This window comes from Falco punctatus (assembly GCF_963210335.1).
Source record: "Falco punctatus genome assembly, contig: scaffold_33, whole genome shotgun sequence".
Classification (NCBI taxonomy): domain Eukaryota; kingdom Metazoa; phylum Chordata; class Aves; order Falconiformes; family Falconidae; genus Falco; species Falco punctatus.
Genome location: NW_027660146.1, coordinates 760508 through 832349, shown reverse-complemented (window position 1 = coordinate 832349; position 71842 = coordinate 760508). Strand labels below are relative to the sequence as shown.

Genomic DNA, 71842 nt, shown 5'->3' with positions numbered 1-71842 from the left:
GAATAGTAATTGCTTGTTCAAAGACTTAAGTGTACTTGAAGGAGTGTGTGAGTTAAAGCAGGCAGAAAGAAGATCAAGATCTGAGGAGCAGCCTGGAACTGAGGAGACGAATCACCTGGGACAGTCAGGTGATGGATTTGCAGAACTGACAGGACCAAAGGAAACTCCTAAAAACTTCAGACGTTGACCAACGGTTTGAGAAGCATATCTAAGCCGTGCTGTATCCCAACGGTTTGAGAAGCATATCTAAGCCGTGCTGTATCCCTTTGCTCCTGCCACTCGCTGGGGTGGCAGCCCGGCTCTGAGTTGTGAGTAAAGCAAGCCCAGTGGTACCCGCATCTGTTTAAATTTCTCCTGGAACAACAGCAATCGCTGGGGCTTATCCGTAGGACCCCACCATGCACCGCCCCCCCTGCACCTTGTGCCAGGGGTTCCCCATGCTGCTGCTGCTCCCTCCTGGTGGGCCGGGGGCACGGGCAGAAAGAGCCACCCAACTGTAAAGCTGTCAGATGCAAAGGATTTAGCCACTCGAACCACGCGGGTGCTTTTTAGTACGGAGGCAACGGGTAACAGCGGCTGGGCTGCGAGTGGGCGAAGGGCAGAGCGCAGGGCACCCCGCAGCCGCAGCGGGCACTCCCGGGCTCCGGTGGCGTAAACTGGGCTGAGACCCCGCCCAGTGGCTCGCGCGGCCAGTGCTCAGCACGGGGCTGGTGGGGCGCTGCTGCCACCTGGCGGCCAGAAACTGGGTACTGCAGCCGCGCGCTTGGAGCGCTTGGTTAGGGTTAGGCGCCGGTTAGGGTTAGACGTCGGGGTCGGGTTTAGGGTCAGACGTTGGGGGTGGTCAATGGTGCTTTAAGGAACTCTCTCCTCATCAAACTATTTTCACAAAATGTCTTCTCCAAACCACCTTCCCTACAAGTGCCCTGTATAGCTCTGTGACCAGTCTCAGTAGATCAGTACTCTAACCCTAGAGGAATTAAATGTCGGGGAGAAGTGAAGGAAGTTTTATCTGGGAGACAAGGACTAACTCTAAACTAGCTGCTCCATTCTTCTAAATCATGAATAACTTCACATGCAGGGAACGCGTTTTCTGTTCTCTCTCTGACTTGGTATACTGGTTACACTGTAAACAGTCACCTGGCCCACAGCTCAGAGACCTTTGTACGCTGCTGCACATACTGCACAGCAAGAATCACCCTGCAACTGCCCTGGGAGGCTGGCTGTGCGCCAAGTGACCATTTTGCTTTGTGATGTGCTGTCAAAGGACATGGCACTGGAAAACCTATGAGATGGTAGGAGGACTGATGCGCCGCTCTTCCTTACTGGTTGAAGTTCAGCTGTCTTGGGGTTATGTAGATCAGAATCAACCTTGAGATCTGTACAAGAAGTTTAAAGGGCACAATCCGACTTCCCTTAAAACCAACAGCAAATTTTTACTGACGTGACACTTCAGTGTTCTAGTCCTCCACAATAGAGCAAGAGATTGCCCTTCTCTGCAAAGGTTTTGGGAAACAACAAGTTTAGCTACACTCAAGTGATGTCTCTATGATGTAAAAAACACATTTACAGAAATCACTAATGGAATAAGGCTTTAAGTATCAAAGCTGCTGTTATAGTAACTGTTCTCTCTGACCATTGTAAGGCAAGAGCTGCCACCTTTGGAGTCCCAGTTGCTGGACAGCTTCCCTGTACTTATTTACTATACTTCTTTGTGCATCCTGCAATTAAAAATGCATCCTTCTCTATTCCTCTGTCCTCAGAGGTTATTTATTGCTAATTCATAACTGTTGTGAAAGACTTGAGATACCAGAGATGTAATGCAGAAGAAAGCCTCCACCAGATTCTCTCTTTCCCTTAAAGCCTTTGTTTGTGCTACTCCACTCTGCACCACTGCTCAGAAAAACTCAGTGTATCAAAAGATGGTGAAACAACAGTCACGTATTAATCTAAAGCTTGGCTGTGTCCCAACACTTGTGTATATACTCTGTGCTACTCCACTTCCCTAACTTCCCGCCTGCCTTCCCTCCTACAATCACAGTAACAAAAAGGTACACTGAAAAACTGGTTATCCAAGAATCTGGGTATGGTTGGAATCTGTTGCTGGGTTAAAACAATTAAAAAATTGTGACCGTTGGAAAGATGATAACATTAGGCATGCCATCCCAACATCAAACAGTGCCACAGACAAATAAGCCATGGGTCTCTCCCTTAATTCACATGCATATACAAATGTGGACAAACAGCACTTTTTTTAGGATAGGCAGGTGAACCTTGTTAGCTACTCCTTTGGAAGTAGTGTTTCAGAAGAGTCTAGTGCAATCAAGGTGTGACTGCTTTTAATACATGCTAGAAAGATCAAATTAAACACTAGGTAGAACCTGCCTTGACCAATTTAGGGGGTGCTAAAGTACACACCACCTGAGCTGGCTTACAGCTGTCAAACACATTAATTAGAGCTGACACGTTCAAAAGTCTTTAAATCGTTCACTGGGCATCTCTGCAGAAAGGTTTTGTATTGTTCTTATTCTCCTCTTCTAGAAACTGATGTAGTGTAGTCACTGCCCTACTAATGGTGGGATGAGCATGCATCACCTCTTCACTAGTAAAACTGCACCCCAGGAGAGAGCTGTGCAAATGCCGCTAGGAATGTTTCTGAACAATTACTGTTACAGCAATGTGAAACTGTGTACAGATAGGCCCTAGTCAGAGCTGTGTCTATACTGCAGTTTCAGATACGACTGCAAGTGCCCGTCTGCCATAGTTCAATGTTCCTAAATTAACACTGGTACTCTGAGAAGACATCACATAGGAGCTCCATCAACGCGGACCTACGTTTGTGTAGGGAATTCTCACTGAAGTTTGTGCTGCTGTGCTTTCTCTGTGATTGTTTCATGGACTACCTAGATCAACGCTGGTACAGGCAGGCAACTGTAACTTCAGCGTCACTGTGACCAGAACTCTTACATGGTCTCTTCTACCATGTACATCGTATTTGGACACAACATACTCAAAGGCATACCTACAAACAGTCACAGGCACAAGCAGAGCCTCCAGTGAACTCAAGGAGACAAATGCACATGAACAACTTTGCGCTCACTCCTCACTCACACCTCCTCCATGACTATGAATAAATGCTGGGTCAGGACCACATGAAGGCTTATCTTGTCTGAATTTGTTTTTCTTTTCTTTTAAATCTTACATTCCTAAAAAAGAGACTCAATGAAGTAAACTTGTTGCTGTGACTACACTGCAACAGAGTGCTTAAATCAAACAAAAACTTAGATGAGATTAAGAAAAGAATAACAAAAACTAAATAAAGGGAATTTCAAAAAAAATATGTAAGCAGGCATTTACACGTTTGAATCTTCTCATGGGGATTTGAGTTCCTTGGAAGATGAGCAACTTTTCTGCTCCTTCCTTTGCATTGCTTCATAGCAAATGCAGCATGCTTGTGGACAAGAGAAGCTGCCTGCTGCAACTAGTTAGCACCAACTTTTATTTGTTTGTCAGACTTCCAAACCTGAACTTTTCTACATGTGGAGTCAGGCATTCCCATTTCTATTTCTGCCTATTTTGCATCACTGTGTGATGGCAGCAATTCACCTAGTGACTCCAAACTCAGGTTCTTCACTCATGAAACAGAAAGAAAACATCTCTGTAAAGCAGAGCGGGGAAGTACTGCTCTTCAGGTGCTCACACTCTTCATTCATCTCCATCTCATACTATAGATTTCTATAGCTCTGTTTCTCTCAAGTTCAATAGCTCAGTCACTGAGCAAAACCAAGTAATTATGAGCCACAATGCACCACAAGCAGCAAATGCAGAAGTGTCAGAGCATGCAGTTTGCACATAATTTTCATGCCTGATGCCTAAAATTGTTCATCTAAACTCTTTGGAAAATACTTAGAAATAACTATTTTGTTCACAGCAGGAGAAAAAGATTTTGTTTGTCATACATCTTCCTTTTCCTAGCCAAAACTAATCTGCATCCAGACATGGCACAAAGCATTTTCACTCACTCTTCACACTCAACAGGCCCACATGCAAATAAATACGTTGTCAGCACACACTTAGAAAACTACTCTGTACATAGTCAAAAACTTTAAAGTTTTGCACCAAAAGAAAAGGATAAAAAGGCATTTTGAACATTGTGCTGTTTGCAAAAACTATTCCTTTCGTCTGTTGTCTGTAGCACAGAGTTAGCCATAGCTGCAGATAAAATGATGGGAACAGCTACAGTCCTGTAGCACTTGACACACGCAGTAGTAGTGACAGCCTGGCACCAAGGGCCATCCCGTGTTAGACACAGACACACAGAGATGCACGGGCATGTGCACTCAGAGAATAGATTCTGGGTAAACAAGAAGGCTATTTTTTTTTTTTTTTTTGTGCCCTGAAAAAGAGAGGAAGAGCTAAAATATCAAACCTGAGGTTCTGTGCATATCAATTGGTAAGAGACATGCTGCTGAAACATTAGTTTGGCTTTATGGAAGCAGTCATCAGAAATTCAGTCGCTAACATTTCAGCCATATGGTAACGTGCATCTCATCCTCAGCAGATGAACAGATGTGCCAACAGCTGAAGGGGCAAAAAGCTGGGTTCCAACACACATTTCATTTTTCACTACCTGGAAAAGACTTAGGAGGAAGTTGGGGCCAATTATGGAAAATGAGTAGGGCAGGAAAGAGATCTTCTTAAGTTCCTGTCTTCCCTTTTAAGTACATCAAGCATGCAGAAATTTCTCACACGTGCTTTGCACCCAGAAGCAATGCTGGCATTAGCCATAAACCACTGCATATAGGTTAAGGCTGCACTGACCCTCAAATAAAAAAGCCTAATCCATTGTAAATATGCAGAAGACACTCAGTTCTGTTACCACCCACTGCTTGCTACTTTCATTCAGTTTTTAAGGAGTCTGCCTCTGAGGTATGGTCTCTAATTACAATTACAGCAAAACACTGATTAGGATGCACATGGCAACATCATAGGAAACAAATATAAAATTGTCTTGACAAAGTAACTGAATGCATTTATTGGGATGGTATTGCTTTTAAATAGCCTTAATTTCCAAAGAATTATTACTTGCTAAAAAAAAGAACATCTTTATGGATCTTTAAGTTTTTGAGTGCAAGATTCTCCCTCTCTCTCCTGCTAATACCTGAAAGAGTAGACCTAGCATAACTCATCAGGGAATTTGCTGTATTTGACTGCAGGAATGCTCATTGTTCCAATATATTTGGGGGTTTTGTTGTTTACTACAAAGATTGTATTGGTTCTCAGTGAATGAATATGGAAATCAAGTCCCAGTCTGGATTAACCTTCAGACTACCACAAATACATTGTGCTTCTTGGAAGTAATCTGTGTGTTTGTACACACGTGCACATAAACACACACACACACACACAGAGGCTATATACATCTGCAATTTTATACCTCATTCTGATCAGATTTGTAGTTTGCTTCATGAAATACAGTAATGCAAACCAGGCCACTCATTTCTCTCTGTAACATGAATGTGACCCTATTAGCGTCAACCTTGAGAAGTCCAGGACACAGTGCAAATCCAGGTAAATGGGCTTGGTTAGGGATGTTATATCCACTTTATTCTGGGCTGAGCCTCCATTCTTTCTCCTCCCTTCACTCCCTTAGTTTCCTGGTCCCCATGGCTAATGCTCATAGTCTGCATATGCCCCTACCGTTTGCTTCCATCCTCACAGAAGAAACACCCTATGCTGTTGCTGTCAGGACGTCTGGTGTGGTACAGTAGGAGGAGGTTCTAGATACTAGAAGTCGTAAGGCCAACTCTGGGACAGCAACTCAGGAGTCCTTTCCAAAACGGCTGACATCTGTCCAGATCCTTAATTCTACTGAGAGAAAAAGGGGTTTAAACTAAATGAATCACCAAGGGGGTTTCTTTGGAGGAGTCTCATCAAGCACAGGCATAGGCCCCATCCTGCTTATTGTGGTGGCAGGAAAATAAGCAAGCAAGCACATCGTTCAAACTAAGATACAGTTTTGTGCATGCCCCACACCTTTTTGCACATTTTAGACCCGTTCAGCAGTGCAGTTTTATCTTTACTTTGAGCTGATGGCAGCCCCTGCTGCATGAAAGCCCCAAAATGGCTTCAGCAGCTGGAACGCCTGTATCAAGACAAAGCAGGGAAAGAGATCTGCATGACCTACTAGAAACAGCTTGTGCTCCAGTGCCCAGACATGAAGATTCACATCATCTAAGAAAAAAAGATTCCCAAAAAAATGCATAAAACCAGCCCCAAATCTCAGCTGCAGGAGCAAGACAGCCTGCCCTTGATTATGGAGATCAGCACAGAAGTCTGTTTAACTCCCAGCCATCCATACTGAAAATTCCTCAGTATTTGCTTCCTGTCATATTCTTTGCAGAGCAGAGCTCGTATTCAAGAAGTCAAGGACTGTGGTACCCATAGTGCGTTCACAGACTCTGCAGTGTGAACCAGTTTTAGATTCCACCACTTGCCTCCTCAACTGTAACTCCAGAGTGGCTCAGGGCTGAGAGGTTCCCATCCCTGTTCCCTGGGTGTCTCAGCACCACCAGAGATGTTACCTTTGGTACCCCTTGCTGAGGATTCTTCTGTGCATTTTAACCTTTATCTCAGGAGGCAAACACAACATTTTACAGAGGACAGAGACACTCTCTCCCCTCTGTGCTCTTGTTCTGCCTCATGAGAACACAGGGATGATGGGTCCCAGTCTCCTGCTTATCAGCAGTCCTGGAAGTGGACACGGCTCCATGCAGTGCCCGTGGTCAACCGCCAAGTAAAACAGACAAGAATGTGCATGCCTGGGTGAATGCAGCTTTTTCTTCCATCTGGAGCTACAAGCCTTGACGATAAGTGTGTGACTGGGTGTTTTCATCCATAAAGAGATCTTCAAGACGTTGTTACAAGGAGTAGCTGACACATCCCATCTATCTATCTATGTCACTATGGTATCTAGGCACTGTATAATTTCACATTATAGCTGATTATGGAAAACATTTCCCTAGAAGACTGTTGGCCCTTTAGTAACACTAATGCCCTCTTTTGTGACATTCCCCGGGACTGTTACAAGAGCGGGGCTTGTCTGCACTAAGAAATTTACCATTAAAATTATACAGCCATTTCATACTGCATAACTCCCACTCGGGATGCTTTTCCAAAAGAGGCATTTTTCTGATCTTATTTGTGTTACTCAACTGGGGAAAGGCATTATTCTTTGGAATAATAATAGAGATCATGCTGTTACACCTACAGTACTTTAACTACGCTGATAACTGTTGTAACTTTTTTTCTAGCCAACAGACCTTTCTCAGTCTCTGTCATTCTCCATTCATCCAGTACTGTGCCACAGGAGAAATTCTGGAAATCCAAAGAAACCTGCAATGACAGTCTGTAATCTGAGCTTCTGTGAGACCAGGCGTTTTGGGATTGGATTTGTCTCCTCCTGGAATAGACAGGAAAAATCTTCCCCAGCTGATTTCTGCTAAAACCTTGATCTGTGGCCCATCAATGAGCAACTTATTACAAAACCTACATCTTTGTATTTCAAGGTGTTTTGCTTTGGTTGGATGTACTGTTCATGAAAAGATCTAGGTGCCAGAATCAGGCTTTCAACATGCATATTTGCAATGACAAATTCAAAATTCCCTTTCCATTGATGTTCTTGGAGGCATCTTCAGACTTGCTGCTGCAGTCACTACCACTAAATGCCACTAAATCAGTAAATCCATTTATTGAAATAGTCATACAGAGCTGTAGCAATGACACACAAACTCAATCCAATTCAAAGCTCTTCTAAGCAGAAGGAAATAAAGATTCAGCGCTGTTCTCTGTGAAACTTGAGTAAAAAAGGGTGGAAGCTTATGGATGTATATGGTAAAGAAAAGGCCATTCAGGGGACAATACAAATGAACCCTAGCAATAACTCAACAGGGACAAGAAGGTGAATGGTGTCCCACTCCTTCAGCAAAGCACTGAAAATACCTCTGGGATTGTCCAAGGCCCCTTGATTCAAGATATGTCTTTCCATCAGCTCTCTGAAATGCTCAGCAGCAACATCTGGAACCCCCATCCAATTATCAGATGAAATGCAGGAGGATCAAAGAGAGAGTTTCCCAGCTCTCCTGAGAACAAGCTGGAGCGTGGGATAATCAGCAGCTTCTGACTGCTGCTAACCACCTCTCACTCATTAGCATTTTCCCCCGGCCTCCCCACCTGCATGTGCAGTCCCCTCTGCCTCCAGAGTACCAAGGGCCCCTCCATGCATGTTTCTTTAAACCTGCCTGTAACAGTCGCTGCCCTGACACATCCTACAAGTTTATAGCGGTCTCTTTTCTCCTCTCGCCATTAACTGGAGGCAACGCCTTTTGGGACATACTTGCACTGCTTGGGAGTGGGGATGAGGGCAACAGATGGGAGGGTTGGGGGGGGTCAGGAGCTCCAGGGATCCTGGTGCATCTCCAGACGGGTGACACCAGGCGAAGAAGGTCCCCCGTGGAGAGTCAGCCAATTCACGACAATCACACCAATATGGCTACGTGCCGTGCTCACTTTATTAAACAAACAGGTCGTATTTATAACTTAAACCGGCCGCCCACCCGACTTTACACACAGGTGATTGGATAAAAGACTCTGGCCATGCGGGCACCCGTGTCACATGCTGCAGGCACCTGATCAGAGTGTGCCAATGACTGTGTCGATTCTGCGGTTCCCAGGACTTGCTCTGCACCTGGCTTCTTGTTCACGCATAGCTTGTTTTATTTCTCACACCGCTTGTTCCAAGGACAATTTAAAGTTGCTCTGCAGCTTCAACTAACAGGCCTTGGTTGTCCAACATGGACAACGGTAACATATGTCCTCGGTCCTTTAAAAATCCCTCTACACCCCTCCAGCTTTCCTGTCAGTCCCTTCAGGTACTGGGAGCTGCTCTAAGGTCTCCCTGGAGCCATTTCTTCTCCAGGCTGAACAACCCCAACTCCCTCAGCCTGTCAGCACAGCAGAGGGGCTCCAGCCCTCTGAGCATCTCCACGGTCTCCTCTGGACTTGCTCCAACAGCTTCATGTCTTTCTTATGTTGAGGGCCTCAGAGAAGACACAGCACTGCACGGGGAGGGTCTCACGAGAGCAGAGCAGAGCAGAGCAGAGGGGGAGAATCCCCTCCCTCGCCCTGCTGGGGATGTAGCCCACGGCATGATTGGCTTTCTGTGCTGCAAGCACACGTTGCTGGGCCAAGTTGAGCTTCTCATCCACCAACACCCCACAGTCCTTCTCCTCAGGGCTGCTCTCCATCCATTCTCTGCCCAGCCTGTGCCTGTGCTTGGTATTGCCCCAGCCCACACGCAGAACCTGGCACTTGGTGCCTCTTTCCTACTTTCCGTTAGATCTAGAGATGTGGGTGACTTTCCTTCTACGGAACGTGCAGCAAGAGCACTATGTCAAATCAAGGTTCTCTCTCTTTGAGTTTCAAAATTTTTTCACAGATTGGTACTTGCATAACGGCTGCTTAGAAAAGAAATCTTTGCCCAGAGGAGCCTGCTGTGTGGCCCAGCTCCCAACGAGGTGTTCAGGCCTGGACATAACTTTTAATACCAAAGTGCAAACCACTTCTGTTTTGATGGAGTTCTGAGAGTTCCGACACCGTTTAGGTAACAGCATGAAATGCTGGCATGTGGCTGAACTCTGTTGATTCAATAGCTGGTAAATATTCCCTGGTCAGCCTTCCAAAAGTAATCTGTCCAGGGGGATGCAGGAGGCTTGGCAGCAAGTAAAGCAGGGCTTTGCAGGGTAGGGGGGTGGTTTCTCATTGAACGTGTCCTCAGGGAGACTGACATGTTTGAAGCAAATGGGAGGCTGGTGGAACAGGTGCACACAGCCAGTGTGCATGTTGTAAATAGATGCTATGATTGCTAGCCTTAGGCTCTGTGTTAGCAATTACTATATCCAAATATAAAAAAATTGGAAAATATCAGAGCTGCACAACACAGGACAGCCCTGGGAAGCACAAAAGCCAGGAAACAAAACCAGTGCATTTACAGGTACCTTAACTCCGCATCTTCGTGTTACATGGTTTGCTGTTAGATGCTGGCAAAACAGAGTGTATTACTTCTGGAAGAACTAAATTCTGCAGCAGAGTAATAGTGAGTGCTGCTTATCGTATGGAGCCCTTCCCTCTTTGTAGACAAGTCAGCTAAGAAGTTAATTGTATTTGTGATTGTTTTGCTAAAAATGGTCTGGCGCTGGAGGCTGTCCCACTGTGCCTCCCCAGCCGAGGGCAAAGCCGTGTCTTTTTGCTACTCTAACGTTGTTCCTTGCTTGATAATACCGCTGTAATGGTACCCAGTCATTTACAAGCTGAGCTACAACCCTTTGCAGCCTGGGGTCAGATGAGAAGATGCCAACAAGTGATGTTACAAGGTGGGACAAGTGCTTGCCCCTGTGTCTCTCTCACTTTCATACACTCTTCAGCCTTTGCCCTCAAGACTGAAGCCTTTTGGCCAGGAGGCTCCGTGAGGGCCATGGCTGCTTCTGGAGTGCCTTGTGCAGAATATGTAACAGATAATAAAAACGATTATTGGTAATGAATTATTTAAGATTTTGTTACTCCCCTGTTTTCCTTTTTTCCGACGCAAAGTTTCCCTTACTTTCTGCTATGAGGTCCCCCTTTTTTTAACTTATTACTGTGAGATTCTGCCTTATTCCATCCTGCCCCCCGCTTTCCATCGTGAGGCCTCCGGGCTTTTAATAGGATTTGGCAGTAACCTTGGTTTGCTCAATCTGCCCTCAAGATCGCTAGCGACCACCCCTTGGTCAGCAAACCCCCTTCCCAAGGTACCTTTTCCTCCTGGGGACTACGCTGCTCACCTGACGTCTCCATGCATCTTACCAGCCTCGGTGGCCACAAGCCAGCGATGCGCCACTGCTCCAGCGACGTGCTCAGAGGCTCTACCTGGGAGGTGTCCTTTAAACACCCCTAAAAAACCCAAATCCAGCCACACCCCGGTGACAACAAAGCCACAAGCTCTACCTCCTGCACCAAGGGCTTCAGAGTCGAGAGGGAGCACCCACGTCCTCGTGAGCACCTGCTGGCAGGGGGCACTGGGTTTCCTCTCTCACCTGAGGCTACCACCCAGCACGGAGCACCATCTAGGCTTCCCCCCCACCCTCACAGACGGCTGGGGAGCTTCACAGGTGAGCGAGAACGGCTCCCACCAGGGCAGCGTGCCCCCTGGGCTTTGCCGGGGATGTGCAAGAAGAGTTCATTGCATGTGACAAACTGACAGGGGGCAGGAGGCAATGAAGAGGTCCGCCAGGCAGCTCGCTTTCCAAATGCGGACGCTCATCTCCCCCTGAGCTCTCCCCATGGCCAGCCCCACGGATCCCACACAATTCAGCCACCCGCCCCATCTCCCTGAGGGGAGCAGGTTTGCAGGCACTTGCCTGACCTGCAGCTGCTCCATCTGCCTCTCCAAGGCTGCCACTTTCATCTTCCAGCTCTTCCTCAGCTGCTTCTCTTGCTGCAGCACCTCTGACTTCTCAGAGAGCTCGTTCATCAGCTTGCCGCACCACTCCTGTAACCTGGCCACCTCAGCGTTTTGCCTGCACCAACAGAAGCAGCGTTATTGCAGCCCGCAGGCCAGTCAAGCATCCCTGGCGTTACCCAGGGGGAACACATCCTCCTGTGGGCCTGATAACAGGGCTTGAAACATCTCAACGGTTGTGTTGGCCTGCTTCTCGGACACGCCTGGTCCTTCAGGGATGGGGTGGAAGGAGCTGACACATCAATTTCAAAAGCTCCGTTTCCATCACAGGAGACATTCCTTTCTCATGAAATAGAAGACGCAAGGATCTGTGTTCCCAGACACAGGAGAAAGCACTCTAAGCAGCTGGAGTCTGCTCCGTAATTAATTGACCACTGTTAATCACCAGGCAGTAGGGGTGGTGGTGGGTGGTGGGCTCTCAGCTTGCCATTCCCTCAGCCAGAATTCAGCAGGACCCCTTTTTCTTGCCTGACCAGAGACAGGTCATGCACATACCGCACAGCCCAAGTGTGATTTGCACATCCCTTCTCCATCATGACCCCCAAAGCTGCAGTGCTGGGGGGACAGGACACGTGTCTACCCAGTCCTGCCTGTGTGGAATCTCTGGTGTGTCTAATATAGAGGCTGAGCACACGCAGACTTCTCTGGGAACAAAATGGAGGCGGGTCTGGCCTTCATCCCCCTTCCTGGCCTTGGTTCTTCACACACCCCAGAGGTACCAAGTACTCTGGGGGCCTTTTCCCCCCACCAGCTCCTCAAATCCCACTGATTTCAGCGCCGGGATCAGCAGCTTTATTGTGAGGAGGCAGGCACCAAGCTGTGACGTGGTCTCTGCCATTTCCCAATAAACCAACTTGAAATAAAAAAAAAAAAAAAAAAGAAAAATTATTTAAAAAGAAGAAAACCTGGGGAAAAAAGGGTGGGTTTGTGTGGAGTTTCAAAAGGAAAGCCACAAGAAGGGGAGAGAGAAGGCAGTGCCCAAGGACCACTACCACACAGCACCCGCAGGGACAGAATTTCAGGGGTGCGCTGAGGCTTAAAAGAGCAGGAGCAGCCTGCGCTGGGCTGGCGAGGCTGTGCTGCTGTGCCCTGTCCCCACGCTCACGCTGCTGTGCCCTGTCCCCACGCTCAGCCTGACCCCATGGCAGGGGACCTCGGGGTGCAGCCAGTGTGAGGACGCTCGTGGCTGGAAGGGAAGGCTTCTCTCCTTTGCGTATCTTGGAGAAAAAACAGAGGGGATGGCTGTTTGCAGCACAGCAAGCAAGGCGGGGAATAAAGGATCTGCTCCCGGCCACAGCAGGGTCCTTCTTCAGTGACCCCAAACACCTGGCTGGCTTGCAAACTTAATAAAAAATTAGTAAATAATAACCGGGAAAATGAAGCAAGGATAAGCTCTTTTCACTACATCATTGTAAATGCATTGACACCCAGAAATACACAAAAAGATACGTGCCAAGAGCCACCCATCAAAGAGAGGCTTCCTTCCATGCTGGGTCTCACTTTCACACTTCTTGCACTCCAACAAACAAAAAAACCCCAAAACAAACCAAAAAAAGTAAAAAAGAAAGAAAAAAAATAATTTCACCAGTTGATGTACAAACAGAGTCTTCCCTTTTCACAGATTTGTGGGTTCTGCCTGCCCCGATGTGGTTGGTGCGGTGCCCTTGGGAACAAACGGTAGTTGTACAAAACAGTATGAAGATTTTCTTACAAACATATGCCTGCAGTGTTTACTGGTTGGGTTTTTGTGTTTGGGTTTTTTTTTAAGTTTCAAAACTAGGTTTTAGGTCACAAATGGCTTGCAACTTTTTTCTACAGTAAATCAGGCATATATTTTTAGTTTTAGTTTTAGGAATGTGTAAGGCATTTTGGTAAGCTGACAGTAAGGTCTAGGTCACAGACTCATCAAGCTGAAGTCCCTTCCTTCAAACTGTCCTCTTCCCCCTGGAGAAGGAAAAGAGAGGTGGGTTACTCAACTGGGTCTCGACCTTATTCTCGTGGCAGCTCAAGCATCAAAGCGTTTCACAGATGGGCCAGGTCCTGCCTTTTGAGAAGGGAGAACCATGACCACCATCTCCTGTGCTCCCAGAGCTTCCCAAAAGCCACCCAGATGGTTTCTGGCAGCAAGTGCCACCTTGTCTCCGGTTTTCAACCGCTGCCTGACAGGCGCTTCCCCCTGCCCTCCACCAGCACCAAGGGGAGGGATGGCTGCGGCCACCACCAGTACCGTTTCCTGAAGCTGTTCTTTACACTTCTTCATTCTCCCTTTGGCCAGTTGGTCCTGGGTAACCTTCAGTCGCTCCTGTAGTTTGCTTGCTGCCTGGCCCCGGTTCTTTCTTTTTTTTTTTTTTCCTAGTTTTTCCTACATGGGAGTCAAAAGAAGGCATCTGCCTGAGTCTCCCTTGGCCATCTGGCGACACTCCCCCCTCCAAAACATCTCGGGTCACCTCAGGTCTCCACTGAGCTGCCTCGGTGGCCACAAGCCAGCGATGCGCCACTGCTCCAGCGGCGTGCTCAGAGGCTCTACCTGGGAGGTGTCCTTTAAACACCCCTAAAAAACCCAAATCCAGCCACACCCCGGTGACAACAACAAAGCCACAAGCTCTACCTCCTGCACCAAGGGCTTCAGAGTCGAGAGGGAGCACCCACATCCTCGTGAACACCCGCTGGCAGGGGCCACTGGGTTTCCTCTCTCACCTGAGGCTACCACCCAGCATGGTGCACCATCTAGGCTTCCCCCCCCCACCCTCACACCCGGGGGGAGCAGGTTTGCAGGCGCTTGCCTGACCTGCAGCTGCTCCATCTGCCTCTCCAAGGCTGCCACTTTCATCTTCCAGCTCTTCCTCAGCTGCTTCTCTTGCTGCAGCACCTCTGACTTCTCAGAGAGCTCGTTCATCAGCTTGCCGCACCACTCCTGTAACCTGGCCACCTCAGCGTTTTGCCTGCACCAACAGAAGCAGCGTTATTGCAGCCCGCAGGCCAGTCAAGCATCCCTGGCGTTACCCAGGGGGAACACATCCTCCTGTGGGCCTGATAACAGGGCTTGAAACATCTCAACGGTTGTGTTGGCCTGCTTCTCGGACACGCCTGGTCCTTCAGGGATGGGGTGGAAGGAGCTGACACATCAATTTCAAAAGCTCCGTTTCCATCACAGGAGACATTCCTTTCTCATGAAATAGAAGACGCAAGGATCTGTGTTCCCAGACACAGGAGAAAGCACTCTAAGCAGCTGGAGTCTGCTCTGTAATTAATTGACCACTGTTAATCACCAGCCATTTCAGACTTTCTACAAAAAGAGAGTGCCAAATTCTTCCCCCTAGCTCCTGGTTGTTCTGTATGCACCAGGCAGGTCTCGGTTCTCTGCAGCACCGCTCCCATCAAAGAGCCAGCGACATTTCTTCTGAAGTTGGTGAGCACAAGCTCTCCGAAGTGTGGAGAAATGCTGCAGTGCCTTCTGGTCCCCTCTGCCCCCTCCGCTAGCATCAGCACAGGTGACTCCAAAGCAGAGAGGGCTTCCCCTGCCCTTCCACTTGGGAAAAGCATCCTTGTTTCCCCTGCCAGGCCCACAAAAGCCATTTGGCAATCTCTTCCTCACTCCCTCCTCCACCTCCAGCTAGCTGGGGCGTCTGTAGAAGCACCCTCAAGAAAGGGGGTGGCCAATCATGATGGACAACCACCCCCAGGGCTTGCCAGAGGGCGGCCCCAGGCTCTGCCCCCCACCCCCACCCCTAGTCTTACTTGCTCTCCATCTGACTTCTGATCTGGCAGAAGGCTTCGCTCAGGATGGAGTTCTCCTGCTGCAGGCGAGCCAGCTGCGTGTCGGGGCCATTCTACAGCTGCTCCTGCAGGGTGCGGATCTAGGGAGAGACCAACAGGGGTTAATGCCGCCGCTGCCAGCCCCTCAGCTCTCCCCTGAGGAGCCCACTCCATGGGCAAGAGGGACTGGCAAGGAAGCCACAGCGAGGTGTCTGCTGATGCTGACAGCCCCTGCGGCTGCTGCATCCCGTGAGGATGCTCCCACATCCCTCTTCTAGCGTGAGCACCACGGCTCAGGAGCACTGCGGGGCTCTCGCCCCTCCCTGAGGCTCTGGCCCCCTCGTCCACCTCGGTCTTCTCCAAAAGACCAGGCAGCTGCCACTGAGGGCCAGCCGGCAGCCAGCGGAGGAAGCTGCAGAGCACCGCGTGGGGCTCACCTTGCCCTGCAGCTGCTGCGTTTCGCTGACATGGTCCTGGTAGCTGGCCTGCATGCGTGCCTGCACCGCTGCCATCTCCTGCTCGCGGGCCAGCAGCTGCTCCTTCAGATTGCCCTCCAGGGTTGTCGCCTTGGCCCGCTCGGCCGCCAGCTCCTTCGAGGAGAGAAGCCACCCAGTCAGTTTCAGCGTAGGAACTTCCCTGCTTTAAGGGGACACTCGAACCAAGTGGCCTCCTAGCTCAGAAGACTTTAAGAAGTGTAACCCTTTCGGCACTGCCCCCAGGCCCAGCTACACCGTTCCGCACTTACTTTTCCTCCTGCATTAAGCTTTGGGCTCAGTGGCCACTGGATGCCACTGTTGTTCCACATTGGGCCAGCTAAGAGAGAGGAGTGATGGCCTGGAATTTTATTCCCCTCCCCAGCCCCAGGATCAATATCATCACATCAAGTTTGCAGCAAAGCAGGAAAACTAAAAAAAGAAAACACCCCCACAAATCAAACACAGACTCCCCCTCCGCCCCCTGCCAAGGCAGGGGTGCTCTCTTGGCTGGCTGGGTGATGCCGTGCCGCTGCCCTGGGCTGCCTGCACAGGCCGGGGTTTAGCACAGCACTCAGTGCACAGGGTGGCTTCGCCCTCTCCTCTCCTGCCTGCAGGCAGATGGACCTGCTGCAGCAGGGTCCTGGCGGCTGCGGGGCAGGAGGTGCTGAGCACGACGCGCCGGGGGTCCCTTCTGACTTCAACACCCAAGGAGAGGTGGAGGCAAGGGGCTGAGTCAGGCAAGGGGGCTGTAAATAGGATCAGGCTCCTTAAAAAGGGACTGTTCAACACCTTCTCAGCTCAGGGGCTCTGCCAAGAGATGAGAAGGGCTTTATTGTCCTCCGTAAAGCAGCAGAAAGCTGCAGTCTCTTACGGGCACGGCTTTAGCCCACTCCTGCTGCGGCTGCCAACAGGGCACGTGCCTCCCCGGGCTGGATCAGGCCCAGGAGAGGAGCTCAGGTGGGCATCTCCTCCCCTTTTTGGGGAGAAAACAGCAAATGAATGAAGGGCCCAGAGAACCCCTGGGCTTCACCTGCAAGGGCGGGTAAGACGCGGGGAGAGGGAGGCACACGGCGAGCCGTGAGGCGCAGAGCCTGTGCCAGGGGTGCCGGGAGGGCTGCGCGGCACTTACCTGACTCAGCTCCTCCACCTTGTTTCTGGCAGCGGCTGCAGCCTCCTGCTTAGTGGCGAGCTGCTTCTCCTTCTCCTCCAGCTGGCGTTTCAGGACAGTGACAGGGTCACCCTTCTGCTTGGCCTGCCGGCACAGAGTGGCACATCAGCGGGGACCACCACCTCCTCATCCAACCCCTCCACCCCACACGTACGGGGTCCTGCCCTCTGCTGCAGGGAAAATTCAGCTCCTGTCTCTAAGGCTGACCCTCGGGGGACAGCCTGCCCGAAAACGGGCTGCCTTCACCCCTCCGCACCCCCGGAGGCTTGGCCTAGCCCTGGTGGACACGACGCTGCTGGCAGCCCTACCGCATGCCAGGTGTCCTGGACGATGCCCGCTTTCTCCGTCAGGATCTCGATGAGCTGCTGGGCCTCCCCCTCACTGAACACCGTGCTGCTGACAGTGAACACAAGCGTCTTGTAGGGCAGGTAGAGGGGCCCATCCGAGTCCGCAGGTGCTGGGGAGGAGAGAGGAGGGGTTGGAAGCGCTCGAGCCATGGGCAGGGCTGACTAGCATCACCTCAGTTGACTTCAACCCCATAACTGCCATTTCACGCCAGCAACCGCCCACATGTCCACAGCCAAGTTTGATACCTCTCTAACTGAAAGCAACGTGACGAGTGCTGGGGACGGCGCCCACCACAGACAAGTGTTCCCTGAGCCAGCTGCCACCTCTGCCTGGCTCTGCTACTGCTCCTGCCGCCCTGCCACTGCCCTCCATCACACTGAGCGATTCCAGATGGAGCTGGGCACGCTTTGCTAATGCCAGGGAGCTGAGACATGGTGGGCATCAGAAGCTGGACTCCATCGTGACACAGCCTTGCTGGGGGACTGTCGCTCCACGCAGAGGTGCCAGTGATGCAGAGCAGCAAGGTCATCTCCTGCCTTTCACCAGGCAGGTTCGTTCCAGCTCTTTGCTAAGGGAACGAGATGACTCCAGCCCTTCTCCGATCCCTCTGCCGGCTTACCCGATGGGGATATATGTAGAGGAACTTGGCCTTACCTGGCTCGCTCTTCTTCTTGGATGCAGCCACCTTCTTGACAGGTCCATTATGCTTCTGCTCCTCATGGGCTGGAAGAACATTGCTTTTCTTTATGGTGACAGAGCTGACCACTGGAGCACTTTGGTGCGCCTCTGGGACCTGTCCATTAGGTTTCTCTTGATTTTTCTTTCCTTTTCCTTTTTTCTCAACAGCTTCCTCTTTCTTCTTTTTCTCTTTTTACTTCTGCTGAGTCTTCTTAAGCCCTTTGCCTTGCTTGGCCAAGGCTTCCTCAGAAGGACGGAGGACCTTCTCCATGAAGGTGAACACCAGGAAGATCCCGATGGCCGATACCACCATCAAACCTCCAAAGAGCACAACCTTCAGCATCTGAGGGTCATAGACATCCATCCTGCCTTATTCTTCTGTGCCTGCAAGACACCAGAACAACAGTTAGTGGGGAAAACAAAGAGGTGCAACGGCCTCTCTGTGAGCAGCGAGTTTCCCATGTCCATCTGTGTTGTGTGGGCAACCTGCTGACACCCCCCGCCCCTTCCCAGGTTTGCGCTCCTCCGCTGCGCTGCCTGCGCACGGTGCTCCAGCCACACCGCAGGGGCTGCTTGCACTGGCTGCAGCAAGCTCCAGAAGAACCAAAGAGGGGGAAGAAAAAAGCAGGGATGCAATCAGAGACAGCCACGAGCAAAGTGCCCATGACATGTCCAATGGGACGCTTTTGCACAACCCTGGGCAATACCTGCAGCCCTGCGGCAGTAAGAGAGACCGTTTCCAGACTGCCTGGTGCAGTTTGGCCAAGACCTGGGCTCTCCCTGGGCCACCTGGCCTTATCTCTGCACCCAGGCGCAGGTGGAAGTGCATCCAGGGTCTCAGCTTTGGAATAACCCCCCCCCCTGGAAGGGGAAAGCATGCACGGGAGAGCTTTCCCCAGCTTTGCAACAGCCCTGGCCGCCTCCCTTTGCCACCTGCACCCTGCGGCACTGCTGGCCTCTGCCCAGCCTGGCAGGGAGGACACACAGCGACCACATCCCACTGGGTCGCTGCTCCCAGCCTCCAGTGATGAGAACGACCCCAGCAATGATGCTACAGACGCCACACAGAGAACCAAGACGCTACCATCTCCTTGCAATGCAAACACCAGGAAAAGGCCTAAGTTCAAGCCAAAAAAAAGCAAAAGCGTGGTCATTAACCATCTCATCTCCCCAGCAGATGCCCACAGGAAGAAACGAGACTTGCAAAGGGAGCACTGGATGTGGTGCTTCTCTTTCCACCTCTGCTGTTAACTGGCGGGCATCCGTTCCCACCCTCCTCTCCACGCTCAGGTTCTCCACCCATAACACACGGAGCCACAACGGAGACTGTACTGCCTGCTCTGAGACCTGGCAGGCAGGGTGCAACCCCACACGGAGGAAGATGCTGCTACCTCCACTCTTCTTAATCGCTAACCGAACCCCGTCCCGAGTCTGGAAGCCAGTCTCTTCCCCGCTGTCCCACTCGTGCGTTTCCCCCATGGGCATCACCTCCACGTGGCTCACAACTACCCCCCCCCCCCCCCCCCCCCCCCCCCCCCGATGCTGCAGTCAGGCAGTTCATCTGCGCAGGGGCACTCCCCAGGAGGTGCCAGGCTGCGCTTTCTCGTGATCAATGCATCAAGCCCTCGGCTGTCAGAAGTTCCCATCCCCGCGCTTAACTGTAAACATCATTGAATTTCCTCTTTAAGAGGTCGTGGGCTGGGGACGGAGGGAGTGGCTGGAAAGGGAGGAGGCAAAAATAAGAATAAAACTAAGGAGATCAGCATCTTTTCAAAACCTCAGTGCTCACAGGGAGAGACCTCAGAGCCTTTCCCTTTCTCACAGCCGACAGCGGCAAACTCACTCACAGCCGAATCTGCACTGGTGCAGCCAGGGGGTGACAGTGCAATGGAAACGTCGTCTCCAACCCCCAGGGGGGTTGTTGAGGGCTGTTTCAATCAGCAGCCCAGCTCTCCCTGCCCGCCTCGCCAAGCATCCCAGACAAAGCAGCAGAGAGCCGGCAGGCGGGCAGGCTGCCAACGCCAGCTGGAACCAGCCTCCCTCCGGCAGGACCAACTTTCTACACCAGGGCACTGCGCGAGATCCCAGCTGATACTACAGGCATCGCTATCCTGGTCCGTCCCGGTCGTTTGGGATTTCAGCGGCCTCAGCCGGCTCCATCCCAGCACAGCTGGTGCCAGCCCCCTCCCTCCTGACAATGCAGCATCACTTTGGGATGGTCCCCATCGGGACAGAGGGATTATTCCTAACCTGCAGGGTGAAAAGGGATGGATTTCCTCTTCCTGGCAGGAAACAGAAACGAGGGTCCAGAGAACATGTACCCACGTCCTTCTGCTGGCTTTAGGGCCAGACCAATGTGCCCCGGAGCTGACCGGGGCGGAGCTGAGCGCCCTGCATTCCTCACCTAGCAACCCCAACAATGCGCTGGTACCAACAGAGCTGCTGACCTCACACTGCCACCACGTCAGACTTAGATCAAAATTCGCCACTCCAGCTTAGGGCAAGGGCATCACTGACGGCTGGCAAATGCTCTCCAGCCCCGTCAGCTGCTCCCGCCACCTCCCAAGGCAGCTGGATGCTGGATTTGCCTTTGGTTTTTGGTTGTGGATGGCTGGGTTTTTTGAGATACTAGTGAGAGATGAGAACTTCACAAGTGAAATGCCCTGTGATGCAGCTCAAATGAGCTCTGGCTAAAACTTACACTGTCTGACTGAATTTTAGAGGCACTAGAACTGTGCGCAGGACAAGAGCAGGTTTTGCAGTGTCTGTGACACCATAGCTGTGCCACGCAGAGCAGCACATCTGCACCATACAGGCTAGAAACCATTAGATTCCTTCTAGAGCTGGTGCTGTGGCAGAGGACGTTCAAGCCTGTGTCTGTTGAAAGACACGATCTCAAACATCCTGTGCAACAGTAGTAATTAACAATGCGCTTGATTTAGAGATGTGGTTGTGATTACTCATTTCAAAGGGCATTACATCTCCATGTGGAGAAGCAAAGTTCTGTTCAGCCTGTCAGACACTGTTAACCAAGGAGTAAACATGTTGCTGCAGCATTCAGAGATTTCATGCTCAGTCGGCGTGGCTTGTAGCCAGAGAGCGCTGACCCCCTTCAGTTCCTCCTGCTGCACTGGGCCAAAATCTTGCAGCCTGCAAGACAGACAGGATCGTTGTGCAGCAGTGCCAGCCTTCACACGACAGCTGGCCAGTGGACTCGAACTAGCCAGGGAGGCTGCGCTGCACAGGTGGAAGTTAAAAAAAAAAAGAAATCCTGAAGAAATTCAGCTTTTCTCCACATCAGACGGGCTTGGGTTGGGCTCCCTGATCTCCAAAAAAAGAATCCATTGTTGATCCCTTGGAGCAGCAAAGCCTTTCTGGTCTCTACAGCCCAGATTCTCACTCTGATTCTTCCACCCACCTCTCCAGAGCCAGCGGGAGCTGAGTCAGCCATTGGAGCCTGCCTGCGTGTAGCTTCCTCACCCGCCATACCCAGGGTAGCCCTAGAAAGGAGAGATGCGCTCCTGAGAGAGCCTGCAGTGAAAAGGGGAACAGTCTGAGCACGGATGTAGTGAAAACGTTCTCCCCGGTATTTCTGCATTGCTATTTGGCGTGTAGCCAGATGTCTGCTCTGACACACGTCAGAGAAAACCATCCAAATGCCTAAGCCAAGGCAGGGCTTACCTGCTTGGTGACCCGATTGCCTCTTCTAATGTTACTACCAAGTACATTTGATTGATTACTAGCATGCTGGAATGCCACATTGAGTGTTTTGCCTCTTTTTTAAGGCATAAAGCATGAATGCCAAGCAAATGGGCCAGAGGACCTGACTCGAGCTTGCATTGCTGAGAAGCCAGGAGGCTCCCTGGTCGTAGCTTTTGAAGCAAGTCCCTTGTAGATGTCATGCAGTGCCACAACTCTACAGGCATTCCTGCAGGAGCGGGCTGGAAACTAGGACCATGCGTGGCAATCAGTTAGCTGAGGGGAATGTGCTCGAGCTTGTCTAAACAACAATTAACATGATGAGGCATGTTTGCAGAGCACAGGGGAGTGGGAGACGGATGGCACCAAGGATGGCGCCAAGGAAAGGTAACACCTTGCTGTTAATTGATGGTAGCTAACCACCAATCAGGGATTGCCTAGTATGCAAGGCTTAGCTTCAAGAACCAATCTGTTTAAAGCACGCAGCTTCTGAAAACATATATAAACTCATGATTGTGTACAATAAATCGGCAACTTGCTTGCATCAAGCTGCGTCCCGTCTCTTCATTCGCCGCACATTCCATGTTTTAATAGATCAGGTATGTAAAGCAACCATTCTAGGCAAGGGTTTCACTAACTGCAGGGAAGCTGTCTGGTAGAATAAAGCACATTTTGGAGATGCAGCTCGTATGTACAAATGACCCTCAACAAATCAAATCTAAGGATTTCTCTTGGTTTATTAATATTTGCATTGGTTGTCCAGTAGCCCAATACTGTCCCCAATGGATTAACGCTAAAGGTCTCCAAAAATGTTGGTCCAACGCTGCAAAGTGTCAATGTATCATGGGATGAAAGGGGGGTGGGGGTGGGGGTGTGAGAACAAACTGGTTCCTGTTCTTAATTTTCTCAGTTGTAAAAAGCAAAATTCAGTCAGTCTTTTTGAGGCTGATGTGCGGAATTAGACTCTATAACTCGAAAGTTATAAAGTAGGTATGTTTATTGCGCACAAATGCACGGGGATCGCTCCTCCACAAGCGTGCATACCCGAAGTGAGGAACCATCCTACATTTATACAATGAAACAAATGAATATTCAATTAACGCCTATACATATTTGTTACCTAAACCCCGCTTCGTATGTTAATTTAGCTTATCAGTCCGTTTCCTGGAATGTGGTGGTCTTGCAGGTTTGTAGGTGATTCATGTTCTTGTGACCATCCGTGACCATCCGATCTTCTCCAGCAAGGAGTGGTGATTCATGTCCTTGTGACCATCCCATCTTCTCCAGCAAGGAGACTTAGCACTCCCTCCCTCTAGATAGCATTGGAATATCTCTCATCCTTTTCTCATTCTTTTTTAAATAGCCCCTTTGTTAGAGGAAGTAGGGCAGGCGTCTCCCCATCCCCACTTTTGTTAGAGGAAGAGGGGCAGGCGTCTCCCCGTCTCCCCTTTGTTAGAGGAAGAAGGGCAGGCGTCTCCCCGTCTCCCCTTTGTTAGAGGAAGAAGGGCAGGCGTCTCCTCAAAAACTGTAGTTGTCTCCTCAGAGCTGTGTGCCTATGTGACCAGACACCGCACCCATGACCAGTCACCATACCCACATTCCTTGAGCAGACATATACAATCACAATCGATGTCCATTTTCCCCATTTCACACTATTTCTCCATATCAGAGGCTGCTGGTCAAATGGCCAAACTCAGAAACAGTTTCCCCTGTAACCACTTTATACTAAACTGAAAACCTGTAGTGAAAGTTAGGCTAAAACAACCTGTTGGCACAAAAACTGGGTTAAATTCTTAGTGCTAGCAGTTGCAGAGCAGTACTAATAAAGGCTAATCCTGAAGTGAAACAGACATAAAATAGACACATTTTTCTGGAGAAATAGTCCTAATCCACTCTTGTAAACTCACGGTGCAGTAATAATATTTAAAGGTTCACTTGTTCTAGAGGTTCAATGTTCTTGTTATGAAATGCCTTGAGTTCTCCTTCAGCCTGAGGGATTCTATTGATATGGAGTAATAGTGTGAAATGGGGACAATGGACATCGATTGTGATTGTATATGTCTGCTCAAGGAATGTGGGTATGGTGACTAGTCATGGGTGCGGTGTCTGGTCACATAGGCACACAGCTCTGAGGAGACAACTACAGTTTTTGAGGAGACGCCTGCCCTTCTTCCTCTAACAAAGGGGAGACGGGGAGACGCCTGCCCTTCTTCCTCTAACAAAGGGGCTATTTAAAAGAGAATGAGAAAAGATGAGAGACATTCAAATGCTATCTAGAGGGAGGGAGTGCTAAGTCTCCTTGCTGGAGAAGATTGGATGGTCACAAGGACATGAATCACCTTTCCTTGCTGAAGAAGATCAGATGGTCACAAGAACATGAATCACCTACAAACCTGCAAGACCACCGCATTCCAGGAAACGGACTGATAAGCTAATTAACATACGAAGCGGGGTTTAGGTAACGAATATGTATAGGCATTAATTGAATATTCATTTGTTTCATTGTATAAATGTGGGATGGTTCGTCACTTCGGGTATGCACGCTTGTGGAGGAGCGATCCCCCGTGCATCTGCGCGCAATAAACATACCTACTTTATAACTTTGGAGTTATAGAGTCTAATTCCGCACGTCAGTTTTGGCGAGCCAGCCAGGAGGATTTCTGCTTGGCTGAGGGACCAGCTGCGGAGCGGACGCTCCTAGGCGCGCCCCGGGAGATTTCCTCGGAGGAGCCTCCTCTTCTCAGCTGTTCACCCGGGAGCAGAAGAGAACCCCTGGATCCACGGATAAAACGGTATGTTTAGAAACGGGGCGGCTGGTGAGACGCACGGAGACGTCTGGTGCGCAGCGTAGTCCCCAGGAGGAAAGGTACCTTGGGAGGGGGTTTTCTGACCAAGGGGTGGCCGCTAGCGATCTTGAGGGCAGATCGAGCAAACCCGAGGTTACTGCCATTCCTAAAAGCCCGGAGGCCTCGTGACGGAAAGCGGGGGGCGGGACGGAATAAGGCGGGATCTCACAGGAACAAGAGGGACCTCTTAGCAAAAGTAAAAGGGAAACTTTTGCGTAGGAAAAAAGGAAGCTAAAAACTTCCTTTAAGTTGTCTTAAGAATTGGGGAATTCCTAGAATGTAACAACTGAAATAGCGCTCTGTGTCTTGTTTGTTCTGTGTGTTGTCTTGTTATATGTTCAAAACTTGGTGTTATGAAATGTATGTTGAAAAATATTAATATTCTGGTAATTCGTGGCAAATAGCGGAAAACTTAACACTCTGCTTAAGACCAGGAAAAATTGTTTTTTGTTTTTTGGCAATTGTTCATTGAAATGCATACTTTGTGAACTGTCAGTGTTCCTAAAAGTTGTACATAAGTGCACGGTACCGTATAACATACTGCTTGTGTGACTGCGGGCTGCCCGGAGAGTGTGAATGGTGTGATTGAGATGCGCATTTTGATTTTCAGTGTATAGCTTAATTATTTTGACTGAGTGTGAGTGCAAGAGTGCTTGAGACACGCGTTTGAGTGCAAAACAAGTAAGGAGCTCTATCCGTGTTTCCGACCTTGGGTGGCTAAGGCGGCTGGAGAAAAAGTAATTAAAATTGCAAAATGGGAAATGGAAGGAGTAAGCCCTGTGAAAAATCGCCCTTGGGTTGTATATTAAAACATTGGAGTGATATCGTAGGACATGGTGGTACCGAAAATAGAAGAAAATTGATTAAATATTGTAATCAGCGGTGGCCTTTGTATAAATTGGAGTGATGCGAAATGGCCTCAGGAAGGAGGAACGTTAGATTGTAACACTCTCCTGCAATTAATGTTGTTTCTGAGGAGAAAGGGAAAGTGGGATGAAGTATCGTATGCAGACATGTTCTTCGTCCTCCAGGACAAACCTGAGTGGCAAAAGGACTGTGGATTAGTACCCCCTCGGGATCCTATGGTACTAGCACTAGAAAGAGAGGATAGGAGGGAGCGTAAAGGCAAGTTGAAAAGATGTTGCTCAGCATGTAGTATTGGACAAAGGTGTATCAAATTAAACGGAGAACAAGAGCCCGAATTAAATGATTTATTTAATCCACCTTATAGAGTGGAGAGACAAGGTTCGGCCGGGGCTCCCAGTCCACCCCCAGGCGAACAAGAGGAAGAAATTCCACAAGTTATTTATAAAGAAAGCCAAACACCTGCTGCCACACAAGGAAACACAAAACCTGCCATTACGGCTCCAAATAGTCCGGTGTCTTCACGCACCAGACAGAAGTCTGTTTTACAGGCACCCCTCCGAGAAGCCGTGAATCCGGACGGAGGAAAAATGAAAATAAAAGTTCCATTCACGGGCGCTGATCTGAGAGAATGGAAAGAGGCTGCCCGAGAATACCGTAATGATCCGATAAAGACGGCACAGAATTTTAAATTTCTAATAAAACAGCACAATCCTGACTGGAGTGATATACAATTATTATTAGATTGTTTGACTGAAACTGAAAAGCAATTGGTCATAAAAACAGCGGGGGATCTCGCAAAGGAACACTATAATATAAAGGGAGATAATTATAGAGAATGGTTTCCTTTGTTGGACCCGGAATGGGACCCAAACCGCGCCGCTGAAATGGGAAGATTACAGGCATACCAGGAATGGATATTCAGAGGAATGGAGAAAGCAATTCCTAGAACAATAAATTGGGCAGCGTTATATGAGGTTAGACAGGGTCCCTCTGAAACACCTTCAGAATTCTTAGACAGAATAAGAGATGCAATGCGCCGGCACACGTCTCTGGACCCAAATTCGGAGGTGGGCGCACAGCAACTAATATCCCTCTTTTTAGGACAATCACAGGGGGATATTAGGCGCAAGCTGCAAAAATTGAGACCTCCTGAAAATAGAGACTTGGAAAAATTAGTAGAGGAAGCATGGAGAATATTTAGTAATCGAGAAGAAGGTTACAAGCAGGACCAAAAGAAAATACTAGCAGTAGTAAGAGAAAATGAGAATCAAAAATCTAAAGTTAAATCAAGGCGTGGGCTAACACCCCTGGGTAGGAATCAGTGTGCAATATGCAAAAGGACAGGACACTGGAAAAACGAATGCCCTGAACGCCGACATCAAGAAAATACTAAATGGTGCAGTAATCAAGGGAAAACAATAGCTCACATGGACGGTGTTGCCACAGGGGTTTAAAAATAGCCCCACAATTTTTGGAAACCAATTAGCAAAGGATTTGGACTTATGGGAACCACCGTCAGGAGAAGGAAAAGTGTTACAATATGTAGACAATCTTCTTATTGCAACCAGAACCGAAGAATCTTGTATTATTTGGACTGTGAGCCTGCTGAACTTTCTGGGACTACAAGGATATCGGGTTTCTAAGAAGAAGTCACAGGTGGTGTTACAACAAGTCACATACCTAGGGTACGAGATCAGTGCCAGACAACGGGTCCTAGGGAAGGCCCGAAAAGAAGCCATATGCCAAGCCCCCCGACCACGAACTGTAAAGGAACTGCAGACATTTCTGGGAATGACAGGATGGTGCAGGCTTTGGATATGTAATTATGGCTTGCTTGTTAAACCATTATATTCCCTGATAGCAGCTAATCAGAAGGATCTTCAGTGGGATGCTGAATCAGACAGAGCTTTCCATGAACTGAAGAAAGCCTTAATGTCGGCACCAGCACTAGGACTTCCTGATGTGAGTAAGCCATTTTTCCTATTTTCCCATGAGAAACAGGGAATGGCATTAGGAATACTGGCACAAGATTTGGGACCATACAGACGGGCAGTGGCATACTTCTCTAAACAGGTGGATGCCACTGCAAAAGGGTGGCCTGGTTGCCTGAGAGCAGTAGCAGCTGTCATCCTAAACATCCAGGAGGCCCAGAAGTTTACCTTGGGCCAGAAAATGACTGTCTTAGTATCCCACACAGTGTCTGCAGTCCTTGAAACAAAAGGGGGGCATTGGCTCTCCCCACAGAGATTCCTAAAATACCAGGCCATAATGGTGGAACAAGATGATGTTGAGATCGTGACTACAAACATCGTCAATCCGGCCTCATTTATTAATGGGAATGTTTGCGAATCAGTCGATCATGACTGTCTAGAAACAATCGAAGCCACTTATTCTAGTAGGACAGATCTCAAGGATGTTCCTATTAATGGAGCTGAACATTGGTTCACGGATGGGAGCAGCTATATGCTGAATAGAAAGCGACATTCCGGATATGCTGTTACAACCTCTGAAGAAGTGATAGAATCGGGACCGCTACCAGCTGACACTTCGGCACAGAAGGCTGAAATCATAGCCCTTACTCGAGCTCTGGAGAGAGCTCAGGGAAAACCTATAAATATTTGGACTGATTCTAAATATGCCTTTGGAGTGGTACATGCTCATGGAGCAATATGGAAAGAAAGGGGACTGTTAAACTCCCAAGGAAAAATCATCAAACATGCGGAAGAAATTTTGAAACTCCTAAATGCGGTCCAGCTTCCTGAAAGGGTGGCAATTATGCACATCAAGGCACACCAGAAAGTGAGCACAGAATTAGAAAGAGGAAATGAACTGGCGGTCAGGGAAGCAAAACAGGCAGCCAGAAAAGCAATCAAGGTAGAGGGTGCGCTAATACCCGATGGACAAATATCTCTAGAAGGTAAACCAGACTATACTAAAGAAGATCGCAAACTGATTTCTGACCTAGAGGGATCATATAATGAGGAAGGGTGGGCTGTAATCTCACATGGGAGAATAGTGATTCCTTCCTACATGGTATGGTCAGTAGTTCGGGAAGAACATAGAAAAAGGCACTGGGGGGCAGAAGCTCTCTATAAGGATCTCACTAAAAACATAATAGCACGAAATTTGTATACTCCTATTAGACAAGTAACCCAACAATGTGATCTTTGTCTCCAGACTAATCCTAAGATTACCAAGGGGCCAAAGTTGGGAAAAATTGGGAAAGGAAATGTTCCAGGGCAACATTGGCAGATTGATTTCTCGGATCCTCATAAAAAAGGGGGGTATCGATATTTATTGATACTAACAGATACCTTTTCAGGTTGGCCAGAAGCCTTCCCGTGCAGAACTGCTAAAGCCCGGGAAGTGACCAAAATCCTGCTCCAAGAGATAATACCTAGGTTTGGAGTCCCAGCGGTAACGTCCTCGGATAGAGGACCACATTTTGTGTCCAGAATAGTGCAACAGATCAGCCACCATCTAGGAATAGATTGGCAATTACATACCCCATACCGACCACAATCGAGTGGCCAGGTGGAAAAGATGAATCATCTAATCAAACAACAGATCGTCAAGCTAGGTCAAGAAACAAATCTAACTTGGCCCCAGTCTTTGCCATTAGCTCTTACATGAATTCAAACTAGACCAAGAGCAAAAGAGGGGCTTAGCCCATTTGAAATTTTATATGGATGACCCTATGGGGTACAAAAGGGGACATCTTCACAGATTGGTGAAGAGACAATGACTTCCTATATGGTGGCACTAAACAAACAATTAATGAGAATTGAGAAGCATGTGATGGGAACACGCAGTAGGGGTCTGGATGGACCTGTTCACGATATACGACCAGGGGACTATGTATACGTTAAGTGTTTTGCAGATAAAACCCTGGAACCACAGTGGACCGGACCTTTTCAAGTCCTACTCACCACCTACACTGCAATCAAGGTTGAGGGACAGAATTCTTGGATTCACCATACCCGGATCAAGAAAGCCCCTGCAACTTCGTGGAGAGTAACCCCAGATAAAAAAGAACTGAAACTCAAATTTACTTGGACAAATGGGAACAATGTGGGTGGCAAGTAAGTGAACCTGAGCGGTTGTGGATCCTCCATATGGGAAGGGCACCACAACAAACAATATAGAACAAAAGAGTCTGGGACTGAGCCAGTGGCCAGTCTTGCCCAACTTGTTATCAGTAAGCCCCAACTCAAACAAAGATATTTTTGATCAAAACAGATTTTATATGTATATATGAGGAACGTTTAGATTCTTAAAATGATCAATAGTGGGTTTAAACCATTTGTGTTTTTTTGTACCCTCTCTCTTGCCTACAACCAAGAGCCTGATAACTGGCCTTGGAATCATGCCCAGAAAAAACACACCGGAATAATGGGAAAGGTGGACTCAAAGACGAAACTAGCTATGGTGTTTTTTTCTGAAAATGAGGTGTACCAAAGGAATCAATGGGATCGGGAGGATGTACACAAAGTCGACCGATTATGGGGAAAATTAGGAGATAGGATAAAAGTAGGGTGTCAAACATATAATGAAAAAGATAACACCAAGATTTCAGGAGACACCCTGATTAATGTCAGAAAGGTAGATAAGGAATTTACCCTTCTAAATACAGCCATGTGCTTTAATTCACGGGAATGTTGGCACAATTTTACCTTAACCGAGCCCATCTTTATAATATGCCTAGGAAAGGAATCCCCCAAAACAGCTCTGACTTATAAGATCAAAATAACAATCATGCTAACCACTGTTCCTACCACCACCACAGTTACAACAACCCCATTAACGCTTGCTCTTAAGTTAACTAAACCAAATCCAGCCGATCTATCAAAACTACAACAACCACTAAAATCTTCATTGTTGGCATTAGGGGCGCACCAATGGTTGATATCAAAGGTACTCCCCAGGTGGGAACAAATAAACATGGAAGATCATCAACTCATCACTAAGGCATTAGGTGGTTTACAGGACGACGTCGCCCTGGCTCTAAGTTGTATCCAAGCCCAAATGTGGATGCAATCAATAGCTGCATCCATAATAAGAGAAGGAGAGGAAGGCATATTTCCTACGGAAATTCGAAAGATGGTTTGGGACAATGGTACGGAAGTAGAAAGAAAACTCCAGTCATGGTGGAATATGGTGAACTTTACCTATGACCCCAACACACACACAATCACAGCTTTTGTATTAACCATACATAATGCAGTAATAATTACCATACACCCCATTGTAGCCCTTGGAATTAACCATAATGGGGTGCTCCTATACCCTTTTGAACATAGAACATGGGCCAGAAAGATAGGCGACAAGTGGCAAAGAGTAGATTTAGAATCTTGTATTATGCGAGAAGAGCAGGGCTTCCTCTGTGAATACAATACTATAATGGCCCAGGATACTTGTTTAGATACAGATCAGAAAATATGTCATTTCGAGGCCAGACCAAATGCAAACTTGAAAACAGTAATTATATATGCAGGGAAGGGATGTGCGTGTTTGAGAACTAAGTGTAACACAATAACCGTAGATGGGGAGGTAAAGGAGACTGCACAATATTCAAATTATTGTATTTGTAATTTTACTACTATAACAGGATGCGATTTTAGTTACTCAGCCCCAGTAGTGTCTCATCAATTCTTAAAATCCAACTTTACCCTATCACAGATGATAATTCCTACCCCCATAGGACTAAATATAAGTAGTATAAAAGAACCATTAAAACATGCAGATTTACAACGTATACTGAAAGAAACCAAAGAAAAGGGACATGAAACTCTTCTTATGATCCATCATGATGTAGAGGGGATCAAGAAAGTTTTAAAAAAGGTAGAACAGGATGGAAACCATAATTGGTGGGATACTCTCTTTGGCTGGTCACCTTCTGCAACAGGAATTCTTAACACTATGGTACACCCCATTGTGATCTTATTGATCAGTTTAGGAATTTCCTTAATACTAACCATTATGTTATATTTGTGGGTTTGGAGAATGTTTAAAAGGGTAACACTTATGTATGATGCTTTATATCATTCGGGAAGGCTGCTTAAGTAAAAGAATTTACTTAGTTTGATAGAAAAGGGGGGATTGATATGGAGAAATAGTGTGAAATGGGGACAATGGACATCGATTGTGATTGTATATGTCTGCTCAGGAATGTGGGTATGGTGACTAGTCATGGGTGCGGTGTCTGGTCACATAGGCACACAGCTTTGAGGAGACAACTACAGTTTTGGGGAGATGCCTGCCCTTCTTCCTCTAAGAAAGGGGCTATTTAAAAAAGAATGAGAAAAGGATGAGAGATATTCCAATGCTATCTAGAGGGAGGGAGTGCTAAGTCTCCTTGTTGGATTAGATGGGATGGTCACAAGAACATGAATCACCTACAAATCTGCAAGACCACCACTGTTGGGGCTCTTGCTGTATTGAATGATTATACTGAACTTTGAAGCAAGTGGAAAAATACTGAAGAAATAAGACGAGGGCACGATCAGAACAGTGGAATGAAGAGGGAGGAACAAATTGCAGGTGCTTGCACAAAAACAGGGCCAGCAGGACGCGATAAGAGGAGCTGGGAAACAACAGAAAAGAGCCTACGTGCCTGAAAAAGTAGAAACAGAAATCTTGCCAATAAACAATTGTTAACCAATCATATTATTATACGCCTGTAAAATAGCCAATCATATTATCACACGCTTATAGAGTGCCTTATAAAAGTGTACCTGGTTTGTACAATAAACGGATCAGATCTTGAACTCCATGAGTATTTGAATCTGACTCCCGCTCGCCCAGAATGCCCGCAGCATCTGGTGACCCCGACGTGTGGATCGGTCAAAAAGTCAGGAGGATTCATTAAGGATCGTGTTACAAGCTGCGGAGCCGGCGAGGATCCTGCTGCCAGCGGAGAGAGAGCTGGGCGCCCGAAGAAAGGCGGAACGTGCACGGCTGACCGGTGAGTCAGGAAATTTAAGCAGGATGGGAATCACTGCATCAGTGGTGGAAAAAGCAATCGTAGACAGTTTGATGAAACTGGCAGAGAAAACTGAAACGCCAGTCTCACGGCAGGCAGTAATTGATCTGCTATGTTGGAGTCGCCGCCGTGGTTTCCTTGCTTCTACGCAAGATGTATATAATAATGAAACATGGAAGAAAGTGGGAGAGGACTTGTGGGAATCTGTGCAAGTCGGGACTAAGGGGGTAAAGACTTTGGCTCGCACGTATCGGGCTGTACGGGGTATGGTCGCGCAGTTACACGGCAAGGCGCAAGTCGCTGCAGCTGTTAAAGCTGCAGTGCGGCCTCCCGGCGATCCTACTGCTCAGTCGGAGGAAGAGCCAGAGGGGCAACCTCCGTGTGAAAATCCCCCCGATTATACATCTAAAGCTTATCCAGTAATGACTACTGCTGAACGAATAGCGTGGGGATTAGATGATGAATTACCACCCTGGTGTCCTGGTAAGGAACAAACGGCAAGCGGCAGACAGACATTAATACCGGCAATTGCGAGTACTGGATGTAAAACTGCTGGGGTGGGAACGGCACAGCTCCACCAGCTCCTAAATAACAGACTGCATTTTTTTGAAGCATGTTTGTCTTTGCAAAGGTGAAAGTTGAGATCTGACTTCCTGACCAGTGTTAAAATGCACCATGGCCTCTGGCTACTTTAAGATGATTGTGTGACTTTGGACAAAACCTGGTAGGAGCAATGCTGAAATAAAGTTGTAAGTTATATTTCATCCTGAGACTGATGTTTCTGGCATTACATAAAGTAATTTTGATATGGAGAAATAGTGTGAAATGGGGACAATGGACATCGATTGTGATTGTATATGTCTGCTCAAGGAATGTGGGTATGGTGACTAGTCATGGGTGCGGTGTCTGGTCACATAGGCACACAGCTTTGAGGAGACAACTACAGTTTTGGGGAGACGCCTGCCCTTCTTCCTCTAACAAAAGGGGCTATTTAAAAAAAAAAAAAAAAAAAAAAAAAAAAAGAATGAGAAAAGGATGAGAGATATTCCAATGCTATCTAGAGGGAGGGAGTGCTAAGTTTCCTTGCTGGAGAAGATCGGATGGTCACAAGAACATGAATCACCTACAAACCTGCAAGACCACCACATTCCAGGAAACGGACTGATAAGCTAATTAACATATGAAGCGGGGTTTAGGTAACGAATATGTATAGGCGTTAATTGAATATTCATTTGTTTCATTGTTAAATGTGGGATGGTTCGTCACTTCGGGTATGCACGCTTGTGGAGGAGCGATCCCCCGTGCATCTGCGCGCAATAAACATACCTACTTTATAACTTTCGAGTTATAGAGTCTAATTCCGCACATCAGTTTTGGCGAGCCAGCCAGGAGGATTTTGCTCGGCTGAGGGACCAGCTGCGGAGCGGACGCTCCTAGGCGCGCCCCGGGAGATTTTCTCGGAGGAGCCTCCTCTTCTCAGCTGTTCACCCAGGAGCAGAAGAGAACCCCTGGATCCGCGGATAAAACGGTATGTTTAGTAACGGGGCGGCTGGTGAGACGCACGGAGACGTCCGGCGCGCAGCGCAGTCCCCAGGAGAAAAAAAAAAAAAAAAAAAGGGGGGGAAGCTAAAAACTTCCTTTAGGTTGTCTTAAGAATTGGGGAATTCCTAGAATGTAACAACTGAAATAGCGCTCTGTGTCTTGTTTGTTCTATGTGTTGTCTTGTTACATGTTCAAAACTCGGAGTTATGAAATGTATGTTGAAAAATAATAATATTCTGGTAATTCGTAGCAAATAGCGGAAAACTTAACACTCTGCTTAAGACCAGGAAAAATGTGGGGTTTTTTTTGTTTTTTTTTTTGTTTGTTGTTTGTTTTTTGGCAATTGTTCATTGAAATGCATGCTTTGTGAACTGTCAGTGTTCCTAAAAGTTGTACATAAGTGCACGGTACCGTATAACATACTGCTTGTGTGACTGCGGGCTGCCCGGAGAGTGTGAATGGTGTGATTGAGATGCACATTTTGATTTTCAGTGTATAGCTTAATTATTTTGACTGAGTGTGAGTGCAAGAGTGCTTGAGGCATGCGTTTGAGTGCAATATAAACAAGGAGCTCTATCCGTGTTTCCGACCTTGGGTGGCTAAGGCGACCGGAGAAAAAGTAATTAAAATTGTAAAATGGGAAATGGAAGGAGTAAGCCCTGTGAAAAATCGCCCTTGGGTTTCATAACACTCTCCTGCAATTAATGTTGTTTCTGAGGAAGAGGAAAAGGGAAAAATACATGCCAATGCTCTAGCAGTAGCTCTAAACAACAACAAGGTACAAGGCCGAGGGGACCGGGGTCCTAAGCCAAAATGTTATCAATGTGGACAGGAAGGTCACTTTAAACGTGACTGCAAAAAGAATCTAGGAGGAAAGTCTCTGTTGAAGGGAAATTGTTTGCGTTGTCAAAAATTTGGTCATAAAGCGGCCGATTGTCGCTCAAAATTTAGAAAAGATGGTACACCCCTCTTTGTTCCGGGAAACGGGAACAGCCGCGTTCTGAGGGACGCGGCCAAGAAATATCCCCAGAACCCAACAAAATTCATGGCTGCCTCGGCGAGCTGTATTCAGCCACCAGAGGAAGCGCAGGAGTCGATTTGGCCGTGGCAGAACCTGTAAATATCACTGATGAAAAGGTACATGTACTTCCTTCTACAGTTAGTGGTCCTTTGGGTTATGGTTTATCTGCACTCCTTATAGGACGCTCTTCTGCGTCAAAAAAGGGGATTTTTGTTCTTCCTGGTTGTATTGATGCCGATTATACCGGACCTATTGGAATTATGGTAAAAGTTTTTTCTCCACCTGTTCATATTCCAGCAGGAAGCACTATTGCACAGCTCATTCCGTTCCAAGCTACTGTCCCTCAAAAAGGAGAAAAGGACAGGGGTCAAGGTGCATTTGGCTCAACGGGTATGCCTAACATTGCCTTTTGTCAACTTATTGGTGCCGAGTGGCCAAAATGTAATGTTAAGATACCTGGTCCACAAGGTGTAAATCTTCCTAAAGTTTCAATGATGATTGATACTGGTGCTGATGTTACTGTTCTTCCTTTTTCAGTTTGGCCTACCATGTGGGAATTAGATAGTGCGGGTTCAACCATTTCAGGCATTGGGGGAAGTCGTCTGACACAGGTCAGTAAAAACTTCATTCTTTTCACGGATCAAGAAGGACATCAAGCATGGGTAAAACCTTATGTCCTACACACATCCTTGTCCTTGTTAGGTAGAGATGTACTTTCCCAATGGGGAATGAGAATCTCTACAGATTTTTGATTGGGGCCATTGATAGCAGCTCTCGCCCAACCTTAAAATTAAAATGGAAATCAGAAACTCCCATATGGGTTGATCAATGGCCCTTACCTCAAGAGAAGCTGCAACACATTCAAGAATTAGTCCAAGAACAATTGGATTTAGGCCACATCAGACCTTCTGTTAGCCCATGGAATACACCCATTTTTACAATTCAAAAGAAATCAGGAAAATGGAGATTATTACATGATTTAAGAGCAATAAATGAAAAAATGGTTGACATGGCTGCCCTTCAGCCTGCACTGCCTTCTCCCACTATGTTACCACAAAATTGGGACCTATTAATTATTGATTTAAAAGATTGTTTTTTCACTATTCCTCTGCATGAGGATGATTGTGAAAAATGTGCATTTACAGTACCAGCTATAAACCGTGCCGCTCCAGCAAAAAGGTATGAGTGGGTTGTACTACCTCAGGGTATGAAAAACTCCCCAACAATATGTCAGTGGTTTGTGGATTTAGCTCTACAATCTTGGAGAGAGAATAATCCTAACCTTATTACCTATCATTATATGGATGATCTCTTAATAGCCAGCCCTCACACACTAGCCCCTGAAAAAGAACAGGAACTTATACACAGTCTGCATACCTTTGGAGTGGTTATAGCAAAAGAAAAGGTACAAAAACTAGCGCCCTGGAATTATCTTGGTCTGCGCATCTCAGAAACAAGAATCCAGCCACAAAAAAATTATTAGTGTCCCAAATATAAAAAACGTCAACGATGTCCAGAAACTAGTCAGAGACATTCAATGGTTAAGAACTTTCTGTGGAATTACCAATATGGATTTGGCTCCTTTATTGGCATTATTGAAGGGTGGCTCGTCACCCGCTGATCCCAGATCTCTTTCACCTGAAGCTGAAAAAGCCCTAGAGAAAATTACACAGAAAATTCAAAATGTTGGAGTGGACAGGCGACTATTGAATTGTCCATTTACCCTACTCGTGTATAACCGAGACACAGAAATTGTGGCTATAATAGCACAATTGCCCGTTGATCGATCTATGATTCTGTTAGAATGGGTTTTCCACAGTAACACCTTAAAAGCCACAGTTACTACTAGAGTGGATGCAGTAGGACAGTTATTGCTGAAGGCACGAGAACATTTGCGTACTCTCGCAGGCTGCGACCCTGAAAAAATTATTTTACCTGTGAAAAATTTGTCCTTGGCTGACTGGTGGATTCAGATTTCTGAGTGTTTTGCAGTGGCAACCCTAGGTATTCAATTAGATAATCATTATCCCAATCATCCCTTATTTAAAACTTCCTTAGTATTGGAGGAAAAATCTTTACAGCAACAAAATCCTATAAAAAATGCACTTACGGTTTTTACCGACGCTAGTAGCAAAACTCAAAAGTGTGGCTATGCCTATAGGGATGACAGGAACAATTGGATTTCTCATATAGAACAAATGGAAGGTTCAGTTCAAGTTTTGGAATTAAGAGCAGTGTTAATGGTGTTTCAGGAATTTCGCAATGTCCCTCTTAATGTTGTGAGTGATTCTAAATATGTTGTTGGAATAGTTTCGCGTCTTTCGCGTTCCCTTTTAGGGTCTTTTACGAATGACAGACTTATGGCCCTAGTTATTCAGATGTGGAATGAAATAAATTTTAGACAATTTCCTTGGTGGATCACGCATATCAGAAGTCATCTGGATTTACCTGGTGTCTTATCAGAAGGTAATGCTTATATAGACACTCAGGTGGCATCCCCAGTATTACAAAATTCTCCTCTAAAACAAGCAACAGAGTCACATGCCTTTTTTCACCAATCTGCCCGGTCTCTCCAAAAACAGTTTGGTCTGTCTCATCAAGACGCTAGGACTGTCATAGCGGCCTGTCCTGATTGTGCCAGGTTAACACCTCTTCAACAGGAAGGTACAAATCCTAGAGGGTTACAACCTCGACAAATCTGGCAAACTGATGTTACAGAATTCACCCCATTTGGAGTACTTAAATATGTCCATATCACAATTGATACCTGCTCGAAAGCTATTTGGGCGACTGCTCATAAATCTACCAATGCTGTTGCCTGTATTCAGCATTGGACGTCAGCCATGGCTGTGCTGGGCCGCCCAGATATGGTAAAAACAGATAATGCCCCTGCATATCTTAGTGCCAGAATAAAGACCTTTTTGCTGCAATGGCAGGTGAAGCACGTTACCGGAATTCCGAATAATTCTGGTGGTCAGGCAATTATTGAACGTGCCCATCAATCATTGAAACATTACCTGTCTGTTTTTCGAAAAGAGGGGGAGAGGAGTCCTCATGTAATAGTGGCAAAAGCATGCTATGTACTGAACTGGTTGAATCCCAGAACGGAATGTACTGAACAGCCGATTTTCTATCACTTTTCTAACAATCCCAACGATTTTTCGAATCGTGACATAGCTGTCCAGGTATTTGACCCTGTCTCAAATTGTTGGTCAGGGCCTCATAATTTATTAACGTGGGGTCGGGGTTATGCATGTATCTCCACAGGGGCAGTGACCAAGTGGATTCCGGCAAAATGGGTTCGCCCGTGGATTGAAAACCGACCCACTGAAAAGAAAAAGCAGGGTGACTACGACAGGATTGACTCCTAAATGGGAGGGATCAGTGGGCTCAGTGGGCACAGCATCGAGAAAGGTTATTCCGACCGCCACGACCAAATGAAGAAAAGCGGCTTGTAGATAAGTTAACATACATTATTCTGCCCATCTTGCAGCAGTTACCTCGGGAGATACAATGTCAATTACCCTCCGGTGAATTGTCTTTGTTACACTGTGACCGTATCGTGCGTGCGTTGCAGGATCTTTTTGAGCAAGGACCGATAGAAACAGAAAATTCTTGTCCTATATGTGCTACTTCTTGTAATTCAACAGTTACTCTATATTGTGGATATTGTAAAAGGGTTGGAGCATATAGGCGGAAGGTTTTCCTACGTTTTGGTTCCGGCGGTTTTTCCCTTCTTACTGGGACACATGCCCCTACTTTTCAGGTATAAACGAGGCCTTACAATCTTATGAAGCCTTCGGACAGATATTTTTAGCAGAACATCGAAACGAACTCATCTTCTGGGTTTGCATTATCAGAAAAAGTTTTGAATCTCATATAATACAACATTATTGTAAATGTGAACGATGGCATTATTTTTAGAAATAGGCCTAATGAATATTGTTTTTGCTTCTGCTTTGCATAGTATATTGTTGTTTGTTATTCTCTTGTTACTTTTAGTGCCTTGCCTTTTGCAATGTTTTCAAGGCTATGTGGAACGCAGTATTAATGCTGTATTTAAAAAGAAAGGGGGAGGTGTTGGGGCTCTTGCTGTATTGAATGATTATACTGAACTTTGAAGCAAGTGGAAAAATACTGAAGAAATAAGACGAGGGCACGATCAGAACAGTGGAATGAAGAGGGAGGAACAAATTGCAGGTGCTTGCACAAAAACAGGGCCAGCAGGACGCGATAAGAGGAGCTGGGAAACAACAGAAAAGAGCCTACGTGCCTGAAAAAGTAGAAACAGAAATCTTGCCAATAAACAATTGTTAACCAATCATATTATTATACGCCTGTAAAATAGTCAATCACATTATCACACGCTTATAGAGTGCCTTATAAAAGTGTACCTGGTTTGTACAATAAACGGATCAGATCTTGAACTCCATGAGTATTTGAATCTGACTCCCGCTCGCCCAGAATGCCCGCAGCGCACCACATTCCAGGAAACGGACTGATAAGCTAATTAACATACGAAGCGGGGTTTAGGTAACAAATATGTATAGGCGCTAATTGAATATTCATTTGTTTCATTGTATAAATGTGGGATGGTTCGTCACTTCGGGTATGCACGCTTGTGGAGGAGCGATCCCCCGTGCATCTGCGCGCAATAAACATACCTACTTTATATAACTTTCGAGTTATAGAGTCAAATTCCGCACGTCAGTATTACTCAACTAACAGGCACTTAGCTTTGTTTATTTACATTGCATGGCTTCTTTATTCAAGCAAGATTTATTCCTTAATGTTGGATTAAATCTACACTTAGGCTCATTTTTATATTTAAAGAATTATTGGCCTTATCATCAAGCGTTAGGAGAAGGCAAATCATACGGGTTTTCTGAGCTTGTTTATGGCGCCGCTTGTTACTTGTCTTTCTACTCCACACCAATGCTCACATTATAGGTAGATTTTTTTTACCTCTTAATTTTATACCCTAATACAGACATTTCCAACAAAACCTGTAGCTGTACAGTAGTTCTAATTGTCTGTTATTCATCTTTTCCTTCTTGTGAAGGAGTTGATACTGACTATTATCAGTAACACGCTCCAGGAGTAAGTGGATAGCAGTTTTACAACAGCGTATCTGTTTCTCTGACTAGTCACCTAAAGTTCTGTCCCTTTCTGTGCCATTCTTAGCCTTCCCTTCCCTGCCTCAGGAACGCTGCAGGTTCAATGTTCTAGTATGAGAGTTACCTGATCTGGTTTTAGAAGTTAAAATTAAAAGCATGTGCTGCTATGTTGTATCTAGAAATTAACAGCAAGATTTAGGTTTTAAAGCCGAGAAATACTGTGCTTAGTTCTCAGAAATATCGACAAACTTGCTTCTGTATTTTTCATTAAGTATATTCAAACGTGATATGAAGTGATCTGTCTTTTTATGGCCCGCCCCAAAATTGTTTGAGGATCTTCAAAAGCTATTTAAAGTAGAAGAGGGGTGGTAGAAAGTGCTTTTAAAGTATAAAGCTCCTGAAGTATTGTGGGTAGGAAGGTTAAAGTAAATTAGGTACAGAACAAATGTATCTTTGTGGTTCTTCCTGAATAATGGTTTTCCATGACAATTTGCAAGTGACACATTCACTGAAAAGCACCTTGAACATGTGCCACGCATAATAAAGGGGCAACATTAATGTCCAAGGTGTAAAGTATGAGAGTGTTCCTGTTTACTCCTGTCTCTGCTTCGAACAGTTTTGTACTTAGTCTTCCTTTGTATTTTAAGTTTCTTTCTTTCCAATGTCTTCAGAATGCTTCTAGCATTTAAACACATTTAAAATGTAAATACATTTAAGTTCCTTGTTACACTTCACAGGATTGTCTTGTGTTTGCTGCTAATAAAAAAGTGTTAAAACAAAAGAAACAAAACAAAAAACCTTCTGAGGAAATTTTTTCATGGATTAAGGTTTTGTATAATGACTTTACATGTAGAACTAAATCATTTAAGCATGAATGTGATGTCTGCTTTTTTGTTGTTTGTATGTAACCTGAAGATGTGTTGCAGTATGCTGAACAAGTGTTGCAATTCAAACTCGGATATAAAATTTGCAAGTGAAATTTTTCTACAGTAAAGAAAGAAAAATTGTACTGCAGTGACTCAGATTTTTACAGGGGACTAACCTTTTTCAAGATTGCAAGTAATATATTTGAATTAAACTTTTGTTCCTCCTTCAGATTGCTTTGTGGAGGTGAAGAGGGATATTTTAAACGCATGCTGTGTGGAGCTGCTGGTTTATATGTGTACGTACACTTGTGTTTTGGAATGTCTTCAGTAAAGCAATTTTTACAAATGGAAGTAAGTCAGTTTTATCTGGAACAATTCTATATTAAAATTTTTAAAACAGCACTCAGATTCGATGTTACCTTTAGGAAATACACAGGCATAAAGTCATCAAACAATATGTTCTTGTGTCCTGATCTTTTTCCATATGATAATACTGAAACATGTCAGCTTCATTTGTTGCAGGAAACGGAGGGCTTGAAGGAACAGAGCACCGAAAGCCAAATCCCATCCCATAACTCTTCAAACTTACTTTTCCCTCTCTCATCCCCACCCCGCAATCATATTTCCTGGAGTTCCCATCCATATTTGCATTCTTCTGGTCTCTCTGTTCTTTTTTTCTGAATCATACTTCTGGTTTTTTTTGTAGAGGAAAAGAACTGCTGAGAGAATGCCAAATAAGCAAAACTACTGTTTGTTGCCCTTGCAGTTCCTTCAACAGCCTTCAAAGTACTGAAGGTTTCTTGGTTAAGAAGTGTTATACTACAAGGTTTATCAGCTGTGCAGTGTTCCCTGGCCAAGCTGGGAAAGGGTTTGTCAGAGGACTACATACTCTGCCTTATTTTATCTTAAAAGAAAAGTAGCTCTTCCTTGGTACCGTATTCAAACTGCCCAAACTGGTTTGGGAATGGTAGACTAGTGTGATGCTTAACTCTCCTCAAATGCTGCACAGCCTGGCTTCTGTTCCCATTTGATGTCTGCAGCTGGACGCTGAGTGTAGTCTTTCAGCTTCCAATGCTACTCATTTCCTTGCTCCTTCCATATGTAAATAGCAGTTGTATGGGCTCTATTCTCTTGCTTTCCCTTTTCAGTTTGATGATTGTAGAACCCTTTTAAGGGGCTGTTGAAGGAAAAGAGTCTCTTATGGAGCCATCCAGCAACATGACTTGGTTATTTGGTACCATCAGAGACAATTGAAATACGACTGAAACACATTTTGCAAGTAAAAAGTGACGCTGTGGTCAATGGAGGAATTTTGAAGAACAGTGTCCTAAATTTGTCTCCTCTGGAGGTTACAAGTCCACAACTAGTTACTTACACTATGAACAAAACATATTCTTGGATTAATTTATCTGATCTAGTGACATATGTAAGATCATATCTAGTTGACTGGGGAGAGTTGTGTTAGGTCATAGCGATCCTCTCATTCCTACTTCATCGCTTCTCAGCTTAACTGTGGCAGTTCAGTGTACGTGGCATGAAGTTACCAGCATTAAAGAAACGTCGGTTCTGTCGTAGGTGTCCTGCTGTAGCACACTGGGTATCTATACAGAAATGATGATTTATCTCCATCTATGTGGAGTCTAGAGAACATCTCTTCCAGAAACCACTTGAGAATTCTTCAGCGCCTGGTCCAACACTCCCAATCTGTTGACCTTTATTTCTTAAAGAGATAAACATACAGCAGAGTGTATGCGTGAGATTATACACATGTGTAAACACACATTAGGTTATTTTCTTTAAAGAAAGGAAACCTGGTGGTGTGTGATCAATGTACTTGGATGCATATGCTTCTTTTGAGGGTGAAAGGTATTAGGTGTGCTTTTTAATGATGATCAGTTCAAGAGCTTGTATTAACTAGAATTCCTGGAACTCTTCAGCCATTATACAGAGACTGGCATGTACTCGGTCTCTGTCAGGTGTAAATTCAGCATATGCAAGTGATGCAGCTGCTAACCTCCAGCACGCCTGCAATAGAGATTTTTCACTTACTGATGTTTGCCTAGAGTCTAAAAATCTGTATGACTAAAAATGTATGTTTTCAAATATGCTAGCCTGTGATGTAACCTAGAAGTCACCATTATCACCTAAATCATACCTGATTTCATCTGCTCATTAGCTGCGTTTTCTTGCTCAGAATCTCTCACTGTCTTCATTTCCATCAAAACAGGCAGCTGAGTGGGAAACTTGGGGACTCCTTTGTCTGCTTATTTTTACCAAAGGAACTTCTGTCATTTCATAAAAACTCTCATTTTTTGGTTCAAGTACAGTTTTATTTCTTTTACTTATAACACTTATGTGTGTTTCTAGAACAGTGTATGTAGATTTGGAGAACAGGAGGAGAAGGGACGAGAAGAGGTCACCTGCTCTATACACCAGCCTAAGGACAGGCTTATCTCTCTACATGGGTGCCAATATTTTCTGTTAAAACCTCTATGATTAAGGTTTTAAAACAGCCCCGGTCAACACCACTTGTAATACTTTACTGTCCTTACTACTAAAAAGGATTTCATAAGGCTGAGTATCTTCTTTTGATATCTTTAGTAGCTAATACAAATTTCCCTTAAGCTTATTAGTTGTCCTATCCACTGTGGACATGAAAATTGCTCTCGCTTTATGCAGCAACCTTTTGCACATGTGGTACACATTTGCACATCACATCTCTCTCCAATTTTTTCCTTTCTTCAGATAAACTGGTTAAATTCAATTTATCTATCTTTTCCTAAAGCTAGAAACCGTGATCACCACTCCTGGTATTTCCCCTGCCTCCATTTTTCTCAGAACTTTCTTGAAGGATAGAGCCCAAAACTATATGCAGTACTGCTGGGCTTCTTTTCTAAAGTTGCTTTATAATAATGTTTACACAGATATCATGGTCAACTTGCCTAATAATTCCTCTAGAGCCTGTGAGACTCTATGCCTCTGCTGAACTTTGTTCCAGTCTCAAAGCAAGCTGTGCAGTGACACCATCTGGTTTGGTTTTGCCTATAGAGTTCTTCCGCATTTAAATTGCTGTTTCAACCTAATGTAGTTTAAGCTGCTTTATACAAACTCTCTCCTTTCCTTGTAATAGCTTTGTGTCCTCATTCGGTGCTGCCCACACAAGACTTCTCCTGTTTTCAGGAATAGAGCTGGCGTTTCTCCCACACGAAACGTTTGTGGGGAGGGGGCTCAAAGGCTGTTGTCTTACGCAAGCAGCTTCTTTCTTACAGACTTCCATGAAACTCCATTTTATCTTTTTTTCTTTGTCAGTAATCCAGATTAAAAGGTTAACAGGAACTGTAGAGTTACATATAGCTTTACAAGCAAGAACTTAAATAGTTAGGCATACTGACTTCAAGGGGGAAGTCAGGATAAAAAAAAATGTAAACCAAACAATACTGTGGCTAAGAGATGAAAAACATATTACTGTTACTGCATTTGTGAAAATGGTAGCAATTTTTATGGTAAGTAATATTTTTTTCTCAAAGTACTACAGTTGAATGTGATTTACAGAAATGAGCTGTGGTGTTTTGTTGGGTTTTTTCCCCTTTTCCCTGTTAGTGGGCAGGAAAGAATCAAAGTGCAGGGAGTTTTTTATTGCTGCATTTGAGTATGGTCTTTTTGAACAACCTGCCTGCCGAGTTTGTTAGGAATCTTACTTAGATGGCACTGTTTGTTACACTTGTTAATAAAATATTGCCAAAGAGTAGCTTGAAATGTGTAGGTGAAGTTGCACTGATAGATGAGCTGATTTAACAGCTCAACAGTGCCAAACAAAAATCTTCCTCTTTTCTGCCGGTGTGCCTTCCACCTCCCCTTGTATAAGCTTCATTCCGAATGCTCTAAGATGCTGCAGCTCGCTAAACTATTAGACAAAAGAACAGTTCTTTGCCAGATTGTGGAGCTGGATCAGCTTAGCACAAGGGCTAAAGAGCACCAAAAAGGGCTTAATGCGGAACTAAAAGTTGGTGCATGGGGAGGAAGGAGGGGTTCAGGTTTTGAAGAGGAGCTGATTCTTCATCCTTTAGTGGACCTGAGCTATTAAGTTGGCTCCAAGGTATGCAATGCTACCCTTTGAGAAGCTGAATTGTACAACATGTTTTTCAGGAAAAAGTGTTGCGCCCAGAAGTTGTGGTAAATTCTTCTGAGTCCCTATCATGTGTCCGCCTCCCCCCCCGCCCCCCCCCGTCAAAACTAAATGCATGATTTGAGTCGATCTGTCCTCTTTAAGACTATACGTATTTTCTTCTGATCTGTTTCTGTTATTTTTTAGAAAGGCTTGTCTTTTTTAGTTGTTGTTGTTTGAATTGCTGATGCAGTAGCTACCAGAAGGCGGAAGATGACCTCACCAAAAGCCAAGAAAGGCACAGCATCCAGAAGGGGAGTCCAGAAGTAAATTATAGATGGAACAACAAATTAAGCTGCTCTTTGGCTTACCTCTGGGTTGTCTTTTTTTTTCGGTTACCGTAGCACTGGAATCTATTTCTTTCCTTTTAAAGTGATGAATCCTGAAAACATTAATGTTGTTTGTACCTGTTTTGAAGAATAGATGTTTTATTAAAATAGATGTTTATTAATTAGATTTTTTATTAAAATATTTGCATAATTTACGAATACTTCAATACGAATGCAAAGTTTTGCCAGCTTTGAAGTGAGGATGTGTTTTCTTTATACACACAAATCCATATCTTAAAGGCAAACTAAAGTGCTTTTTTCTGCTTTCTAATGTAGAAATAAAACTTTATTTACTTTTGTTGTGGGTACTTTATAAAGAACAGTGGTGTTGCATCTGATTTCTTCTAATTTTGAGTAAGTCCTATTGAGGGCCACTTAGATGTACACCAAGAGGAAGTCTGAAATGGTAGAGACACCTTTTAAATATTTTTCAAGTGTTTGAATTGAAAAAAGAGAACGTAAGACAAAAATCACGTCCTTGCATTCCAGTTTGTTACAAAATAAGTTTAAACAATTATTTGGAGAACAGGTAGTGAATGTTAGTTATTTTTTTCATAGTATTTGTGTTTGTGTCACTTTTCTAATTATTCAGATTTTCTCTGGAAAGGAGGAGACCAGCATTTCAGACATAGAGCCCAGGGCAAAGAAAAGAACAAACCAAAACCCAAGGTCCATTCTCAACTGCCCCCTCAGGTTTTCTTTTTATGTTAGTGAAAAGTTGTAATTGTTAATAATTTTGTAAAGTGTCTAGTTCCAGTGAAAGCTTGACTTGCATGTGCTTCTCATAACAAAATAATGGTTTACCTTTTTTTCATAGTGGAGAAGCATGTAACCTACCAAAACCTTTCTTAAAAGTACTTCCTTGCCTGGCTTTGAGTCTTGTTTTCAGAGCTGTAAGTAAAAAAATGCAGTGTTTAATTTTGGTGTGAAATACCACTACTTTACATTTAGATACTGAAAAAAAAAAAAAAAAAAAAAAAAAAAAATTGTTAGGGCATGAACATTATTCTTATCAGGGAGACTGCTTTATGAAGTTCGGCAAACCAAAACGAATGCGTATGAGCCAGTGGGTGGTGTATTTGTGTGGATGCCCAGTGCTATGCTTGCTTGATTTTGTGTCTGAATCGCTACTGAAATAAATATGTTATAGCATAAAATGTTGAATGAACGCCGAGGTTATGTTTTGAAAACATATGTTTTGAATCAAATTCAGGATGGGTATAAGATATTTTTTAGATGGTGCTGCTTTGCTAATTTTTACAGGAATAAGTTAATATAAAATATTAATGTAATTCCCGATGTCTGTTACAGCTAGCATTAAGAAGGGTCAGTTGCTTTCCTGAGTAGTTTGACAGACTTTACTCACTGTTTTATCCTAGTGAGCTGCCAGATTTGGGATGCCAATATAAGAGTAATGCAATTAGGTTTTCTGCACGTTGTCTGGTTGACTTCTTAGTTAAGAGTTTCTTTCCCTTTGGGAATAAGACTAGACAGCCTGTCATTTGCTATTACTAATTCTGCTTAAGATTATCACTGGAGCTTTTTTTTTTGTAATTAGCTGTCTTAGTTGGCTCTTAAATTTTAATAGCCAATTGAAGCTACATTTTAGCCAAGTTCCATACCTAAATTGCATTCAGTCCATTAACAAAGTTGGTTAAAAGGCTCTTAAAAGAAAAGCCAATAGATGGTGGTTAGCACTTCCGTGTTTGCAGCAGTAGCAGTACCAGCCTCCAATGAACATTCTCAAGAAATGGCACTTCCTTCTAGCAAAGGAAGAGAACAAAGAATGACCAAAATTTGTTTTGGGAGCATAGGCTGATTATGCAGAATACTTGTAGAAAAAAAATAAAATTGAAGTGTGTCTTTTCTGGAAGAAGGTGGGGGAGATGCAGAAGGGAGAAATTAATGGTTCTGCTCAGGCTTGACAGGTTCTGGAAAAGCCAAATAAATGAAGTTATGTTTTTCTCCATTTCAGCTGATCAAAATTATTAGCAAAACCATCTGAAGCACCTTGTGGTGGAATCGTCACCTTGCTGAGTTTAGTTTGTAAAACATCCTGCCAGACATTAAAAAAACTGTAAGCATGCCAGCACATAGGCTCAGAGCACCGCTTCTCTAGTTGATAGACCCTATAATTTTCTTTTATACTGAAGACCATGGCTGGATACCTCACCCTCCCAAATAATTTAATGTAACATCAGTCTGAATTTTTTATCCCTAATAACACATGTTTAAATTAGATTTTTCTCCTTTTTTCTTTTATTAAGGTGTAGACAGGAGATTAACAGCCTTTGGATCATCCCGTGACAAATAATGGCTTTCTCAGACTTTTCTGCTTTTTAAAAAATAAATAAATCTTTACTGCTGTGAAGACATCAAATATTAGTACTGCTACAGTTTTAATACAGAGTCTACTAGTTGCTGATGAGTTGTTTCAAGGATGGTTTGCAATGCCCTGTATGTGTGACGATAGGTAAGTATCAGTGGCTTCATTGCAGGAGGTGTGAGGCAAACCCCAGATTATGTCTGAATAATCAGTGTGTGCGTGTATATATATATATATATATATATGCTTTTACCAGCATATATAGTGGGACATCTAAATTAGAGTTTCCAGAGTGCACCACTTCCATTGTTCAATAAGACGTAGAGCTGGAGCTCTTTGAACATGAGTTGGATCCTGTTGCTTGTAGCTGACCTGCAGAATCAAACCGACTGGAAATGCTCTGTGGCAGTAAGTGCCGGTTCCTTCATCTCTCTTGCTGTTCTGGGGGTGCTGGGCTCTCTGTGATGATGCAGTACTCAAAGGGGGAAGGAATCTTATCTGTCTGAAGGTTGATTTTCACGATGTGCTTTCTCACAGGTAGGGAGAAAGCAGATGTGGTGGGATCAACTTCTTTGGAAATTCCTAGAGTCCTAGTTGATCTCATGGATAGCTTTATGCAACCGCATGCTAACTCACATGCATTTCAGTTTTCTTCCCCCATATTTTCAAGACTGAGCAGCTGAAGATTTAGAAAGGTGATTCTATGAATTCTTGCTTCATTTTAGGCCTTCTTTATCTCTATAGATGATATCTCTATAGCAACAGTTTTGGGGTTTTGCGTGTTTTGTTGTTTGGTTTTTTTTTTTCCTTTTCTCCTGAAGTGATACATAAAAAAGGGAATATACTATTTCTGTGACCTGTTTTGCCTGGATGCAGAGTAAGCCGGACAGCTTAGAAAAATGCAGCAGCTCTAACTGGATGCTACAGACTAGTTTTTCTCTGCACTGATGGGCCATGTTTTTAAACATGAAGTCAACCAGCAGTATTGCACTTGTACTTCTTTCTAGTTGTCTGTGTTTCATTTTATCTCAATCGAAACCTGTCTTCTTTCAGACTAGAGCATATCCTGCTCATATAGGCTTTCATGCCAGATTTTAATGCCCTTGCATCTAGGTCTACTGCATACAAATAACTGAAGCATTTTCAAATGGACCTCAAGTTCCACAGCTCCTAAGCTGCTGACAAGTGAATCCTGACAGCTTTTTCTCCATCATTGTGAATGCTGCAACAAGCCAAAATTGAGGTTTTGCATTTTCTCAGGGATATCCCAAACAGTGAAAGAGTTGTGGAGGAACTGTTATTTGATGGGAGAAAGATTGCCTCCCGTATTTCTGCCCCTTGTGTTGGAAGGTCAGCTTTCCAACCCTGCAGACCTTAGCTGCTGTGATGGGTTTTCATAAGTATACTCGAAAGAAAAGTGACAAGAGCACAGTGAGACAGCTGTGAAGTGTAGTAGAAGTGAAAAGAAAATAGACGTTTATGAACTTTCCTGAACTAATTCCTTTTGCCAAACCACTCCAGACAGGAAGAAGCTGGCACAGTGGTAATCTGCATCTGCAGCTCCTGAGAGAAGGAAAATGCTGCTTTGGCAAATGGAGCAAGAAACCTAGAAAATTAAGGATTAATGTGTTCATTTATAGAGAAGCAGTGAGAACACAGTAAGATGAAATACAACCAAGGAGGATGCATTTAGAAGACAAAAGAGCCCTGGAAGGGAAGGTACTTAGCTTTGTTCAGAATGCAAACTATAACACGCAGTTCTTGGAACTGGTGAGTTGCACAGCTGAATGTTAAAAGAAATTAGTTCATACTACAAGAAATACATAATCTGTGCCTTGAAAACATGAAGGTACTTTTCTTTTCTGCCAGGAGAGGAGTGGAACACTGGATCTACTTGAAAGTAAGTAACCTTCCAGCTAATTTTATCGATCTGCTGCTAAACTTCAACAAAAATAGTTTTATTAATAAACTGAATTCCTTTCTGAAAACAGATATATCTATAAAAAATAAAAAAGCCTTTATTCCTGCTTTCTCACTAATCTGTCGTTATGGAGTTGTTTCCTTTGGAACGGTGAAGGTGGATCTGCACTAGCACATGTGCAGTCCCTGACTCACTTCTAATAACGCTTGGTGATAGCCATAGTGACAGGTATAGAGCAAACGGCACCACATTCAGAAGACAATATGGTGCTGAAAATATCTGGACATGGTCTAACAACTAGTTCCTTTTGTCACCTTTTCCTTATTCGCCAGCCCAGATGTTTCCAAGGGGGAAACTTCTGGACCTTTTCTGGTGCTATACAGAGACCTGCCGAATTCACGGCATCTGTGACAAGGGCTACAGCTTTCTCCATGACTTTGTGATGTTGTGCTGCCACTAAAAGGTCATCTATATAATGATACAATAACACAGTAGGCATAGCATTTCGGACAGGACTGAGTATTTTTGCAACGTACCATTGACACATTGTAGGGCTATTTTTCATACCTTGTGGCAGTCCAACCCACTGATATCCCTGCAACGGAGCTTGCATGGTGATGCTTGGAAATGAAAAGGCAAATTTCGGGGCATCATCTGGATGTAACGGGATACTGAAAAAACAATCTTTAAGATCTAGGACGGTTAGATGCCAATGTCAAGGGATCATAGTTGGGGATGGGAGCCCGGGTTGGAGGGCTCCCATATCTTCCATAGCATCATTAATTTTTCTAAGATCATGGAGCAAGCGCCACTTGCCAGTTTGTTTTTTAATAACAAAAACAGGTGAATTCCATGGGCTAGTAGAAGGTACAATGTGTCCTTGGGACAGTTGTTCTGAGACTAAGTTTTGAAGTGCGCGAAGTTTTTCCAAAGGAAGGGGCCATTGATCCACCCAAATAGGAACATCAGTTTTCCAGGTTATTTTTAGGGTGTCGCGCACTTCAGTGGCCCCATCTAAAAATGTGTACGGATGGACATTCCCCATTGTGACAATACATCACATCCCCACAAAACCATAGGGACAGGCAGCACAAAATGTTTAACAGAAGCCACATGTCCCTCTGGTCTTTGAATTCGAATTAGTTCCAAACTCTGACGACTGTTACCGGTCCCCCCTATCCCAGCCAGTGTCTGAGAGACATTAGTCAGTGGCCATTGCGGAGGCCATTTGTCTTGAGAAATTACTGTGACATCAGCTCCAGTGTCAATGATCCCATTCAGTGCTATTTGTTGGTCATCGTAAATAAGGGTACACTGATACATAGGCCGCTGTGGAGAAATGGATTGTACCCACAAAATGTGAGGTAACCCTGTGGATCCAAAACCTCCTCTCCTCTGCGGAGGATGATCAGTGATAAGAGAGTTTACCCTTGCTGGAGTCAGAATCAATTGCACTATTTGACTACCCTGAGGTATCGTACGAGGTGGAAATGGAGTCCGTGCCATGATTTTGATTTCGTCCACACTGTCAGAGTCAACAACACCTGGTAAAACAAAGAGACCAGACAATGTTGTGGAAGATCTACCAATTAACAGAGCTTGTGTATCGGGGGGTAATGGTCCTTTGACATTTGTTGATAATAAATGAACCAAGGAATCGAGCAGTGTTACTGTGTGTGAGGTTGCCAGGTCCAATCTGGCGCTGCCTGAGGTTGCTGGACAGAGACTTGAGGTGTCGGTGCTTCTCTCCAAGGATGTTGAAATGTCAGCTGTGGCATTTGTGTCTGCGCGTGTCGCTGCCCCGCGCTCCGTGGTCGGTTTCCCTGTATCGGTTGTCCCTGGAAGTCGTACTTAGGTCAACATCGATTAGCATAATCACGCCCTTTCTGACATTTCGGACAAAATCCAGGACCAGGACGTTGTTGTTTATTCCCCGCAGCCCGAGCAAGACAATTTCTCTTTAGATGACCAGGCTTACCACAACCATAGCAATTCCCCACACCACACATCGCTGCAAAAGCAGAAGCCATAGCTTCAAACTTGTGGTCAACCGTACCGATTCGGTTACATGCTTCCACCATTTCCACCAGAGTGGGGTTCGGGTTGGGAAGAGACTTCAGTAGCCTTTTACAATCAACATTAGCATTTTCAACAGCTAGTTTTGTTAACAATATATCCCGAGCTTCCGCATTATCTACTTGACGTTCCAAAGCCTGTTTTAGTCTACCAATAAACTGCATATAAGGTTCTCGAGACTCCTGAGTGATGTTAGTAAAGGCTTTTTGTGGCTTTTGTACGTCAGGGACCTGGAAAAAAGCCTTTTTCGCCTCTTCTCTAATTGCCTCGAGAGCCGCACGGGGGCAGTGTTGAGCCTGCGCTACCGGATCAGCACGTGCACCGGTGCCCGTAAGATGCTCTATTGCCAGTGCAGCTGATGCAGCATCATTATGGTTACCGTACGTGAGCAGGAGTGCTCTCCAGTGCGACTCCCATAACGTGTACTGAGTCGGGGTTAGCAGTAATCGTGCTAAAGATTTCAAATCATGAGGAGCATGACATAAGTATCAAACACAGAAGATAACAGACTTATAAAACAGGGAGAAGAAATACCATGTTCCATAACCGTGCGGCACAGTTTTTTAACAACCGAAAAAGAAAGAGCCTCCCATCATGCTCCGCCTGCCCGACCCTGAGAATACAAGACCGGAGCAACTATAGTTTTAGCCATTTCTAGATCCCCCTCCTTTAAGGCTTGTTCCTTTATTTTTGCCCACACATCACGTAGATCAGGAGGGTATAAATCAGGTTCTTGTTCAGGCTCTACCAGTCCTGGGTCAAAGGGATCTTCTTCTGGCAGATACTCCACTGCATTGACACCCAGGGGTTTAGAGCACTGTGATTTAGAGGCTGACAAGGACAGGGCTATAGGAGCTTGCGATTCCTCCTCCTCTCCTTCCTCTGCCTTTTCTTTTTGTGCTTTCAGAGTCTCAAAAATAACTCTCCACGAAGAGAGCAGACGGTGGGACTCAGTATTGCCTTTTGTCGCAGAATCCCACAATTTCACCCCTGTGTCGTCCCAAAGTTCCCGCGTGAAAATTGTAGTTGCAGTCACTGCAGGCATATTTACTTGCACCCACTTAAGCATTGCTTTAAGGTCATGCTCAGAAATACTTTTCTCATGTTTGTTAGGGAGACCTTTCATAAGCTCATAAACGTCTCTTTCTGGGGACGAAACCTGATTCCCCATTACGGATTTCCCACAGCTCACCTCTCAACTCCGGAGGGATTTCAGGCCGGCTCCCGCTTCCTTTCAGCGGATCATTCAGAGTTCTGTGGGTTTTGCTGCATGTCGCTCAGTCAGCCGATTCGAGAGTCCCTCCACATCAGATCCTTCACCAGATCACGTCGGGGTCACCAATTTGCAGCGAATGAAGAGACGGGACGCAGCTTGATGCAAGCAAGTTGTCGGTTTATTAGTGATTTTCTTACACTTGTATACGTTTCTACTTTCTACATATTACACACTGATTGGTTAAATCTTAAGCGTAAAAAACAGGGATTGGTTGATATTTAAGGCACACCGTTAGAACAATAGGAACTTATTAGTTTATCTTGACATAGCAATAATTTCTATTCCAAAGTTAAGGAGTTTCTTTCTAGGCGGCTTTCTTGATTAACAAAGTTACATATCGGCGCCATCCGTTCCCTTATCTGGCTACTTGTTTCTCTGTCCGCCTGGCTGCCTCCTCAGCTGTAACGGCTCAGGGGTCTGCAGTTAGCTTGTTCCTTGGTTCCCAGGCCTTGTGCCCTACAGGTTCTAACAAGTCTCTGTTCATCAGGCTATCAGTACTTGGACTCCTGTCCTTGAGGCCTTGTCCTACAGTGAAGTCTTAGGGTTAAGTTTTAGGGTTAAGTCCTAGGGTTAAGTCTTTGGGTTAAAGTTTTAAGATTAAATCTCAGGGTTAAGTCTTAAGTTAAAGTCTTAAGTTTAAGACTTAGGGTTAAAGTCTTACGGTTTAATCTCAGGTTTAAGTCTCAAGGTTAATCTCAGGGTTAAGACTTAAGGTTGAATCTTTAGGTTGAGTCAGGGTTAGGTCTTAAAGGTTAAGTCCGTAGTTTAAGTCTTGGGGATTGTGGATAACTGGCTAGCTGAAAAAGTTCACATAGACATAGTCCAGCTGGCTGGACAAAAATGCACATCGCTCTCAGCTTATCTGAAGTAAAGCAAAAGTTACACAATAACAGGAAGACTGCAGTGGGAAAAGAATGTTGCAGGTGGGAACAGATAACTACAGAAGAGAAACTAGGGGCGGGCTTGTTAATATGTATGAGCTAATTATAAGAAGGCATAAAAGGTGACTGTAAGGGACAATAAATGAAGTCTGCTGATCACTCATATTGAGTGACTGTGTCTTCCCTCCGTCACAACAAATGGCGCCCGAACAGGGACCCTAGAGAGGTCTGAACCTGCGAGCCACGGTTCGACGGAGATTCGGGTACCAGTCCTGAAAGCAGCGCAGGAGGCGGAAGGGCACAGTCCCCGCGCCCAGGAGCACCTACAGAAGGTCCCACCGGCCACGCGTTGCTGAAGTCTCGCAAAGGCTGCAACAGCGCTGACGAAGGTGTGGAGAGACAAGCGACGTACGATTCGCTCATATGCTTTTTAGAAAAGCAGAGCGTGCAGGACATAGATTGTAAAAAGGAATTACGCGGGTTATTAGCGTATGGGATAGCATCCGGGACCCCCGCGGCAGCGGCGAGTGGCAGCGCGCAGCCCGGCAGGCCCCTTCCCGGCCGCGGTTTCTCTCCAAGGCGGCACCCCCCCCGCCCCCCCCCCCCCCCCCCCCTCCGATCGGCGCCATGGCGATGCAAGCGGCCAAGCGAGCTAACATCTGGCTGCCCCCAGAGGTCAATCGGATCCTCTATATTCGGAACCTGCCGTATAAAATCACAGCGGAGGAAATGTATGATATATTTGGGAAATACGGACCTATTCGACAAATCAGAGTTGGAAACACTCCTGAAACAAGAGGAACAGCTTAAGCTTCTCAAGGAAAAATACGGAATTGATTACAAACCCACCCCCCCAAAAAAAAAGAAAGTGCTTCAGATGTCCTCTACAAGAAATGGGTTTCTGCCTTGAACTAGCAAACATCTCTGTGTTTAAAATGAAGCCTTTTTGCCTTGATGGAGATAATTTATTCTGTATTCTGTATTTATGCTGTATTCTGAATGTGGAAATTGGTTGGGACTAGGAGGCTGGCTTAAAGGCATTTTGCAAACGGGATTATTATTTTTGATCATTATTGTAATAATAGTTTTTTGATCAAAACCAGCCAAAATTATTTGTAAACATTAGGCATATCTGAAGAGAATGCCTTTATTTGAATCAGCAGTTAAGGTGTAGTTTAGTCTGATGCTGTGGTTTTATCTGCTCCTGGTGAATTTTTGAAGTGATGAAATCAGAGATACAAGGTATACTAAGAGTTATGAGGTAATAAGATAATAATTTAAGTAAGGGTGCTGTCTTTTATATCTACAAGTGCAATATGCATTTATGTAGCAAAGAGAAACTTTAACAATAATGTTGCTTGAGCGAGATGTGCATGTGACAACTTGGGAAAAGGGATATCACAACTGGAGTGCAACAGTGTTTCTATGTCTGGCAGAGTGAAATCTTTCAAGACCTGAGTTTAGACAGTCTAAAATAAATTGTTAGTATTCAGAAAACCCATCTTAAGCCTCTTTTGCTTACATAGTGTTATGGAAGTCAACTGCTATTGTAGAGAATTAACGATTTTTTAATACATATTAACAAATACTACTATTTTAACTTGAGGCAGTTGAGTGAGAAATACTCACGTGTAGCATTTGAGGGAATGTCAGCATAAATCTCACTTACAGTAAGACTGCATTTTTAATTACTGTACTCGTTAAGATTTGATGATGCCATAAGGCTAAGGCCTTTTATCATGGATTGGTTCTGAACTAAAAGGTGTGTGCACACGTAGATATGCACATTTGTGTTATTTTCCTTAATTGGCTACAAAATAATATAATTAGGTTGGGGACTAGATCTTGGGAATTTGTCTATTATACTTCTGTTTGTTAAGGAACGTGCATAACATACAGCACTCATGTAGGCTTGGCTTGTGGCATAGTTGTCAAATTTAGCATAGACATTCAGACAGATAAGCAAGGTACTCTTCTTGTGTGTATCACCTACAAGCCATTATGGCTTAGTGTGTAAATCTGTATGTAACTGTTGAAAAATCCACTTATGAATGTATATAGCTTAGAACTAATTTTTCCCTTTGTTAATTCTTTGATATCAATGAGGTATTCTTCAGAAAATGTATGGACTGGTTGGTTGCATAAGGGCAGTTGTTATTTGGACAGAAAATTGTTAATGGTCAGGGATTTTCCACTAAAATATTTGCAAATATTCCTAGTCAAACATCAGTTTGGTTTCTTTTTGGGTTTTGAGCTTGCATTAGTCCATGTTCAGAACTTTAAAATTACCTTTGAATTTTTTAAACTTTTTATATCACTGGAACAGAAAGAGCATCTAAATTAAAGCTTCAAGCTAACTTTATTTTTCAAGTATTTCTGGAATTATCCTTCTGAACTGAGATTTTATAAGTTGGCTGTGTATTTTCCTGTGTTAAAACACTGTTATTGAAAATGGTCAACCAAGCCTATGTCGCCCAAAATAAAAACGGGGGAATTGTGGATAACTGGCTAGCTGAAAAAGGTCTCATAGACATAGTCCAGCTGGCTGGACAAAAATGCACATTGCTCTCAGCTTATCTGAAGTAAAGCAAAAGTTACACAATAACAGGAAGATTTCGTTGGGAAAAGAATGTTGCAGGTGGGAACAGATAACTACAGAAGAGAAACTAGGGGCGGGCTTGGTATTTAGGCAACTAACCAATAATGAGCTTAACTTTTGTAATATGTATGAGCTAATTATAAGAAGGCATAAAAGGTGACTGTAAGGGACAATAAATGAAGTCTGCTGATCACTCATATTGAGTGACTGTGTCTTCCCTCCGTCGCAACAGGGGATAATTCTTAGGGTTAAGTCTCAGGGTTAAGTTTCAAGGCTAAGTTTCAATGTTAAGTCTCAGGGTTATGTCTTAGGGTTAAGTCTTAAGGTTAAATCTTAAGGTTAAGTCTTAAGGTGAAGTCTTATGGTTAAATCTTAGGGTTAAGTCTTAGGGTTAAGTTTTAGGGTTAAGACTTAAGATTAAGTCTTAGAGTTATGTCTTAGGGTTAAGTCTTAAGGATAAGACTTATAGTTACATCTTTAAGTTTACGTCTTAGGTTTATGTCTTAGGGTCAAGTCTTAGGGTTTTGTCTTAAGGTTAAGTATTATTATTAAGTCTTAGGGTTAAAGTCTTAAGATTTAATCTCAGGGTTAGATCTTACGGTTAAGTCATAAATTTAAGTCTTAATTTTAAGTCTTAGGGATAAGTCTTAAGGTTAAGTCTCAAGGTTAATCTCAGGGTTAAGATTTAGGGTTAAGTCTTAAGGTTAAGTCTTAGGGTTCAGTCTTAGGGTTAAGTCTCAGGGTTATGTCTTAGGGTTAAGTCTTATGTTTAAGTCTTAGGGTTAAGTCTTAAATTTAAGACCTAGGGTTAATTCTTAGGGTTAAAATCTTTAAGATTAAGTCTCAGGGTTAAGTCTTAGGGGTAAGTTTTAAGGTGAAGTCTTAACATTAAGTATCAGTGTTGTGTCTTTGGGTTAAGTCTTAAGGTTAACTTTTAGGGTTAAGTCTTAGGGTGAAGTCTAAAATTTAAGTCCTAGGGTTAAGTCGTACAAGGTTAAATCTCAGGGTTAAGTCTTAAGGTTAAGTCTTAAATTTTAATGTTAAAGTTTTAAGGTTAAGTTTCAGGGTTAAGTCCTAGGGTTACTTCTTAAGGCTAAGTCTCAGGGTTAAGTGTTAGTGTTAAGTCCTAGGGTTAAGTCTTAATGTTGAGTCTTAAGGTTGAGTCTTAGGGTTGATTTTTAAGGTTAAATCTTTTGGTTAAGTCTTAAGGTTAAGTCTTAATGTTAAGTCTTAGGGTTAGGTCTCAGGGTTAAGTTTTAAGGTTAAGTCTTAGGGTTAAGTCTTAATGATATGTCTTAAATTTAAGACCTAGGGTCAATTCTTAGTGTTAAAATCTTTAAGTCTCAGGGTTAAGTCTTAAGTTTAAGTCTCAGGGGTAAGTCTTAAGTTAAGATAGGATGAAGTCTTAGGGTTAAGCCTTAGAGTAAAGACTTAAGATAAAGTCTTAAGTTTAAGTGTAAGGCTTAAGGCTTAGAGTTCAGTCTTAGGGTTAAGTTTTAAGGGTAAGAATTAAGGTTAATCTTAAGAGTTAAGTCTTACGGTTAAGTCTTAAGGTTATGTCTTAATGTTAAGTCTTAGGGTTAAGTCTCAGGTTCAGTTTTTAAGGTTGAGTCACAAGGTTAAGTCTTAAGCTCAAGTCTTAATTATAAGTGTTAGTGTTAAGTCTTAAGGTTAAGTCTAACGGTTAAGTCTCTAAGATTAAGTATTAGGTTTAAGTCTCAGGGTTATGTCTTAGGGTTAACTGTTAAGGTTAAGACCTAAATTTAAGTCTTAGGGTTAAGTCTTAAGGATAAGTCTTAAATTTAAATCTTAGGGTTAAATCTTAAGGTTAAGTCGTATGGTTAAGTTTTAAGGTTAAGTCTTAAATTTAAGTGTTCTGGTTATGTCTTAAGGTTAAGTCTTAGTGTTAAGTCTTAAGGTTAACTCATAAATTTAAGTTTTAGGGTTAAGTCTTTGTGTTCAGTCTTAAGGTTAAATCTTAAGTCCTAGGCTTTGAGTCTTAGGGTTAAGTCTTAAGTTTAAGTCTTTGGGATACGTCTTAGGGTTAAGTGTCAGCGTTAAGATTTATGTTTAATTCTTAAGTTTAAGTCTTAAGGTTAATTTTTAAGTTTAATCTTATGGATTGAGTCTTAGGTTTAAGTCTTAGAGTTGTCTTGGGGATATGTTTTAGAATTAAGTCTCAGGGTTAAGTTTAAGCTTAAGCCTCAGGGTTAAGTCTTAAGGTTAAGTCTTACGGATTGAGTCTTAGGTTTAAGTCTTAAGTATAAGTCTTAAGTTGAAGTCTTAGGGTTAAGTCTTAGGCTTAAGTCGTAGGATTAAGATTCAAGGCTAAGTCTTACGTTTAGGTCTTAGGGTTAAGTCTTAGCGTTAAGTCTTATGGTTAAGTCTCAATGTTAAGTCTTAGGGTTCAGTCTTCTGGTTAGGTCATTATTTTAGGTCTTAGGGTTAGGTCTTAGTGTTAAGTCTTACTGTTGAGTCTTAGGGTCAAGTTTTAGGGTTAAGTCTTAAGGTTATATGTAGGGTTAAGTTTTAGGGCTAAGTCTTACAATTTAGTCTTAGGGTTAAGTCTTAAGGTTAAGTTTTATGGTTAAGTCTTTAGGTTAAGTCGTAGGGTTCAGTCTTACGGTTAAGTCATTAGGCTAGGTATTAGGGTTAGGTCTTAGGGATAGATTCAAAGGGTTAAGTCTTAAGGTTGAGTCTTAGGGTTAAGACTTAGAGTTCAGTCTCTAGGGTTAGGTCTTTAGGTTAGCTCTTAGGGTTAGGTATTAGGATTAAGTCTTAGGGTTAAGTCTTAGCTTAAGTCTTAAGTTTAGGTGTTAGGGTTAAGTCTTAAGATTTAGTCTTAGAGTTAAGTCTTTGGGATAAGTTTATAGAGTTCAGTCTTAGAGTTAAGTCTTAGGCTTAAGTCTTAGAGTTAGGCCTTATGGTTAGGTATTAGGATTATGTCTTCTGGCTGTTTTAAGATTAAATCTTAAGGTTAAGTCCTAGCATTAAGTCTTAAGGATAAATCTTAGAGTTAATTCTTATGGTTAGGTGTTAGGGTTAGTTCTTAGGTTTAAGTCTTAGGGATAGGTCTAATGGTTAAGTTTTAGGTTAATTCTTAAGGTTAAGTCTTATGGTTAAGTCTTAGAACTGAGTCAGGATAAAGTCTTAGGGTTAAGTCTTAGATTTAAGGCTTAAGGTTAAGTCTGAGGGCTAAGTCTTAGGGTTAGTTCTTAGGGTTAAGTCTTGGTGTTAAGTCTATAGGGTTAAGTCTTAGGGTTACGTCTTAAGGTTGAGTCTTTAGGGTTCAGTCTTATGGTTAATTCTTAAGGTTATGTATTAAGGTTATGTCTTCAGGTTAAGTCTTTAGGTTCGGTCTTAGGGTTAAGTCTTAGGTTTAAGTGTTAAGGTTTAGTGTTAAGGTTAAGTCTTAGGGTTAAGTCTTAGAGTTCAGTCTCTAGGGTTAGGTCTTTAGGTTAGGTGTTAGGGTTAGGTATTAGGATTATGTCTTAGGGTTAAGTCTTAGCTTAAGTCTTAAATTTAGGTCTCAGGGTTAGGTCTTAAGGTTGAGTTTTAATATTGAGTCTTAAGGTTGAGTCTTAGGGCTAAGTATTGTTACCAGGAACAGAGGTATATTACTGTAGGGTCTTGCAACTGGGTCTTCTGCAAGATCGATCGATATATAGTCAGACAGACATAAAAAATTACGCAATAGCTGCCCTAAATGTTTCAGAGATTTATTTCCATCAGTTTAGGTCATTGAACTTCCTACAGTAGTTATCTATTTCCTCATGCTGCCAAGAACTCCATCGTGTTTGCCATCACTAGCACCAATTGCTCTTTTCCTTGTTTCTTTGGGTAACTTTGGAGTCTTTGCTGTGGAAACAGGCTAGTGTGATGAAATTTAGCACATAGGAATACTTCATGGTTTGCTGACTCTTCAGCAGGGGTTTCCTTCCTCCACTCCCTGCCCAGATCCACCCCTGTTCTCTTCATTCCTCTGTCCCTCTCCTGTCCCTCTCCTGTCACCACACTGCCCCATCTCACCCCCCTCTGCTGCTCAAAATATTAAGGGAACTAGATCTGTATTGAAAAAATTGGTGTTTCTCTTTCCTCTCCTGAGGATTTACCACCCAGAGCAGGCTCAGGTTCTGATCCTGCAAACTGCTCCCCAGTGCTTGGATGCTTGCTCTGGGAAACAAGGACAGCTGCTCAAATTCTTTTGCAGGCACAATCTTTGTTTAAATTCTAGTTGAAATGAAATGAAAAGCTGTCATCAGTCCCACCTGTGGCACAGAGAGACACCTGTGTTTCACGCACATGTCTGCACAGAAACACACGCAGAGGGAAAAAAGCCCGGTACTGCTTTGTGCAAGGAAGTACGTAAACTCTCCCTATCAGCATTGCTGCTTTGAGCAATTGAATCGTTCTACAGTTATCTGACAAGCCGACACGCTGCCCATCAAATCAGAACCAGAATGTATGCCATTTGCAAGATGGGGCAGCAATAAGCTTTCAACCACTTTCCAGCAAGATCAATTCAAGCAAGGCTGTGTATTCATGGATTTTCTCCTCTGCAAAGCCATGAAGAAAACATGAACAGCACTCCCCAAAGGCAAAGGAGCAAACTGAGGGAGAGCAGCTCATTGGCGCCTTTCAGAGCTTCAACAGTCTGGAGAAACGGGAAAAACACCCATACAAAGGTAAAGAGCAGCCAAGATGCACTTTTATAAAATGTATATTGGGACCTGTTCCACATCTCAGAATGACTTTCAATATTGCTTTGCATGGCTGTTAGACCAAGGCCTAAAGTGGAGTGATAGCTTCTGCTTGCCGGGGCATGAGAAGATCACTCAAATGAGCAACACAGTAACAAGTAAACACCAAAGGCGATAGCAGAGCTTACCGCTTCCCTCCACTGGTGACCAGCTGTGCAGTAAACCAGCTTAACATAGCCTCCCTAAGGATGGCTCTAAAGTCGCTGAAAAGGAAAAAAAGAAGGTAAGTTCTTAGCCTGGAATGTAAAGGCACCATCTTGGCTCCCAGGCAGGTGGCACAGATGGCCCAGCAGGGTCATGTCCCCACATACCAGGAAAGATAAAAGAAACACAGGACGTCTTTGTCGGGTGGGTTTGTTGCATCCTTTCCGTTTGCTGAAAGCCTGAGGAAGGATGTATTCCCCGGTAGGACCGGTGGCACTTTAGACCTGGGGTTAAAAAAAGTGCTGCACTTCAGTGACGCTCCCCAAGCTGCTTTCACCACCAAACAGAAAAAGATTTGCTCTCTCCAGTATGGTGGGAATGATACCATAAAGTCGGTCAGGGAGAAAAACCCTCTAAGACTTGCTTGCAAGTTTCAGAAGGCCAGCATTCTTTATGGCAGTGCTGGGAGCACGGGGGAATGTTTCCTCTGAGCGTGCTCACCCAGTTCCTCGAGGGTACGCACTATGGACAGCAGAGCACTTGCACACTCATAGCGCATTACACATGCATTTTCAGTCAGGCACGGGATGGGTTACAAGTTGCTTGCTTTAATGCAAACGAGCACACACCCTCAGACAGCACTGCTGAGGTTTTTTACTAGCTCCCCGTGCTCCCCAGGCGGGGCCTTGCCCTCTCTCGGGGGGCTATCTGAGTCAGAGGTCACGATCTCCCCCCACAACAATTACCTTTGTCCGAATTCCAACCAACATTCTGCGGATCGCAGCACTCTATCGGCTTGTCTCCTCCTGCAGCCACAACGTCCTCACCCAGAGGCTCTTTCTGCATCACTCAAGAGAACGCAGATCTTTCCCCCATCCATTCTTTGTTCCCCATCCTTCCCAAGGCTGACTCCCTGGATGAGAGGTCCCTAAATTCGTCACTTCTAACAGCTTTAGAGAGTCAGCTTGGCCTAACCTTTGTGCGCAGGTGTGTTTAACGTAGAGCTACACACCAAATCAGAGCGTGGCAACTGGGGAGCTCAGACATCTTGTCCCTTTGCCGAGCCAGCAGCTTCCCCTTAACAGAATCCCTGGACATAAATGTATATACGGTGGAATCTATACGGTGGCATCAAACGTCCCGCCAGACACCACATCCGTCCCTAAAATCCTTCCCCCCAAACAACCCTGAAAGACTTCCCTTGACACCCTCCTCCACCCCAGGCTGTTCCTGAAATCATCCTCCACCTCCACCTCCCTGCCCTGGCCCTAAAACTTCTCCCCCAGACCCTGGTCCGGCCCTAAAGTCCCTCCCCCACCCTCGGTCCGTCCCTAACGTCCTTCCCCCAACCCCAACACCTCCCCTCCCGTCCTTCCCTAAAGGCCTTCATCAACCTCGCCCATCCGTCCCTAAAACCCTTCCCCCAGACTCCCCACTCTGTTCTCTAAATAACACACACAGCCTCAACACCTCCCCCCCCGTGTATCAATACGCACCCCCCCACATACCCCCACCTCCCCCACTCCCCCACCCCACCTCCCCCCACCCCCCACCCCCCATACACCCACTCCCACAAACACACATCCTTGCCCCACCCCCACACACCCCGGTCCATCCCTAAACACCTTCATCCATTCCCACCCATCCGTCCCTAAACCCCTTCCCCCCGCCCCCTCCCCTGCCCCCGTCCCTCTGTCCCTGGCCGAACTGCCCAGCACCACCAGACCACTCTGGCCCAAACACCATAAGGCAATGGTTCCCACCTGACAATAGCAAGTCGAGGAACTTTTTTTTTTTTCCTAAATAGAGAGCGTTTTACTTCGTACGATGCTGACTACAGCAAATTATGTTTTGCTGACCGGCTGGATACCCAGCAAAGATGAACTCCACATCAAATATAATAAAATCTACCAATTATATCAAATAATGGAATATATCAAATGCAGTTTCTTATATTACAATAAAAGAAAATAGCATGCAATATGATAAAAGGAGCCAGTGGCAGTTACTGTGAGCGATATGATAAAAGAGCAATAGGAGTGAAGCATCCATTTGTTATCCCAAAGTGTTAACGTGACTAAGGAAAGGAGACATCACCAATTCCCACCCCAACAACACCCAGGCCCACCCTTCGGCTGGGAGCCCCCTTGCAGCCAGTGCCAGGAGTCTCTCGGGAACTGGGAAATTCCCCTGGAGAAGGTACCAGGAAGGAATTCTCTTGCTGCTTCCCACCATGCATGGTAGCCATGTGAGGCACAGCACAAGAGTTCTGCTCCCTGCTTTCTGTGCTGAGAAAATTGACACAGCACTTTTGAACTCATATAGAACCAAAAAACATGGCTTGGGAAAGTGCAGGGCTGCTCCCCTGGAGAGGGTTCCAGGAAGGAATTCTCTTGCTGCTTCTCACCCTGCCCTGGCAGCCGTGTCAGGCACAGCAGAAAAGTTCTTCTCCCTGCTTTCTGTGGTGAGAACATTGACCTCTTTTCATTGGCAATAATGCATAGCCCAAAAAAGTCACCTTGACAAAGTGCAGCAGTGCTCCCTGGAGAAGGTGGCAGGAAGGAATTCTCTTGCTGCTTCTCACCCTGCCCTGGCAGCCGTGTCAGGCACAGCAGAAAAGTTCTGCTCCCTGCTTTCTGTGGTCAGAAAACTGACCTCTTTTCCTTGGCAATAATGCACAGCCCAAAAAACTCACCTTGGCAAAGTGCAGCAGTGCTCCCTGGAGAAGGTGGCAGGAAGGAATTCTCTTGCTGCTTCTCACCCTGCCCTGGCAGCCGTGTCAGGCACAGCAGAAAAGTTCTGCTCCCTGCTTTCTGTGGTCAGAAAACTGACCTCTTTTCCTTGGCAATAATGCACAGCCCAAAAAACTCACCTTGGCAAAGTGCAGCAGTGCTCCCTGGAGAAGGTGGCAGGAAGGAATTCTCTTGTTGCTTTTCACCCTGCCCTGGTAGCCGTGTGAGGCACAGCACAAATGTTCTGCTCCCTGCTTTCTGTGGTGAGCAAAATTAACCCTTAAGTGTTGCAGTCGTTAAGAGCCCAAAAAAGTAACTTTGGGAAAGTACAGCACTCCTCCCATAAAGAAGGTACCAGGAAGAAATTCTCTTGCTGTTCTCACCCTGCCCTGGCAGCCATGTCAGGCACAGCACTAAAGTTCTGCTCCCTGCTTTCTGTGGTGAGAAAATTGACCCATCATGGTTGCACTCATAGAAAGACAAAAAAACACACCTTGGGAAAGTGCAGCACTGCTCCCCTGAAAAAAGTGCCAGGAAGGAATTCTCTTGCTACTTCTCACCCTGCCCCAGCAGCCATGTGAGGCACAGAACAAAAGTTCTGCTCCCTGCTTCCTGTGGTGAGAAAATGGACCTCTCACATTTGCGATCACGCAGAGCCAAAAAAAACCCTCACTGTGGGTAAGTGCAGCAGTGCTCCCCTGGAGAAGGTGCCAGGCAGGAACTCTCTTGCTGTTTCTCACTCTGTCCTTGCAGCCATGTGAGGCACAGCACAAATGTTCTGCTCCCTAGTATCTGTGTTCTGAAAATTAACCCCTCACATTTGCAATCGTATAGAGCCAAAAAAACCCCCACCTTGACAAGTGCAGCACTGCTCCCCTGGAGAAGGTTCCAGGAAGGAATCCTCTTGCTGTTCCTCACCATGCCCTGGCAGCCATGTGAGGCACATCAGAAAAATACTGCTCCCTGCTCTCTAAAGTCAGCAAAATTGACCGTTCACAGTTGCGCTCATGTAGAGACAAGACTTTCTTACTCAAAAGCAAACCCCAAAAAGCCACGTAGCCTTGGGAAACCCCTTGTCCTTCCGTGTGGCTGGTGACTTCCCATGGCTCTTCCGCAAGGCAGGAGAAACAACCATGAATTTGGAAGCCCACGTAAATTCAAGTACACTTAGTCCTCTGACAGTCACTGCTTATGGGCCAGCAGTCCTCTCACCCCTCCACAGATCTGCCTCTTAGTCCTCTAGCAGTCATCCTCCATGGAGGGACCACAAGTCCTCCATACCTACCTACCAACTCACCAGAAATGAGTCAGACCACACCAGAAGTGACACTGCCTGACCTGCAGGAGATATATTAGACCAGTAACGATGGTTTCAAGACAGAAAAAACACCACCATCCAACAGTACAGCAGAAAAACAACCAGAAGAAACTCTGTACACAAACCAAAGGCACCCATCCAAACCCCACAAAGGCAATAGAGGTGAAAAAAGGCACTCTCCACAAAGAAACCCACCACACAGTTCACAAGATAAGATAAAAATGCCCTAACCCCAGGAACGCAGGGCCAACAAACCCAGATTCTGTCCATAACAATAACACACTTTGACACTAACTCGCCTGACCTCTGGCATACCATAACCTTGTTGCCCCCAAACCACAGCACATTGTAGCCCTAAGGCAACACTAGATGGAACACAAAGTCCCTTGAGATCTCTGCCAAGGCCTTCAGGTGGTCCCTGACCTCAGGCATCACAACCTTGAAGTGGGAGCCAGACGGAGGCACCAGGACATCACCGGCACCCATCTTCGCACCCTGAAACAGTGCCTGGGATAAACGCTCCTGGGGACAGAGGCTGAGGCACTCGGAGGCTTTGAGCCGGCCAGCCACCATCACAGGGCTTCAGCTCATCATTTCTGTGTCAGAGCCACCAGGCAGGTGGCCCCATCCTCCCTGAGAGACTGCTCAGGGCACCTGTACCCAGCTCCAGGGGGCTGGATACACAGCCTCAGATCCATGGGGGGGAGGGGTGCTTTAATCCTGGGAGCAGGATTTCTAACAGTGCCCCTGGGGAGGAAAGCCTCCTCAGGCCTGGAAGCCTGAGAGACATCCCTGCGCTGCTCCACATGTCACCAAAAGCAGGGGCTGAGGAAGGCTGCTTTGGGGCCCGTCGAGGGAACCAGCTCCCCTGGGCTGCTCTGTGGCCACCGGCTGCCGTTGCTGTCGCGCGGGTCTCAGTGCTGCTCTGCAGTCGGCCGTCACCTCCCCGTGGGACACTCCCCAGCGCAGCACACGTCTGCACTGGCTCTCCCTGGGGACAAAGATCACAAGCGAGGGATGGGCTTGGCTTTGCCCCCAGCCCCAGGCTGCCACCAGAGAGACCTGCCATCCCCGCCCCAGCTGTGCGATGTGGGCACCACGTACAGCTGCAGATGTGGGTCAGGGCAGCTGTGGGCAGGGGGCAAGCCCCGTGGCGGTGCCCCCGGCACTGGCAGCAGGCAGAGCTGGGGAGAGCGAGGGGCAGCCCAGGGCAGCCGGCAGCTGGTGGCAGGGCCCGTCAGGGTGCAGCACCCTCAGCAATGCCCGGCTCCGTGCGCCTCGGCCCCAGGGCTGCAGCGCAGGGCTGGCCCCAGCTGGGGCTGGGCTGGGAACAGGCAGGCAGGGCCCCTGGCAGCCCCGGCACGCACCTGCTCCCTGCATGGGGCAGCCTGCTCCTTTGCAATCGACCCCGTGGCATCCAGAGAAGAGCCCTGCCCTGGGCCTGAGCCATCTCTGCAGGGATGAGGCCTTCCTCGGCGTCCGTCCCTCAAACCCCTCCCTCCGGCCCCCACGGTCCGTCCCTAAAACACTTCCCCTCGCCCCCAGTCCCTGCGAGCGGGGAATCTGCCTCCCCAGCTGTGAGCCCGGGCGGCGCAAGCCCCCCCAGGGCTCACCCTGCCACCCATGTGGTTCCTGGAAGAAACACCATCCCACCATGCCCGCAGGCAAACCGCTATCCCTATGGACACAATGGGGGCAGCCGGCACGGGGGTTGGGGGTGGGGGGGTGGGGGTGGGGGGGGTGTCACTCTCGGGGCTATCCTAGTGGGCAACACTCAGAGAGGCCAAAAACTGGAGTGCAGGGTTGATGCCGGCATTAGAGCCGGCTGCAAGCGAAAGGCACTCAATGGGCATGGGCGCTGCTGGGAGGGAAAGCGCCACGTCAGGACGGTCGGGAATCTCGGCTGGCTGGGAGGGAGCTCCATCGAGCGCTCAGAGTCGAGGCTTGAGATCCTTGCAGCCACGGAGGTTTTTGCACGGAGAGCTGCGCTAAGCAAGGCCCGTTTATCACTTTGGCTGCAACACGAGGGTGCTGCACCCCTGCATGGTGCTTCCCCTGAGCCGACAGAGAACTTTCTCTCCTGGGCTTTGTTCCCTCTGGGACAGCGGCTGTGAGCGAGGCAGGGCTGTCAGATATGCACAGCTGGGGTCGAGGGGCTCAGAACGGATAAACCCCCCGGCCTGCGCCCGGCCCTGCCCCTCTCTTACAGCCGCCATGGCAGTTCCCCTGCAGCTGAATAGAACCATCAACGCTCTGTCCTCAGTGGGGTTTCTTGTACACAGAAAAAGGGGACAGCACAAAGCGTGAAGCAAAGCCAAGAAGGTGGCACCTGCTTTTAAAAAAGAATACATTCAGTACATCACAAAAAAATGCGGTGGAACTCACTCTTCCAATTGGGTTAGGCAGGAGGAAAATGGATTTGGAAAGCAAATAAGAATCGCTCACTTCAAGCTATAAGGTGGCTACTAAACACAGACTCTCCCGTGCATGTCCTGCTCATTAGTTCCGTGCTTTGGAAGTGCCTGTGGTTTCCCTGAAGCACCCTCTCCGGGTCACTCTTCCAAAGGGGTTCTGGGGACATCTGCATAGGGAAGCTGCCTGAAGCAATCACCGTTTGTTATCCTGTCAGGTTTCAGCCAGGGCAGATAGCCTGTGCATGCAGGGACTACAAACTTTTTCTGTAACTACAGACTTTTTCTATTAACACACTGATCTTGCAGAGAAGTCACGCACTGTGCAATTAAAAAAAGAGAACAGTGGGAAACTAGGTTTGGCCTTCAAGGCATTTCTGACCTAATTACATTGAACTTTATTTGCTCAGAAGCCCTTAAAAAGTGCTCCAGTTGAAGGCAGTTTCCTGTTTTACTCTGGGTTCAGACTAACTCCTATACACCTACAGCCGTCCAACTCTGAAAAGTCACACAAGGACTTCCTAAATCACCCCAGCTTTGAAGTGTCGTTTCCAGTGCCTCCCCCTGGGCCAGAGGCGTTTCCTTGCTGCCCCAAACGGAATTTCAAAGCTTCAGAGACACCCTTTGGAAAGCCTGCCCCACCTCTCAGCACCATGAAGACACAGGTGCTGACGCCCAAAGACACTTCCAAGTCCCGTCCCTGACTTCCCCGCAGAACCCTCCACCTCCAAACTCTCCCCAGCCCCGGAGAAGGGGCAGGGATACCTCGTTGTGCTGGAAGCCGGGACAGCGCGAGGCAATTCAGCATCCTACAGCCGGATGGCCTCAACGTTCGGGGCCAGCAAAGCACCCTGCCCTGCGCATTACTGCAAAAGCAGGCTGAAGGAGGTTGCTGTCCTACAAGAGCTGGAGGGGAAGAAACTGCAGTGAATATCACAGCAGGTACGCTGCCTGCAGCTGTTAGGTGCTACTGCTCAACGCCGTCCCAGGTAAGGAGTGCCGACACTTTCCTCAGCCTCACAGACCCCCTGCGAGCCCAGGGACCAGGCCTCACTGATTTAGGGCTCCCACAGACGGGAATTTGCTCTCCGAGGAAATGCAGCCATTGCAATCAACCTTTCCTCCCCAAAACATCAGCTGGAACATGGATGGAACCAGAATGGGAAGCACCGAGCTCCATTACCCTGAAGCCCAGGGGGTCACCCTGATGTCGTGGATGGTTTACTTGTCCTATGCCATTCAAAAAAGCACCAACATCCCTCTGAAGCTGTACATTAGTTTTACCCTTGGGCAGTGTGTGTTACTGAAAGGAATCTTCCCAGCGAACCTCAGCTTCTCCTGATCCTCCTCTTCTTGACTAACAAAAGCCTTCCACTGGAGTGGGCTATGACTTTACTCCGATTGTGGATGACGATGGATTTGTGGTTTGACAGCGTGATGTAGGTCTTCCCAACTGTCAAAGAGTTCCTGTCTAGCCTGATGTTGACATCTTCAGCTGCTCCATGAAGGCTTGCATGAATATCTTCACCTGGAATAAAGCAAAAGGGAGACTTTGCTCATCACCCTTGCTGATGGGAGTACAAGGAACAGAGGAAGCCACAAGGAACAGAAGTGTCACAGCCTTTAGCTATATTAGCAGTTCCACAGATCAATACATTTATCACATCCTGATAGCTGCACGTGTACAGCATAAGGATGTCCTGGACACCACCTTAAGCACCTTATTTCTGGGTGGGCTTGTAAAGATTTATCCCCAAGGTGACACTATCTACAGGGAGACTTTTTCAGATGTGCCCAGGTGGCCTTTGGGTTGTGATCCCACGCGGGTCACAGGGAATTCTGCATCTGAGTCGTTCAGGTGACTGAGGAGACCCCACCTCGGTCACGGCTCGCCCAGAGTCTCCTGCAAGCACGCCACCAGGGTTGTGTCTCTCCTGATCCCTTGTTGCCAACATGACAAGATGCCTGGGGCACGTAGGCAGAAGAGGGAGGTGAAGAGAAACAGGCAAAGCGACAGTCCACAGCAGGATGGGACGCAGATGAGAACTTCACTGTGTTGGAGCAGCAGTGCCCTCACTTGCTGTGGGTCTGTGAAGATAGGTCGGAACCAGACTGGTGGGGCACAGCCCACACCAACCTGTCCATCACAGCCCTGCAAGTCCATTTCTTCTGCCTGGAGCCTGTCGGTGCCTATGCCCGAGCGTGCAAGTCTACACCGAGTGTTCCCAAGCTGTCCCACAACCCGAGCGAGCACACCTTTGCTTTCCGCCTCAGACCGAAGAGGAGAGAGCCCCTGGCTGCGCACAGCAGCCGATTAACACCTGGAGTCTTGCTGGAGCACCTGCCAGCCCTTCACCCTCCAGAAGAGACCCCCACCAAAGCGTCCCTCACTGCCAGAGCTTCCAAACCTTCATTCTTCCCAACCAAGCAACTCCCGGGAGTCAACTAAGCTCAAACTTGAGCACCGAGCCTACTCTGCCTGTTGCAGGTGAGGGTCTCCCAGGTGAGAAGTAAACCCCAAACACGAGACATTCTCCGTCGAAATGGCACTTCTGTGGAGCGTGTTTAAAGCCTCAGAGCCAGCCCCAGCTGAGAAGGGCAGCAACCCGGCCATCCCTGGAGAGCATCCCCCTGCCGAGGCAGAGCCTTCTCCTTGCTGCACGGGTTACAGCAAGGCAGCCAGGGGATGGACCTCCCTTTCCAAGGCTGCCACGCAACAGCACGGGGGAGAGCTGGCTGCCTTCTGGGTGGACTCCTTAAACCCTAAGCCAGACACAATGCGGCGAATCACAGTCGTGCCAGAAGAAAGAGAGCCCCCTCTCTTGGAGGGAGGTTGGGGAATGAATCACCCTTCAAACAGATCTCTGCAGCCATTCCTTCATCTCCACACATGGAGAGTTCATCCTTCGTGCCTGTATAACCTCAACTTCTCTGCTCTTAAGGGAGCCCAGGAGGAGTGGGAGGGATTCATGGCCAGAGATGAGTTATGTTGCGAGAAACAGCAATGTCTCCAATGACTGGACAGCCTGCTTTCTATAACAGACAACTCAGCGTACAAAAATAAGGTTCAGAAGCGTTACAGAGGCAGGCGTGCTTTATAAGCCTTGCCTTCCCCCTCCGCTGAATCCTCGGCATACGTTGGCAAGCAGAGGAAGCAGGACCCAAGAAATGGGAGACATGCACAGTGCTTTGAGCATGTACAACTCAGGTTCATGGGAACATGACATGAAAAATGCTCTACGAGACAACTAACTACTGCAAAATAAACTCCACGAAAACTATCATGATCTCCCTGTCTAGGCCCATGGACAGGTGGGTCTTGAAACAATGGGTATAGTTCTGATCTTAAAAACCAAGCTGAAGCCTTTGAAATGTAATCATTCTTTCTGCCCTTCTACGAAGTACAGAGCAGCTTCTATACAAAGACTGAACAGGATTCCTCAACCTAGAAATGATATAGGAGACAGGTAGGTTTGTAAAAGTATGAATGGCCTGGGAGAAAGTGAATGAGGAAAAAATTGTCACCATTTGTCATAAAACAGGAACCAGAGGGCCTGAAATAGTATTAGTCAAAATTAGAGAAAATTAGTACTAGTACTTTTCCAAGGAATATTCCTTCCTTTGGAACATGCTGCCATAGCTGCCTACAGACGCTCACCGCTATAAATCCACAAAGCAACTGGACAAAGGCTTGGAAGGTAAAACCATCAGAAGTGATTAAACAAAGACGTGAATAAAGCCTCCAGCACAGAAAAATGCTACCTTCAAGGCCCACGAAGGAGAAAGCACATGCAGTGCCTGCTTCTACACGCTTTGCTGAGCATCCCCTACTGCTGCTCTCCTGGAGAGCACTTACACTCCTGGCTGCAGGCACCGAGGATGCTTCCGAAGGCTGGAGGGCTTTGCCGGAGCACCTTCTACCACAGAGAGAAGGATCTAGCATCGTGCTGACTGTGTAAACCCACAAACCTCCCGGTACAGACGAGA

The 71842-nt window shown here is 45.8% G+C and overlaps 3 long non-coding RNA genes across 3 annotated transcripts; 2 read left to right on the top strand and 1 right to left on the bottom strand.

Annotated features, from left to right (window-relative positions):
* Positions 1–17068: 17068 nt before the first annotated feature.
* On the bottom strand, positions 17069–21753 carry LOC308057812. The gene is made up of 3 exons (XR_013925470.1): positions 21396–21753; positions 17954–18361; positions 17069–17408 (listed from the first exon to the last, which is right to left on the bottom strand). It is a non-coding gene; the product is annotated as an uncharacterized lncRNA (long non-coding RNA).
* Positions 21754–32949: 11196 nt separating this feature from the next.
* Positions 32950–33404, top strand: LOC308057811. The gene is made up of 2 exons (XR_013925469.1): positions 32950–33273; positions 33305–33404. It is a non-coding gene; the product is annotated as an uncharacterized lncRNA (long non-coding RNA).
* A 23600-nt stretch (positions 33405–57004) lies between these two features.
* Positions 57005–60134, top strand: LOC308057807. Its single transcript, XR_013925465.1, has 3 exons — positions 57005–57263; positions 58005–59867; positions 59907–60134. It is a non-coding gene; the product is annotated as an uncharacterized lncRNA (long non-coding RNA).
* The last annotated feature ends 11708 nt before the right edge of the window (positions 60135–71842 follow it).